Source organism: Nicotiana tabacum, chromosome 2, assembly GCF_000715075.1.
Source record: "Nicotiana tabacum cultivar K326 chromosome 2, ASM71507v2, whole genome shotgun sequence".
Classification (NCBI taxonomy): Eukaryota; Viridiplantae; Streptophyta; class Magnoliopsida; order Solanales; family Solanaceae; genus Nicotiana; species Nicotiana tabacum.
Window position 1 is genome coordinate 26,537,278 of NC_134081.1, and position 72,089 is coordinate 26,609,366.

Here is a 72,089-nt window from a genome sequence, read left to right on the forward strand (position 1 = left end):
GAATTCTAGAACGGTAAGGAAATTAAAAAATAAAATTCCTAAATATTAGAAAAATAATTAAATTACTTTTCCCTAACAAACTCCTTGAAGAAATATTATTATTACCATGCAATGATCATTGGCGAAGATATTAACATCCTAACCTAACACATCATTTTTTGTCTTGTTGATGCTAGTTTAATCTAAAATTACTTGATTCATTTGTGTATTGTTTGAAGTGACTTTGCAGTCTCCTTTTCTTCACTTTGTTATGGCAAAGAACTATCAGCTATAAAGAGCTGATCACTAATATATCAACATTAGACACTCTTCATTTTTATCATTAATTTTTCTCTGACTACGATAGTTCATTTGGTTATAGGTGCAGCTATTGCATTATAAGGCCAATTTCTGTTCCTTGTTTTACAGATTAAGGGTATGCTAAAGTTTGAGGAAAACCCCCAAAAAAAAGAAAGTTAAAACAAGAAAATGAGAATCAGATTTGTTAAGTCGGACAACGCATGCAAGTTAAATAAATGTGTGAGTGTGACTATCTCTCTGTAGTAAGAATTTGCATATCATAGCAAAAGAATCAGATAATGTCACGACCCAATTTAGGATCATGACTGGCACTTAGGAGAAAGTGCCTCTAAGTAAGCCTCACCGATATTTTACAGAAAAACGGATAGAGTTTTCCCTATTTTTTGGACTATCCAAAAACTTTCCTGTCTCAAAATCAACAATCAAATATCCTAATATCAATCTAACAACCAATAACTTTATCAATAAACCAAAAAAGTCTCAACCATTAATAATCCACCCATTAACAACCAGAAATACTAATTTATCTCCAAATTTGATAAGAAAGTGCAATACTCATCATAAGTCTATAACAACGAAAGAATACTCATGACACTAAAAGAATGACTAATGAGCGACTCTAAGAGTTCAAAGAAAAGACCACAAGAATTAATTAAACTCCTTGCCCACGCGAACAAATACGGGGCTCACCAAGAACTATCAATCCGTGCGCTCGAATTAACGAAATCCCTGCCTGCGTCAACTGCTGTCTCTGTAAAAAAAATAACGGGAGTGAGTCTCTAGCTCAGTGAGTAATAACACTTAACTACAACTATTTTATTGGGGACAAGTGAGAAAATATGCTAGTATATTAAACAGAAAATATCATAAGAATGCCCTTTCAGAAATATTAAACAATAATCAGTCTCATCATGTTTTTCATGTAATATAATTCAATTGACAATTCAGTAATAAAATCGGTACATACTGTGTACTATCAATATTCTTGTTTAGGAGGTTTCCAAGGAAGGATCATGTAATCTGTATCACTGTGTGGACCCCTTCGTGAAAGGAGTCTAATATAACTGTAAATCCTTACTCGAGGGGAAATTATAATTGTATGCTAGCTCTACCTTCCTACTAGCGAGGGTTATAACTGTAATCGGGGTAATCTGTAAATACAAGGTACACTAGGTCTAACGAACCCGATGTTAGCTACGAGATCCTTCAAAGTCTCCTCCCATTTATACTTCTCTTTGTAAATAGTAAATCTTCACATGAAAGCATTTTCAAAATAGTACAGGACATTTCAATTCTTATCAAATCATGTAATCCAATTAACTGTAATCATATCTCAAATAACAGTAAAACATGTCTAGTAATAGTGAAAATATTTTAAATAATTGTAAACATCTCAAGTAAACTATTCAGTACCATAGGACCTGTCCCGCATGCAATTTCAAATATTTCGTAACACATTTTATTTTTATAATAAGGTATAAACCATGAAGGTTATGAAAACACAAATTGTGGTAAGATTACTACTCACAGTACTCGTGCAAAATACCAACTCGTCACCCCGAACGATTCGTATGACTTTCTTCAATCAATCTATAACCACATCAATACCGATATCGTGTTAATTCCCTTGTTTAGGTTAATCCATAAAAAATCTAGAATATATAAACCCCCAAAGGTTCATGTTTGACCAGCAATTTACCGAATTATATTTACCCATACTATGAGTAATTCAACTAGTCCATAATCTATAATTGTTTAGCCAATTCATATAATATACCCGCTTAATTCATGAAAAATCTTACGGATTTCTCTCAGTTTCATAACCTCCTCTTTTTAACTCAGAATCAAATCCCAATATTATATTTACTAGTCTCGCGATCAGTCATGTATCTAAAAATTACTACTATTTCAAAAGAAGGAAAAAAATATATGTAATTACCTGGAGCTTATCGCTGAGACTAAAGAATATATGCCAATGTTTAAATGAAAACGGTATTTGGCACTAAGGCAGCACCAAAAAATTTCCCCCTTATCGTTTTCCCTGTTAATGCATCTGTCACGATATTTAGCGTTGGCTAAAGGAGTTTCTCTTTTTCAACCCCTTTTAGCTTTTGTCACGTTAACCAAATGGGCTAAGCCCACTTAATTGTATTTTCATTCTTTTTTGATTGTCTTGTATTATTTATTTATTTGTTGTTCTTTTCTTTTTTCTTTTTTTTGCAATTTACTTAGTTACCCTTTTTTTTAATGAGGAGTATTTCATTCTCCCCACCTTATGAAACTTGGTCCCCGAATTTAGCTCAGCTACGTAGCTGTAGACTAAAATAAATGAGAATACTTGACTCGCATAGCATCATCTATTTTCCATGTAGCTTCTTCAACTGTATGATTTTTTCATAAGACTTTCACGAACACAATTTCTTTTGACCGAAGCTTTCTTACTTGCCTATCAACAATAGCCATCGGCTCCTCCTCTAAGACAACTTCTCATCAAGCGGTATAGTAGGTTCTTAAAGTACCTGAGATGAGTCTGATATATATTTTCTTAGTATTGAGACGTGAAAAACTGGATGAATAAAATACAACTAAGGACGAAGTGCCAAACGATAAGCCACAACTCCTACTCGGTCTAGTATCTCATACGGTCCTATAAACCTGGGGCTTAGCTTGCCTCTTTTCCCAAACTACATCACATCTTTCATAGGAGAGACTCGTAGGAACACTTTGTCCCCAATTGTGAGCATTAAATATCTTCTTCTCTTATCTGCATAAGACTTTTGTATGCTTTGAGCCGTGAGCAATCTATGGCTGATTAATTGGACCTTATCAATAGCTTCTTGTACTAAGTCGGGTCCCAATAAGTTAGTCTCACCAGCTTCAAGCGATCCGACAGGAGAGCGACATCTCCTACCATACAATGCTTCGCACAGTGCCATTTGAATACTGGAATGGAAGCTATTGTTGTAACCAAATTCAACTAAAGGTAGATAAGCGTCCCAACTACCTCCAAGCTCAAGAATACAAGCTCTCAATATATCTTCCAAGATCTGTATAGTACATTCAGACTGCCCGTCTGTCTGTGGATGAAATGCAGTACTAAGATCAACTCGTGTACCTAATTCTTCTTGAAAAGATTTCCAAAAGCGTGAAGTAAATTATGATTTTCTATCAGAGATGATGAATACTGGAACTCCATAAAGTCAGACAATTTCGTTCATAAATATTTGTGCATATCTTACTTCACCATATGTAGTCTTCACTGGCAAAAAGTATGATAATTTTTTCAATCGATCTACAATCACCCATACAGAGTCATAACCTCTAAAGGTTCGTGGTAGATCGGTGATAAAATCCATACTAATTCTTTCCCATTTGCATTCTGGAATCTCAATTTGTTGTAACAGTCCTGCGGGTCGTTGATGCTCAGCTTTGATTTGCTGATAAGTCAAACAACTAGAAACAAAGTTAGAAATATCATTCTGCATACCTTCCCACCAATAAAATTGCTTCAGGTCATGGTACATTTTTTGTGGATCCAGGATGTATAGTGTATCTAGAGTTGTGGGCTTCTTCAAGAATGGCCTGTCTCAACCCATCTACGTCTGCTACACATAGCATGTTACCCATTCGAAGAACACCGTCACTTTCAACAATCATATCCTTGCTTTTACCAGCTAAGGCCTCATCTCTGTATTTGCGTAATCGCTCATCCTTATATTGGGTGGCCTTACTGAACTCAACTAATGAAGACTTAGCCTGAATACAAGCCAACAATGCCTCTAAATTTCCGACACTAAATTTAGAGTTGGATTTAAGTAAAACTAGTATGGTTGGACTCGTAATTGAATGAGTTATTGAATTTTATGAGTTTTGTCGGATTTCGAAGTGCGTGCCCGAGTTTAACTTTTTGGTTGACTTTGGGCCTTTGATTAAAGATTCAACCTTTATCGATTGTGTTTGTTTTCTTTGGTATTATTTGATGTTCTTGAGTTGCTTTTGGCTAGTTTCGAGCCGTTTGGAGGTCGGTACGTGCGGGGCGGCATTACTAGAATATTGTTTGGCAGGATGGAATTTCTAAACTTGATGTTGAGGTTATGAATCCATGAACATACGTGTTATGTATTTGGTGTTGAGGTAATGCACATGCTAGATGACGGGCGTGTGGGCGTGCACCGTCTGAATTATGAATCGGTTGATTATGTGGTACTGTGTAGTTACCAAATCTTGTTTCTATCCATGAAATTTCTATCTGCTAGAGTAATTGAGCCGTGATCCATGTTAGAAACCATGTTTATGCTATATGCTTATCCTGTTGGGACCCACTGTGGTCATTTCCACTGTTGTGTTATTTGCTTAAATTGCAATTACATACTCAGTCATACTCATTTATTTGCATATTATATCTCAGTCTTTGTTATCATTTGTCTTGCATTATGTTATCATTGTTTAGGCTGATTGGCATGAGATTTGTGAGGCCGATAGACTTGAGAGGATGATGACTGAGTGAGGCTGAGGGGAGTCCACTATCAATGATCAGATTGCGGGATCATGTGTTATATCAGTTTTGGCCTAAGATGTATATATGTTGTATTGAAAGGTTCTCCAAAATTTGTATATGATTAAGAGCTGAGAATTGTATGGGATGATGTTAGGACTTGCGGTATTCCCGCGTCCTTAATAATTCTACATTTCAGTATCACCGGGGTTATGGAAACAATTTCAGAATACTTAGGTTGCTCCAGAAAATTCTTTTAATGCACCACCGGCACAGAGTTCCTATGATGGTTATTCCAGTTATCTGGCACAGACTCAGTATGAGCAGCTAAACCCGCAGAGGGGTTGTTATCAGTGTGGTGATACTAGGCACATTATGAGAGATTGTCCCAGACTTGAGAGAGGCGGATTTCATTAGAATACGCAGGCTACAAGCTCTATTCCAGTTATTACCCCACACGCACAGTCAGTTAGGGATGGAGGACAAGCAGGTAGAGGGTGCCCTAGAGGGGGAGGCCTGACCCATTGATATAATTGATATGGTATGGCCGAGGCCGCTACACCAGATGGTGTTGTTACAGGTATGATTTAATTCGTAATAGAGAAGCACTGTTCTTATTTTGATTTAATTCCAATTATCGAGGTGAGATCTCCTATCATGTTCCATGTATGGTGAGTTAGTGATTTTGTACACTATTCACGTGTTTATCCCTGTTGGGAGATTTGATGATGTTAGCCCGTGTCTATCATTTTTATTTTTATTCACTATTGAGGTCTATAAGTCCAAAAATGACTTTCTATTACTCACTACAATGGGTTTTGATGTGATTTCGGAATAATTGAGTTTAATTTTATGAATTACATGCCCTATTGGTATGGGGTTCATTATGTGTCGTGAAAATTGTTTACGGAATTTATTAAAAAGAAGAAAGAAAGGAAATGAAAAAATTTCAGTTGGCGCAATGTGCAAAATGCTTGTGATTCAGAGTTGAGTACGAGATCCTCACACTTTTATATGATGTGAAATATTTAAACTGGGCTACAAGCCATGGTGGAAGTTATATAAGGACGAGGTCCTTGTGGTGAAAAATTTATGAGTTTAAATTCTCCCTTTGTGAAATTAAATTTGAACTATAGTACTAATAGGGAGTCATGCCTGTTAGACTTAATTGATAATCCCTTTACGTGGTTCTGTGCATATTTAGCCATAATTGTGTTGTAAATATGGAAGTTTTAGCCCCACGATGTGAGTGCCCAGGTGGCGTTAAATGTAACTCGTTAATTCGGGTAAATTGCTGTCAGTATTGTGAAAATTTGAAACGAGGGTTTGATTAATATGAGGTTAATTGAGGATGCTGGAATTAATTATGAACAACTATTATGACCAAAGATGTGGTTATGGGCATACGTATGACGTGTGCGTAGGCATGAGTTGCTACAAACTGGTTGAAACTAATACCGTGCGTTGATATGAAAATGAGGCCTTTTGAAAATGTTTGGAGTGTAAGAAATTGGTTTTAAAATTTTTAAATGTTGATAAAAGAGATAATCGCAACTGAGATGGTATTGTCGGACCATGTTAAATTTGCGGTGGCGTAGAATCACCAGCGAGTATGTGTGTAAGAATACACTCAGTAATTTAATGTCCTCAGAATAATTCTTGGCACTTTCGAGGACGAACATATATTTAAGAGGGGGAGAATGTAATGACCCAACTTGTCGTTTTATAAATTAGCGTCTCGTTCAGTAACTTAAGGTCCAAAGCAGCTTTGTGATGTGTATTATGACTTGCGTGTGTGGTCGAGTTTGATTTTCGGATGATTCGGGATCAAATTGGAAGAACAATTCTTATTTAAGAAGCTTAAAAGAAAAGAGTTGACCGGAGAGTTGACTTTTGAGAAAACGACCCCGGAATACAGTTTTGATTATTTCGATAATTTCGTATGGTGATTTCGGACTTAGGCGTATTCCCGGAATTGGAGTTGGAAGTCCGTAGAACAATTCAGTGCATTTTGGCGAAATTAGAAAGTTGATATGTGCTAATTATATTATTTTGCATGCAGACGAGGACTATTAATATGATAGATATCAATTGTATATGATAATAAGTGTACGAGGCATATTATAAGTGATGTGTGGTCTAAGAAGAGCCCTAAGGCTAAGTCAAGTTGGAAATTATATGATGGGGTAAAGTTTCAAGTGAGTTCGCACAAGACCTAAATTCAAACGAGCATAACTCTCACGATATGAAGGATTATGTGGTGTATAACCTATCCAACGAAAGGTCTATGTGTCTAGTTTCTAATGATTCAAACTGTTTATCATTTGGAGATTCCTACAAGAAGTTATGACCTTTTTTTTACTAAAGGGTGGCAGAACAGCTACGCGAGCCTTGCGTAGCCTACGCATCATAGTAGTGTAACCTATGCAGCATAGCAGTGTAGCCTACGCACCATTGCGTAGGCAAATCCAGCAGCTTCCAACTGAAGGGGGATAGAATTCTACCCTACGTAGCCTTTGTGCATGGTCTACGCAACTTCAAGGGCATTTTAAAGGGGCTGAAACAAGGGGTTTAGAGAGAGAAAACATTAGTTGTTCAACTTGGAATTGATTTCTATAGAGAAGGAGGAGCTCTTCCACCATGGATACACTTCAAGGTAAGTTATTTTGGCACAAGGATGATTATATAACATCATTTAGTGATAACACTAACATTTTTATGGATCAAATCCATAGGAAATGGGTTGAATCTTCAAGAACACCAAAAAGAGGAAAATTGATATTCTTCCACCAAGAGGTAATCCCTTCACTTGAGCTTCATATATATGTCATATTGGAGTATGGGTACCATGTTTATGAGTTTTATTTGAAGTTATAATGGGATATTGCATGAACCCTAAGGGTGGGTCTTGAGAATGTCATTTTTGGGTAAAGATGGGTGATTGGGAGTATGATTCTTGGGTGTAAGAGTATTATTTATACATACATGTACCAATAAGGTTTGTGGAAAGATTATTGAGTTCAAATGGGTAAAACTGGGTTGAAAATGGTAGAAATTTTCAAAAACTTTAATTGAAGATTTGAGGGTCGAGTTGATGTCGGAATTTAGTAATTTTGGTATGATTGGACTCGTAGTTGAATGGGCTTTCATATTTCGTAACTTTTGTCAGAATTTGAGACGTGGGCCCCACGGGCAATTTTTGAGTTAATTTCGGATCTTATTGGAAAATTTAGTATTTTCATATGGGATTGATTCCTATAACTTGTGTTGACTGTATTGAATTATTTTTGGCTAGATCCGAACTATTCGGAGTAGGATAATCGAGAAAAAGGTCTACTATTGGATTGAGATAGCGTGATTTGAGGTAAGTATCTTGCCTAACCTTGAGTGGGAGAAATTACCCCTTAGTCATTGAGTTTTATATGGAAACTCTGTAATTGAAAATCATGTACGCGAGGTGACGAGTACGTACTTGGTTTATATGTGCAAATTATATCGGCTAAAAATTCTTAGACGCCCTTATGTACTAAATTAAAAATTATTGGCACTTATTAAATCCTCTATTTATCATGTCTGAATCCTTGTTTGTTGAATTTATTTTTATATGATGATTTGGTGTGATTGCCACCTTGATTTTATGTGAATCCCGTATTTTTGTTGAGTTGATATTTTTTGGAGATAATTTCATTATGGATTATTCATTTGCAAATAATTTATTAAAATTTTTTAAAATGAGGCATTAATCTATTTGCCAAAAATTTGGATTAAAAAAGGCGTTGTTCCTTGATGAATTACTTTCCAGTTCATGTAGTTCAAATTAGTATTGAGTTATAAAGGCCGTAAATCATATCGAGGCAAAGTGTTAAATTGTGAAATATTATTTTGTTGAGTTGTTCACTCCCGAATATTTTGTTAAGATTTTGTGCACATTTTGATCGAGCCATGGGCTCCTTATAGTGGAAAATAATGTATTGTTGATTTCTGTGGCAAGTTGTAATATTTGAACACTTGATATGTAATTTGTGATATGTTGTGATAATTGAGCACTTGAGGTGCAATTCATGAGATGTTGTGATATTGGCGTGTGATATTGTTGAGAGGTTTGTTTGGGTGTTTGCACGAGGTTTCTGTCGTGCTATTATTACTATTGATATATGCACATGTGGCGTGACAAGGCGGACTATATATGTGGGTTTGCGCATGTGGCAAGACAAGGTGCGAATATTATTATGCGCGTGCGGCGAGACAAAGCGGGCATTTACTTTATTATTGCGCACGTGGCGAGACAAGATGGGTGATGTCGGGGATATATTTGTGATGACTTGTGATGGCCTGGGGGCATTATTGTTTGTTGAAATTTATTTTTCATTTGGGACTACGAGGCGGTACCTCGGGAATGCCCTTTTTGTTGATATTTCTCTATGGTTTCACTTGCCTTTGGTTATTTTATTTTTCCGTAATATATAAATTCATGTGTTTTCCGTGACGTATTATTTGACTTAATATTAAGTGTTTTGTATTGCTTGTAGTGTTGTGTTGTCTTTGGCTTTTCTTTTCGTACGAGACTTTTGAGGATTTGTATTTCTGGTTTATACTTATTCTTGATGATTGATTTGATTTAAATAAAAGAAATTACTATTATGTTTTGATATGATAAGTTTTACATCCAAATCAGTATCTTATCTGATGTTTTATTTAAACTGAAATGTCTTTTTTTTTCACTCAAACTATTTCTAAAATAAACTCATTTCTTTGTTGAATTCTTACTTGGTTTAAAATTGTAACCTTACTTTATTGAAAATAAATTAATCGTGCGAATTTTATGTATTGACATATTTGGCACGAGAGTTGTCCATGCAGTTGTGATAGAGATATGGGTACGAGGTGCCTTGAGAATATGAAAGGGGGTTGAAAACCATATTTTATGATTATGATATGATAAATTTATTTGAAGGGAGTATATTTAAAATATAATTGGAGGGTGTTTATTCGAAAGAATTATATGTGAAAGATTTATATTTGAAGGACTCGTTTAATTGGTTGTACTTGTATTTCTTATTCGTCTGAGTAATGATTATGGTGTTCTTACTGCCTTACTGTTTATATCACTAGTTGATTATTGTTGCTATCACTGCTATTTATTTTTGATTATTTTTGTATGCTATATTGCACAGGTTATTTGACTAGTAAGTGTCTTGACTATACCTCGTCACTAATCCACCGATGTTAGTCTTGATACTTACTGGGTACCGACTGTGGTGTACTCATACTACACTTCTGTACATTTTTTTTGCAGAGTCAGGTGTTGGAGATATCGGACTAGGAGAAAGTTAGTGAGTTGATCGCAAGGATTCAAGGTAGGGCTGCTTGGCCATCGCATTGGAGCCTTTCCATTTTTATTGTACTGTCATCTCTTATTAGAACAATATTTTTACATTCGATCCTTGAGATCATTGCATGTATTCAGTTAGAGTTCGTGACTCAGTATCACCAGTCTTGGGAGGTTGTTATATTTATTTCTGTTGTTGGTTTCGATTATCAAAAAAAAAGGGCTCGAAATGTAATTGTAATCGGCTTACCTAGTCTTAGAGACTAAGTGCCATCATGACGTCTATGGTGGGATTTTAGGTCGTGACAAGTCCTTGGGAATTCTTTGTACAAAAGTTCAGTTGTATTATCATTATTCTCTTAGTAAATCTCAGTTGAAGTGGATTGTTGCTAATTAGCTTACCTAGCGGGTTGAGTTAGGTGCAATTACGACTGGTTAGATTTTGGATCGTAACAAAAACTCAGTAGAAGTAGAGTATAGAAGTTTGGCAGCTACAATGGCAGAATTGATATGGCTAATTGGCTAATAAAAGAAATTGGACTTAAAGTGCAGTTGCCTGTTGATATCTACTGTGATAGCAAAGCAGCAATGCAGATTGCTAGTAACCCTGTGTTTCACGAAAGAACTAAACATATCGATAGAGACTGTCACTTCAAAAGGAAAAATATTTTGCTGGTTAGTCAGAACCAAGTATGTAGGAACAAGATAACAAGTAGCAGATTTATTGACAAAGGGCTTGAGCAGAGTTCAACATAAATACTCGAGTTCCAAGCTAGGTGTGTTTGATGTGTTTGCGCCACCTAGCTTGAGGAGGCATGTTGAGAAAGGAGTCACTTAGCTTAAATAGGACAGGGGCATTTCAATCTATTTACTCCTAAGTTTGTTAGAAGGTGGTTAAGTCGGTTAGTAGGTTAGTTAATTGCAGTCTTTTTGTTAATCATAGTCAAAGTATATACATAGCCGGATGTAGTGCATGTTTCATTGAATAAGAGAATTCAGATATTTTCTCTCTTTCATTTCATTCCTTCTCTCAATCGTGTGTTCCTAGCTAGGGTTTCTCCATCTCCTGTCAATTCAGCAAATTGAACAAAAAAATCATGGTAAGTTTTAAAAGGATGAGTGAAAAAATACTAAAGTATTATACAGTTAGACCTCTCTACAATTAACAGCCTCATGTAATAGGTAAGTTTTCATTATAATCGAATTTTTATGATGCAATAGTATATTTTACCTAATAACAACCTTTTACTTATAATGAGTGGCGGATCCATAAAAGTGATGGTGCATGTGAATCCACCCTCTTTACCATTTAAACTGGGATTCCGGTATAAATTTGTGAAGATTTTGCTGTGTAGTTCAATGTGAACGGCCATGGTCAAAGTTCGGCCTTTTGTTTTTAATATAATTTACGCCATTAGGAGGCGTAGTCCTTATATTGCTCTCCAAAAATTACAGCATAACAGAGGAGGGTATCAACCTAGCCTCTGTTCAACAAAAAATAAATCCATGTAATAATAACAAGGGTCGTATACAAGTACAAAGAACCACAATCTAAGTTATAAACACTCATATGATCCTATAAAAGATTAGTACCCTTGTACATTCAATTTATCCAACTTATGATAACATGTTCCTCCTTTGCTTATGTTTTATTGAAGCCATTTTAGCTTTGTCCATCAAATAGGGTCCAGCGGCACACCGGAGTATATCTCTAGGATTGAGGAAAATGGATTCATTCTCCCCAATGCCCCATTTAGCAAGAGCATCTGCTACTTAATTAGCTTCATGGAAATAATGTTGGATCTCAAAATTCACATGCTGAAGTAGTTGTTTAGTATCCAAAATTATATCATGCATTTGTCATGCTAAGCTTGCGTTCCCTTTAATCATATTGATCACTACCATAGAGTCACATTCAAGGATGATGTTTTGAAAACCCTGTGAAATACACCACTTCACCCCAACCATGTTGCCTTTGCCTCCGCCAAATTGCTACTGCCCCTTCCCATGTTATATGCAAAAGCGAATATCAAATTGCCTTCAAAGTCTCTAATAATACCTCCAGCCCCCCATAACCTCTTCCCCATTCCGACTTCCATCGGTATTTATTTTCACCCAGTTGGAGAGAGGTTTTATCCACTTAACAACAAAGCATTCAATCTTATGGGCGAGTGAAAGAACTTGATCACAGATGCCAAACCAATGCCCAGGCCACTCCTTGCTGCAATGGTGTTTAGATATGGACCATCTTAAATGGTTCAGAATTTAATACTTTACTCTAGCTCTTGAAATTCTAGTATCTCCATACCTTGATGCACATCTTACCTTCCAAATTTCCCAACAAATTACAATAGGAGTTATTCTCAGCAATTCTTGAGTGCCTCGGTTCAAGACCAAACGGTCACGTAGCTATTTAGTTTTTAGCATTTCTTTTCTTCTCTTTTGTTATGAAATAAATTACTTTCCTTTGTAGATATATTTCCCTATTACTTTTCATCAGTATGTTTGTAATTTCTATACATTCATAACTTGATCTTATAAGATCTAAGTTACACTATAAGATTTAATTAATTATATTTCTACTCCAATTAAATTATTTCTTAGCCATATTTTTATTCCAATCCCATTATTCAACTTTTGTCTCTAACTTTTTTTAATACGAAATATAGTTTTCTTTTTATGATAAGCAATTCACATTTATAGAATTAGTCATATGCTCTACAACCTTTTTGATATTTTCGTACTTTTTTGCAATAAACTTGTACAAGTTTCAACTTTTTACGGCATTAATTTATCATTAGCATCATGTTTTTACTCTGTTTTGGATTTGACAATAAGAACTGAATAGGTTTAACCATTTAAGAGAATATTATTCATTAATTATAAAGATCATAACTAATAGTAATGTTAATAAAATAAAATACAAATTTACAATAATCAAGATTATATCTTATCTCTTTGGATAATATAATGTGAAAAGTCAATAATAAGTCATAGAACACTTATTATTTTTTACATCAAGCATCATTGATGTACCCATAGTTTTAAAATTCTAGATCTGCATTTGCCTATAACAATAATATTTATCATTATAACAGGTAAACTCATTGTAAAATTACTTTTCTATAATAACCTTACTGAAATATCTCTGTATTTATTGTTTATAATAACCAAACGTAGTCTCCTAATTATACTTATTTTATTGGAGACATAACTTTGATAAATTTTGTAAGTTTCAACAAGAAATCCAGAATGTTCCATAATTATAGAGCATCTTGAAGTAAAAAATTACACCATTAATTCCTCTCCTTAATTCATAAGAACAAGAAGAAGTAGATAAACACGCATAATGTCAACAACTGTGACACATCAAGTTGGTTACAAGTACAAATACATGCATAAAATAACATACAGATACAGTACATTTTATTTATTTCTATCCCAATAATTCCCATGCATGGATAGATTAACGTATAACACTACGTTACGTGATTATATATCAAACTTGGGCGAATAGGCCAACAGTGGCCTGAGCGACAAGTCCAATATTAGCGACCTGAATCACAGTAGTGCTATTGAGATTGACCTGAGCTTGAAGGAATCCAGTGCGAGGCAAGAGAGAGCATGAAAGAACTGGAAGATTTACTCTAACGTTGCATAGGGAGTTCGCGGTAAGGCTGTTTAAGTTAGTAATTAGAGCAACAAAAACTCCATTGAGATTTGTTGTAGCAACAGCAACCACAGTTGGAGTTCCATTAATATTGCAAGTGAGACTTGCAAGGATCCCAGCAATGCCAGTTCCTGGTAAGTTACCAGTTGCTGAACAAGCTAGGGTTCCATTCACTTGTAATCCTAACACATTTTGACCATTTATAGTTAATAATGCATGGGCATGTGTGGCTGTAGCTATGAAGAAAAGTGCTAGAGCAAGAATGGAAGTTGTGGAAGAGGCCATGGTATAGAGATATATGGTACTATACTTTAGTGTATTAGAGGAAATGCTTTGCTTTTAATTTGTGTTTTAGTTTCTAGGGAAAATTCCTATTTATAGACGATATATCCGTCTACCCATTGAGTATAAAAGATTTCTCAATTGTATCCGTAGAGAGTGGTGGGGGCTAGCTAGAGATTCTTCTATTGCAAGTTGAGGTATTGGCAATTGGCAACTTGATGAACTTCAACTTTCCAAGCATATATATTTTGGGTACACAAAGATAATGTAGAATTATCTGCTGCATAACACTAGCCAATTTATTTTAATAATAACCGTATGATATCCGGAACATACTAATCCATCGTTAAAGAGAAAAACGCTCTAGACCACCAAAGAAGCTAAGGGAGTCTTGGAGCAACACAGAAAAATTATCTCCGTTTGACTTATATATAGGTCATGGGTTCGAATCGTGGTAACAATCACTGATGCTTGTATTAGGGTAGGTTAGCTACATCACAACCCCTTGGGATGCGGTCCTTTCACGGACCTAGGGGCATACGCACGCTAAACAAAGCGTGCGACACCGCTTCGTCGGAAAGTTTTACTAAATATATATTAATACTGTGAGAAAATGGATAAGTAGGAAAAAATGACAGCAATTGATACAAATGGTCTCATGGTATGCTGGTTATATGCCTTATTTTGCTTTAAGAGGTTAGCGGTTTGAACCTCAACTAGCTCATATCTTTTGCAAATATTTAAGAGAGCCTTTGTGGTTTAAAATTGTGATAAGTAGAATTGAACTCAAGACCTTTTCTAACTTAACACTCAACAAACCAATGAACCAAGGCTCTTTCTTGTCTAAAAATATGATAACTAAAGTTATTTATATACGTTCTTCTATAAATTTTGACACTACTTACCAAAATTTCTGCATACGCCTCTGCCCAGACGATGGTACCACAGGATGTTTCTTGCACCGGGCTATGCTTTTGCTCTAGACCATCAAAGATTTCTCCAATCCTAGAACTCGAGCCCGAGAGCGTTGATTAAAGAAGAATGTTTAATCCTATACATCCTTTTCCGGTGAACTAAAAGAATAAGAAACCACACTAGAGTTTTGAAGGATGAGGGAAAATAATAGGGATCTTTACACAAATAGCCGGCTATATTAATTATTTACTTTTTTAGCTATGTACATAGATTATACATTAATTATACATAATTATACACATATAATACACAAATTATGCATATATTATAAATTCACCTGTTATTTTTAGTTTAAGTGACAGGGTGGGCGGCTATTTGAGTTAATTCTACAAAATAATACTAGTAAAGCATTAGGAGATTGTTTAGTGTATTCGTGCTTTTTTGCCCATACTACAAGAAAGACCTACCTAGATAATGCTGGACATAGTGGCATTTTTAAATAATTCAAAGTGTGGTAGCTTTAAATTAAAGTACAGCGTCTTCTAAATTCTTTTAATTTCTTTTTCAATAAAAAGTTAAAGTGTATATTGTGGAGTAATCAACAGACAGCTTAAAGCAGATGACAAAATTTGAATAAAATGTTGAAGTTCAAAATAACTATATTAGGTAATAGAAATTGCATAAATTAAGCGTTAAAATTAGTTGATGAAGTCACGAAGACCTAAAATGGAAGATGCATATCATCTAGAAATGGAAATGGTTGTATGATTCCACTAGTCTTAGTATTTTTGTCTTTTCGAAATTTCAGGGGATATCTTTCTCCTCCTAAATAAACCTGAGGACATATATGTGAAATTCAATTTTCTATTTTGATCTACGACCAATAAGCTAGGTACTCCCTTTGTTCTATTTTGTTTGACATAGTTTGGAGTATGGGGATCAAAGTACTTAAGTTTGATTGTAAATTCAAATATAAATTCTTCAAGTTTTTGAAAATAAAAGTTACATATTTAAAACCTATATATATAAAGTACTATAACTTAAAGTAGTTCATAATTTAAAATATTAAAAAAATATTTAAGAAAACTCTAGTAAAAGAAGAGTATCTTTGACTCTCCAAATAGCAAATATGCCAAACAAAGTGAAACAGAGGGAGTGTATTTTCTTTAAAGAGGGGTGCAGGACATATATAAAGATGTGTTAGACGTAATTCAACTTGCAGTAGCTTGAACCCAAGCTATCTACAAATCACCAGTTGTATTTATTGATAAGGGACTAAAAACCCCATATCTATGTATACATTTTTTCAACTCTTCAATCATATTATATATACTCCTTATAAAGGGAATGAAAGAAACACCGAAGTATGCCATGAATGCTTGGAATTTTCTAATTTTCTCTTTTGTGCATTTGTTCACCTTCTTGAGCCATAACTTTCGTATATCATACGTAGGATTTAAAAAAAAAAAGAACTGATATTTTATACTTCAATACAACACAAGAGGGAGGTGATTTGTGTGGTGTCCAATTTTTCGCGTGCACAGATTATAGAAGGACCTGGTTCTTCTATGTGTTCCTTATACTACTGTTGCGGAATAATAATGCAGGAATTAAAGAACACAAGAATTTTTACGTGGACAACACGTGGCTCAAAAGGTGAAAAAATCACGACCTACTTCCCAGTAGGATTTTTTCAAAACTCTTCACTAAATCACTGAGCCAAAAACTGTATTTACAAAACACTTTTGTAAACCTAAGATTAACTCTAATCCCGTTGTTGCAACCAGCCTCTAACTGTTACGACAACTTCAAGTTAACTCTAACTTGAATACTCTGAGTACCTATTACAATTGCCTCTAGATAAAGCTGAAAGGTATAATATGAAAATACCTACTATAATTGAACTAGAATAAGAGACAGACACTTGAAGCTGGTTCTTCTATCTAGTTCATGTAGCTTCACGTTCGCACACTTGAATCACACACGAACTGCTTCCAAAATGCCTTGCTATTTTGCTCTCAATTCACGTTTAACTTCTGCTTTTGTGCGTTACTGTAGAATGAGAACATCATGTGATTTATAGAGTTAGTAGAGTAGAAAATAACTAGAGTTCTAATGCTACTCTTCCTTGGTGGAAGAGTTCTAGTTGATCTCAACTTCTAACTCCTCCCTTATTTTGGATAGTGTTCTCTTTGATTAAGGAGTCCTTCTCCTTATCAATTATGTAACCTTTTCGATCAGGAGATATTAATTAGACCTTCTCCTTATCAACTTCCGCTTTTGTGCGTTATTGTAAAATGACAACATCCTGCGATTTATAGAGTTAGTAGAGTAGAAAATAACTAGAGTTCTAATGCTACTCTTCCTTGATGAAAGAGTTCTAGTTGATCTCAACTTCTAACTCCTCCCTTATCTTGGATAGTGTTCTCTTTGATTAAGGAGTCCTTCTCCTTATCAATTATGCAACCCTTTTCGATCGGAAGATATTAATTAGACCAAGTTAAGCTTATCTCCTTCACGTGCATCCCACATGCTCGAATCTGTCCGTGTCTATACACACAAGGGATGGACATGGTTCATGCGTGAGCTTCCTTTGTCAATCTTCAAAACTAACCTTCACTTAGGCCAACAAATTCCCCATTTTTGATGATGACAAACACTGTGCTTTTCATAAGCTTAGGCCTTGTTTCAACTTAGCTCAACATCAACACAATGTTAGAAATATTTTTCCTTTTTATCACTTATCATCAAGGACCAGGTTCATTAGGTTATAAACATCATTGTTCAAAGTGTAAAGCACAATCTTTTTCCCCCTTTTGGCATCATCAAAAAGTTGCATAAATAAGTAAGATAACCAGATTTTAAAACTTACTCATGGCCATTGAGGCTACTTCAAATGCAATCATGGGTTAATCATCATAAATCAAGCTAAGAATTTTAACCATCAAAGAAATATAAACAAACAGTTAGAACAAAAGACAGTGAATTTCATTGATGATTGATGAGATTCTACCACAAAGCATAAGAAGAAATAAAAACACTGGAAACATGAGCGAAAGAAACAAAAAATCCCGAACTGGGCCACTTGTTATTCTACACTAGGCTAGGAGGCTTAAGGCTGGGAAGAACTAGGTGCTTGGTTTTTGGCTTAGAGGAGTTTCAGTATATCCTGAAGAATGCCATCATTCTTCTCCTTTTCTCTTGCCAGCTCAGTTGTGAGAGCATCTCTCTCAGTCTCCACCTCTGCCAATCTCTTCTTCAGCCTCTCAATCTCAGCATCCATAGCCCCACTTTCTTGCACCACGGCTCGCACCTTGCTATTCATTGGTATCTTCTTGGATGAACAAGGTTCTTTAGGAGTGGCATGGACTTCATAGTCACAAGCAAGCAGCGTATTTTCCCCAAAATGATCCTTGCTTGTACCAACCTTCCTTTCTTCTTTGGATTATAACTTTCAGTCACTTTCTTCAGTAGGTCTGCAAGGGTTTCCTGTTCAGATAAAATAGGTTCATCTATATTTTACCCAAGTTGAACCAGCCCTTCAGCGGCTTCGCCAGACCTACTTCCCCCTATTTTCTTTACACTTTCCTCTACTCCAGCAGATTTTTCTACCCAAATAATCATTGCACTTGTGTCTTTGGTTAAACTCACAGGAGTGGGTAAAGAATCAACCACTCTTTTACCATTTTCCCTCACAACACTTCGAACACCCTTGCTCTCTTTTCCTTTTTTATTTTTACCACAAATTTCTCCAGACTCTGTAGTTTCAACACCTGCTATAGACCCTACCAGCACAAACCTATTCTCCAAATTTGTATCAACTTCAAAAATTGTCTCAGGAGTAACTTTAGGGCCAGAAGATACCTGTTCGATTTCAGAAGAAATCATTTCTTCCCCCTCAGTAGCAGATTTAAATGAGTCTTCAGATTTCTGAGGTTCCTGGACCTGGCTATCCTTTAATTGTTTATCTAATTTCTTGGATAATGCGCTACCTGCTACAGTCTTGCGAGCAAGCATCTTAGTTCTTCCTTTCTTAGACAGAGGTGTGGTTGAAGGTGTAATAGATGGTGTGGGTATGATTTCCTTGGGTGGGGGTAAAGGATTTTCAGGAGTGTTAGCCATTTTTGTGCTTGGGTATGGGAGAGAAGAGAATTGGATTGTGTTTGGAAGATGGAGAAGATGGAGAGTATTTAACAGCAGCTCATGATCCAATTATTATTATTTCAAATTATGCAGAGTGTAGAAAACATACCGAGTAATATTGATGAACCAAGTTCTTCACTGAGAATTCTCTTGTGTAAGTCTAAAATTGCCAAAATAGAGAAAATATCATTAGAGATTAATGAGTCATTTTAACACATAGCACAAGAGTATACTATTTACAGTATGAGACTGAGCAAAAAATTAATCTAGTTATTTACATAATTTCCAGATTTTCTAACCAAAAAAATAATTTTTTTTCGTTGTGAGTTCTGAACTGGTTCTTTTAGGTGATCTTAGTCATCCCTAATTCTAACATGTTTCTTTCAAAGTGATCTCTACTGAGGGATTTTGTGAAGATGTCAGCTATTTGCTTGTCAGTAACATAAAATTCCACAGTGATCAACCATTTTTCATAGTTATCCCTCAAAAAGTGATGCCTAACATCTATGTGCTTAGTTCTCTTGTGGTGAACCGGGTTCTTGGTCATACTAATAGCACTAGTGTTATCACAAAAAATGGGGATACAACCAACATTAATTTCAAAGTCCATTAATTGATGTTTGATCCATAACAATTGAGCACAACATGAAGCAGCAGCAACATACTTAGCTTTAGCAGTAGATAAGGCCACTGAATTTTGCTTTTTGGTAGCCCAAGACATAAGACATGAGCCAAAAAAGTGTGTCATACCTGATGTGCTCTTTCTACCCACTAGAAAACCTACATAATCAGCATCAGCATATCCCACTAGATTGAAATTACTACCTTTTACATATCATAGACAGAGATCAATGGTGCCTTTTAGATATCTCAATATTCTCTTAACAGTAGTCAAGTGAGACTCCTTTGGATTTGCCTGAAATCTTGCACAAAGGCCTATACTGAAAACAATGTCAGGTCTACTAGAAGTGAGATACAACAATGAGCCAATCATTCCCCTATACAACTTCTGATCAACAGATGAACCAGGTTCATCTATATCCAACTTTGTAGCTGTTGCAATAGGAGTGTCAATTTCTTTAGAATCTTCCATTTTAAACCTTTTAAGAAACTCTTTTACATACTTCTGCTGATGGATCATAGTTCCATTTGAATTTTGTTTAATTTGTAAGCTTAAAAAGAAATTAAGCTCACCCATCATGCTCATTTCAAATTCACTTAGCAAATTCTTTACTTAACTTATCAGTAGTTGCTCAAAAGATTATATCATCAACATATATCTGAACTACCAAGAGATCTTTACCTTTTTCTTTCAAGAACAAAGTATTGTCAATTTTACCTCTCTTGTAGTCATGCTCAAGCAAAAACTTTGATAATCTTTCATACCATGCTCTTGGCGTCTGCTTGAGCTCATAAAGTGCTTTGTCAAGTTTGTACACATGATCAGGACTTTCCTTGCTTTCAAACCCCGGAGGTTGCTTGACAAACACTTCTTCCTTTAGATAGCCATTGAGGAAGGCACTCTTGACATCCATTTGGTGAAGGGTGAATTCCATGTAAGCAGCAAAGGCTATGAGAAGTCTTATTGCTTCCAACCTTGCAACTGGAATAAAGTTTTCATCATAGTCTATGCCTTCTTCTTTGCTATATCCTTGAACCACCAATCTTGCCTTGTTCCTTGTAACTGCTCCATCCTCATCAAGCTTGTTTCTGAAGACCCATTTTGTGCCAATTACTGATCTGTACATGGGTCTTCGTACCAGATGCCAAACTTGACTCCTTTCAAATTGGTTGAGTTCATCCTGCATTGCATTTACCCAGTCTGCATCCTGCAAAGCTTCAGCAACATTTTTAGGTTCGATAAGAGATAAGAAAGCATCAAAAACACAAAGATTCTTTAATGAAGATCTGGTTTTGATTCCTGAGGTTGGATCAGTAATTATGTTCTCAATGGGATGAGAACTTTGATACTTGTAGGATTTCACAACCAACTGGTTTCCCTTTGATGTTCCTTCAGTGCTTTGTTGCTTATGAACAGATTCCATTGAGGTTTGAGGATCATTTTCTCTTTGTTCTATTCCCCCTGTCAGGTTGCCCTGGGTAGAAGGACCTGTTCCATCACCTGTTCCTTCTTCCAGTGCAGCTTCAGTCTGGGCTGTGGTTTCCTTTAAGTTTCTCATCAGCCTAATTGCTTCATCATCATGTTCCTGTCTCTCAGAAAGAATGTTAGTTTCATCAAAAATCACATGAACACTTTCTTCAACACACATAGTTCTTTTGTTATAGACCTTATAAGCTTTACTATGTGAAGAATATATCCCAAGAATACTCCCTCATCACTTCTGGGATCAAACTTACCTAGGGAGTCTTTACTATTATTGTGCACAAAACACTTGCATCCAAATACCCTAAGATGGGATATGTTTGGTTTTCTCCCTTTAAGTAACTCATAGGGAGTCTTCTCTACAAGAGGTCTAGCCATGCACCTATTTATGATGTAGCATGCAGTATTAACAGCTTCTGCCCAGAAGCTATGGGACAGTTTTCTATAAAGAAGCATAGTCCTAACCATATCTTCAAGTGTCCTATTCTTTCTTTCAACTACTCCATTTTGTTGTGGAGTCCTAGGAGCAGAAAAATCATGATCTATGCCATGCTCATCACAAAATTCAGCAAATTTTGCATTTTCAAATGTAGTACCATGATGAGACCTAATTGATGCAAGTTGATTACCTAGTTGTTTCTGAGTTTTTCTAACAAAAGAAGTGAACATGTCAAATGCTTTATCTTTAGATGTTAAAAACAATGTCCAAGTAAACCTAGAGTAATCATCAACAAGCACCATCACATATCTTTTACCACCTCTGCTTAATGTTCTCATTGGACCAAAGAGATCCATATAGACCAGTTCCATCGTTCTGGTGGTACTTACCACTTTCTTGCATTTAAAGGAGGATCTTACCTGCTTCCCCCTTGCACAAGCCTCATAAATTTTATCTTCCTTGAACTTGATGTTAGGCATCCCTATCACCAGGTCCTTGGAGACTAATTTGTTGAGTTGACTCAGACTTGCATGTCCAAGTCTCTTGTGCCAAAGGAGGAGATCATTGTCCAACACACTTAAGCAAGTGAGTTCATTTTCTGACAGTGTGGACAGATCTACAATATATATATTGTTCACTCTTTTTCCTTGCAAAACAATCTTATCAGTGGTAAGATTAATCACAAAGCATTTAGTAGAGGTGAATGCTACCAAGTTACCTCTATCACACAGTTGCGATACACTAATTAGACTGTATTTTAAGCCATCTATCAAGTAGACATTCTCAATAGAGTGAGAATCAGTCTTACCTACCTTTCCAACCCCAATAATCTCACCTTTCTTCCCATTTCCAAAGGAGACATTACCTCATTTGAGGTCCTCAAGTGAAAGAAAATGGTTCTTGCTTCCTTTCATGTGCTTTGAGTAGCCACTATCCATGTACCATATTTGGCTGGTCCCCTTCACTTGGACCTGCAAAAGGAAATCAAGGGTTAGTCTTAGGAAACCAAACTAGTTTGGGTCCCTTTCTATAGGCAAAAGGATGAATCAAATTCTTTTTAGCCCAACCCGGCAGCCTATTTTTCCCTTGAGCAAACTTTTTATTCTTTTGACTAGCCTTTTCTTTTGCAGTGCATTCACTTTTATAGTGACCAGTCTTACCACAGTGTGTACAAAGTTTGTTCTCAGGAAGTGTGAGATACTTGCTTTTGGGATCCCATTTAGGTGGCAAATTCCCAAAGCCAATTCCTCTTTTATTGCTACTATGATGTTCCTCTAGCCATAACAGTGCATCGGAGGACCTGTTCTATTTACAAGTTCTGTCTAGTTCATGCTTGACTTTGCCTAGATCCTCTCTCAAAATTATTACCTGCTCATCCTTCTTATACAACTCATCTTTTAGTTTACCTACATTTTCTTCTAGAGTGAGTTGTGTGAAATCAACTGTTCTTACTTGTTACTAATTTCAGTTTTAGGTTTTCAGATCTAAGTTCTAGGACATTTGATTTAAATGTATGAACCTGGTTCTTTAATGCAGTATTTTCACTTATAGTCTCACTAACCCTAAGTTCCAGGTTCTTACACTTTGCTTTCAAAATCACACATTCCTTAGACAGTTGTTCATTTTCATTGTTTACATCCTCAGATTCATCAATGAAATCTAGAAGTAATTCAGATAGCCTTTCTTTAGACAAAAATTTAATTTTGTCTTTGAGATGAATTACACTTACCTTAGATTTCTCATCAAATTCTCCAATGGCCAAAAGTGCTTGTTCATCTCCCTCTTCATCATCTGAGCTTTCATCTGAGATTTCTCCCCAAGTAGCAACTATAGCCTTTGTTGATCCTTTGTTCTTCTTGGGTTGAACCTGTTCCTTCTTCCTGTTTCTTCGTTCAGCTCTTTCCTTCTTCCATTCAATTTCCCATTGAGGGCAGTTCTTGATGTGGTGATCATTCTTACCACACTTGTAGCATCCCTCATTGGTTTTCCTTTCAGGAGTCTTTGGTTTGCTGTAGCTTCCACTTCTTGAAGGACCCTTTCCTCTCTTTAGATACTTTTTGAAGTCCTTTGTGATCATAGCCATTTCATCATCTTCTAGATTAGAACCTTCAGTGATTCTGAGTGTCAGGCTCTTTTCCTTCTTGGGTATATCCATCTTCATAATTTGTCTTCTAAGTTCATAAGCAATGAGATTTCCAATTAGCTCATCCAACTTAAGAGTGGCAATATTTTTTTATTCCTGAATGGCAGTGATTTTGCTCTCCCAAGTAACTGGCAGAACCCTTGTCAAAATTTTCTCAACTCTATCTTCTTCAGAAATAATCCTTCCAAGAGACTTAAGTTTATTTGTCAGTGTGGTGAACCTTGTATACATCTCTTGGATGGTTTCCCCTTCCTTCATGGTGAAATTCTCATATTGAGAATATAGTAGTGTTCCTCTGGACCTCTTCACTTGAGGTGTTTCTTCATGGGCTACTTGCAAAGTGTCCGAGATTTCCTTAGCAGTGGTATAGCTTTGGATTCTACTGTACTCATCTAGACCGAGTCCACAAATAAGCCATTTCTTGGCTTTAGCATTCTTCTCCCATTTCCTCAGGTCGTCAGCAATGCAATCAGCTCTTGTCTTTGGCACCTCTTCTCCTTCGGGATTTATCTTCATGGTAGCCAGTGGTCCATCTGTGACAATGTCCCTTAGCTCATAGTCTTCTCCTATGATGTAATCTCCTATCCTGTTTTTCCACCAAGAGTAATATTGGCCGTTGAAAAGTGATGGCCTAGCAGTGGATTGCCCTTCCAAGTTTTCAGGTGGTGCACTTATCTTGATCTTCTCCTAAGGTGTTAGGCTCTTCAAGGATAACCTGCTCTGATACTAATTGATGTTTTATACTTCAATACCACATAAGAGGGGGGATGATTTGTGTAGTGTCCAATTTTTCGCGTGCACAGATTATAGAAGGACCTGGTTCTTCTATGTGTTCCTTATACTACTGTTGCGGAATAATAAATGTAGAAATTAAAGAGCACAAGGATTTTTACGGGGAAACACCTGGCTCAAAAGGTGAAAAAACCACGACCTACTTCCCAGTAGGATTTTCCCAAAACTCTTCACTAAATCACTGAGCCAAAAACTGCATTTACAAAACACTTTTGTAAACCTAAGATTAACTCTTATCACGTTGTGGCAACCAGCCTCTAACTGTTGCGACAACTTCAAGTTAACTCTAACTTGAATACTCTGAGTACCTATTACAATTGCCTCTAGATAAAGCTGAAAGGTACAATATAAAAGCACCTACTACAATTGAACTTGAATAAAAAACAGACACTTAGAACTGGTTCTTCTATCTGGTTCATATAGCTTCACGTTTGCACACTTGAATCACACACGAACTGCTTCCAAAATGCCTTGCTATTTTGCTCTCAATTCACGTTTAACTTCTGCTTTTGTGCGTTACTGTAGAATGAGAACATCCTGCGATTTATAGAGTTAGTAGAGTAGAAAATAACTAGAGTTCTAATGCTACTCTTCCTTGGTGGAAGAGTTCTAGTTAATCTCAACTTCTAACTACTCTCTTATCTTGGTTAGTGTTCTTTTTGATTAAGTAGTCCTTCTCCTTATCAATTATGCAACCCTTTTCGATCAGGAGATATTAATTAGACCAAGTTAAGTTTATCTCCTTCACGTGCATCCCACATGCTCGAATCTGCCCGTGTCTATGCACACAAGGGATGGACGTGGTTCATGCCTGAGCTTCCTTTGTCAATCTTCAAAACTAACCTTCACTTAGGCCAACAGGAATTAAAACAATACTATTTCAAAATTGAAATTTTACACTTATGGTAAAAAAAATCAGCTTGATAAATATTGAATTCAATGTGGTTTGCTTAAATATAAGAGAAATATATAAGTTCTAGAAGAAGCTTTGCAAATGTCGAAATTGGGGGGGGGGGGGTGGGGGGGGGTTGTAAAAACAGAGATGCCCGGAAAAGTATAAAATAAAATCTCAAGAACTCTTTGGGTTAATTTATATTATTGGAAAAAATGAGAAAACTATTACTATTATTATTATTATTATTAAAAAACTCCGTCCGTGTGAGCTTGCTGGTACTATTGCCAAGAACTAATAAATATACGATGATGGTTGTAGTAGGTTCACAACCAGCGTAAAAACTAGTACTGAGGCGTCACTTACGATATAAAATACATCGTGACGTGTTAATCAACATCTGTGTGTAATAAAAAATAGACATGGGATTCCATAAAATTAAATAACTCGGTTATAATACTGAGGTCAAGTTTTCATTCGTTGCTTTATGTGTTGTTCTCTTAATTATTTGCCAGTACAGTTGCTAAATGATGGTGTTGTTCAATCCATATGTTTATGTTGAGTTAAATGATGTGATGCCGGATCCATATGCATATCACTGCTAGACTACAAATCTCAGTCCTAAACCATATTTCTTTAGAGTTGAGTTCAGTGGTGATTCCATTTTCGAGGCTTCTGAAACTTTAATTGGTGTAGACGAGTTTCTTAGGTCTAGAAATGGAGACTCTATGCACAAAAGACGTGCCACTGGTGGCAGGAAGAAATCTTGGAGGAAGAAGCTCAGGTATGAATTTGGCCGCTGCCCTGCTAATACTAAGCTGTCAAGTAACAAGACAGTCAATGTTCTGGTACGTGGCGGCAGTGGCAATGTAAAGTAGAGGGTTGGACACAGGAAATTACTTATGGGATACTGAGGCAGTCTTGTGCAAGACTCGTATCCATGATGTGGTTTATAGCGCCTCAAACGATGAAGTTGTTCGTATACAAACTCTGGTCAAGAGCACAACTGTTCAAGTTGATAACGCACCTTCCAAACAATTTTACTTCCAACATTATATATGGTGTTGAAATTGATACTAAACTTAATTACAAGTTAGAAGCACTCCTAATTGTTGAAGTTACCCTTTTATTTTTTTTCGGTCTAGCCTTAGGGTACGATTTCTCAAAAATCATGGTAAAATGAGTATATCAGTATCAATATATGTACTAAACGTCAAACCAAGAAAATTCATTTGCTGTTATATTGTTTTCCTTATACTCAAATTAAATTTGGATGAATTAATAGCATCTAACATAGTTCAAGCTTGCAAATAACCCAGTATAGAAATTTACTTATAAAAAAAACTCATTAATCTCATCATTAAATGTCAAATCTAGAAAATAAAGTTCCTTCTTTTCAATAAGTTGCAAGAAAATAATAAGCAGCAAAATCCCAACCAACTTTAAATGAGCGGTGACCCAACCCAAAAAGAGAAAAAGCAAAAAAGTACCTGGAGAGAGCCAGCCTTTCCGATATGAATGTGCTATATGAATCACATTTTCCATTGCTTTGCTTTGCCTTCCTGTTGTAGTTCAGCAGAGAAAGACAACTTGGAGCCCGATGGAAAGAGTAGATCCACAAAAACTTCATATTGCAGATATCATTATGCATATTACATCATGCAGAAAAAAAGTACAAACCAAATAATAGAACATAATTTTGATCTAAATAGAACATATAAGGGCAACACTACTGATGCCTACAACATAAGAAAATCATTAGAAATTTATCATATCATCAAACTGGATCAAAAGTAAGGGCAAAACGTATCCAATGTTTAATAGTAAAGTACCACGTCATTGTCTAAAATTTATACCCAAAGTTAAATTTTAAAACAGCCCAACGATGTTGATGCCAATAATCAGTCCCTTTGATGCTCACTTCGCTGATCATCTTGGCCAGAAAGCGAGCCTTCGTTGGTACCTAATACAAACGGCAAACAATAGAAGCAAGGTTGGACTTCTTGTTTCAGATTGCAAATAGAGTATCAAAATTACGACATAAAGCTCCTTCCAAGTTTAACATACAAGGTAATGACTAAATTCTTAAGAAAAATATGTGTGACATCTTTATTCTTCACGAGTAAATCTAATTTAAAAGAAAAATAGCAAACAGACCCACGATTTACGGGAAAAAGGCTAAATCACTCATTTTTGTTTAGCTAATACTTCCAGAAGGTTACACGAAGCTTCCCTCTTCTATCTCATTGAACCAATTCCAATACCATCCTCCAGCACCATTTGAAGCAAAAATTATGATCAACAACAGATCTATCCACAAAATCGATGTAGAACTAATACGATTTGAAATCAGCACATCACATAACAGAATAGAATTTTTCAAAGTGTACCAATCAAACTTGGAAATATATGGAACAAAAAAAGCAAAATAAGCAACATATTGTAACAATGGCTTTAAGCCTAACGCAATTTGTCTTCAATATTGAAGCAACATATTCTAACAGAAGCGGCAATAGAGAAAAGGAAAAGCACTGATCTTTGTGAAAAAAAAATTCAGTATCTCAGAATGAAATACTTATAAAACCAAAAGATCAATAGTTGCACAGCAGAGTCTGTAAATATGAAGATAATTATACCGTAAGGTGGAATCTCGGTAATGAAAAAGGATGTATATCGTTGTCACCCTATTCTTCTCCATTAACTTTCCAAAAATTTGGTAAATGCAAAGTTACATTCCAACCTTTATGAGTTACAAGCACGGCACTCCATAGCAACGTTGGAGAGGAAGTGATTTTCTGCTAAAAGACGCTCCAAATTAAGAGGATTAAATAAATGTGACGTTTGGAGGTAAAAAGTAAAAACTGAAAGTGACGGTTGAATTGAATTTTCTTAAAAGAAGCAATTGTTTATCATTTATAAAAAAGGAGAAAAGGGAAAATATGGAAAAAAGGATAAATGCAAATGCTGGTTTTGGAGAATGCACTCACTGGTCCTGCTTTATATTATTATATAGATAACATAATAGTATATTATAGTTAAGCAATTGCAAATCACAAAAGAAAAGAAGAAGTAGAGAACGATGGTGTTTAGGTATTTTTCAAACTTGATGGATCCTCTTTTAATCAAAAATCTCAAACCAATATCTTCTATTACTAAACGAAAATTGAATTGGGTAGGGAATAAGAAAAGGAAAAGACAGTAGCCTCCTTTTGAAAGAAGCTATTGACCCGAATATTAGTCAAATATCTTAACCAACATAATCTTTTTGTTCTTAAAAAAGATTGAATTGGATGGTCAATAAGAAAAGAAAAAGACTTAAACAGAAATAATTCTTCCAAAATCATATAAAAGCATCAAAAACAAAAGTAACAACAAACTAAAAGAAGAAAATAGTCAAATACTACCAAAGGTTACAAAAATCTTCTATAGAACGCCAAAGAAAAGCTTATCACTTGCTAAAGAGCAATTGGAACAATATGGAAGAGATTATAGTTATATTACATATATTAGGAACGGAGTCAAATCTTGGGTATAGTGCAAATACAAAGAAAATTTTATTAAAAAATAAAAAACTCCTAAATCAAAAAATAATTCAAAGTACTCATTTTTTTACCTAATATACCCTAATACATTTTTATTAAATTACTTTTATTAATAGAAAACCCTCCCTCCTAAACCTAATTAAAAGGGCTACGTGGTGATCGAAACTTTCTGATTGTGAATTGAAAGTGCTTGGAATCTAATACTCCTAAATCTAAATGGAGTAAAAAATTCATTAACAAAAAGAAAACCATGCAAAGTGGTCGAAACTTAATTTCCTGGTGCAAATTAAAAAGTGCAGGAATTCTAGAACTGTAAGGAAATTAAAAAATAAAATTCCTGAATATTAGAAAAATAATTAAATTATTTTTCCCTAACAAACTCCTTGAAGAAATACTAACCTAACACATCATTTTTTGTCTTATTAATGTTAGTTTAATCTAAAATTACTTCATTCATTTGTGTATTGTTTGAAGTGACTTTGCAGTCTCCTTTTCATTTTTGTCTACTTCATTTTTGTCTACTTATTGTCTACTTCATTAATCTAAAATTACTTCATTTTTGTCATTAATTTTTCTATGACTACGATAGTTCATTTGGATATAGGTGCAACTATTGTATTATAAGGCCAATTTCTGTTCCTTGTTTTACAGATTAAGGGTATGCTAAAGTTTGAGGAAAAACCCAAAAAAAGAAAGTTAAAACAAGAAAATGAGAATCAGATTTGTTTAGTCGGAAACGCATGCAAGTTAAATAAATGTGTGAGTGTGACTATCTCTCAGTAGTCAGAATTTGCATATCATAGCAAAAGAATTAGATAATGTGATGAGCAAATTTAGGATCATAACCGGCACTTAGGAGAAAGTGTCCCAAGTAAGCCTTACTGATATTTTATAGAAAAACGGACAAAGTTTTTCTTGTTTTTGGGACTATCCAAAAACTTTCCTCTCTCAAAATCAACAATCAAATATCCTAATATCAATCAAACCAACAATAACTTTATCAATTAACCAAATAAGTCTCAACCATTAATAATCCACCCATTAATAACCAGAAATACTAATTTATCTCCAAATTTGATAAGAAAGTGCAATACTCATCATAAGTTTATAATAACGAAAGAATACTCATGACACTAAAAGAATGGCTAAGGAGCGACTTTAAGAGTTCAAAGAAAAGACCATAACAATTAATTAAACTCCTTGCCCACACGAACAAATATGAGGCTCACCAAGAACTATCAACATGTGCGCTCTAATTAACGAAATCCTCGCATGCGTCAACTGTTGTCTCTGTTAAAAAAATAGCACGGAGTGAGTCGCTAGCTCAGTGAGTAATAACACTTAACCACAACCGTTTTATTGGGAACAAGTCAGAAAACATGCTAGTTTATTAAACAAAAAATGTCATGAGAATGCTCTTTCAGAAATAATAAACAATAATCAGTCTCATCATGTTTTTCATGTAATAGAATTCAATTGACAATTCGGTAATAAGCTCGATCAATATTGTGTAATATCAATATTCATGTTTGGGAGGTTTTCAAGGAAGGATCATGTAATCTGGATCATTATGTGGACCCATTCGTGAAAAGAGTCAAATATAATTGTAGGTCCTTACTCGAGGAAAAACTGTAAATGTATGTGTCACGACCCAAAATCCTAACATGTCGTGATGGCGCCTATCATGGTACTAGGCAAGCCGATATCTACGAAATAACTCCAACACTTAACAGAAAATAGATTTAAAAGAGTTTAAATGATAATAACTTCTCATAAACAGGATAGAAACTTCAAAATACTACGCGAAAATTCCCAACATCGGGTCACTTAGTGCATGAGCATCTATACATCACAAGTCCGGAAAATACTATCTATGATAATCTTGAAACTAAATACAATAAGTGAAAAGATAGTGAAGGAGAGACAAGGTCTGCGAAACGCCGGCAACTACCTCGAAATCTCCAGAAGATCAACTGTGCGCGGAAGTCAACACCCACTGTGTCCGGGAACACCTGGATCTGCACATGAAGTGCAAGGTGTAGTATGAGTACAACCAACTCAGCAAGTAACAATACTAAATAAAGAACTAAAAGTAGTGACGAACCTTAAAATTATAGTTCAATTACAGTGGTTTTAACATAGGAAAGTAGGCATGCTTTCAAGTTCGACAATTAAGGCCAAAACAATAATTTCATATCAAGTTCAACTGAAACAAAGTGTAATAACTTTCAGAAAGTTTCATGGCAGTGATACATAGCAACTAAGTGCAACAATAATGAAATCAAATATATCCTCTCAGGGCCACAGTCACTCAGCCTTCCCATTCACTTGGCACTCGCACTCAATAGATACCTGCGCTCACTGGGGTTGTGCAGACTCCAGAGGAGCTCCTTCAGCCCAAGAGCTATAATCCACACGGACAACTCACGTGTTGCACGGATAACTCACGTGCCATTATATAATATCTGGATCTGTACGGATAACTCACGTGTTGCACGGACAACTCACGTGCTATAGTATAATATCTGGATCTGCACGGACAACTCACGTGCTATAGTATAATACCTCACAATCAGGCCCTCGATCTCACTCAGTCATCAACCTCTCCAGTCTCTCAGGCTCTCAGAAATCATAATAAGCAGCCCAGATAGAAATTATATGATATATCAAAAATGAACAATAGAGACTGAGATGTAATATACAAATAAGTTGTGACTGAGTAAAATAACAATTTAGCATATAATTCAATATATACACGATCTCTGTAGGTCCCTACAATGACAACATATAGTCTAAACATGATTTATGGTTCAATTTCTCTAATGCATGAAGAATGTACAAATAACAACAGATTTTACCACTACACGGTTCTTACGGAATTTGACCAAGTCATAATTCCTATAGTGCACGCCCACACGCCCGTCACCTAGCATGTGCGTCACCTCAAAACAAAATACATGACACGTAATACTGGGTTTCGTACCCTCAAAATCAAATTTAGAACTATTACTTACCTCAGTCCGAGTAAATCTCAACTCCAACACACGCTTGCCTCGCGAAACGGCCTCTGAATGCCTCGAATCTAGGCATAAACAATGTGACATAATCAATACGGTCTAAAGGAATCAACTCCATACGAAAATGCTAAGCTATTAATCAAAATCAAAAATCGACTCAAAAGTCGGCCCCCGGGCCCACGTCTCGAAATTCGATAAAAGTCACAAAACCCGAAAGCCCACTCAACCACGAGTCTAACCATATCAAATCTATCAAAATCCGACACCAAATCATTCCCCAAATCTCCAAATCAAACTCTTCAAATCCCTAGCCTCAACCTCCCAATTTACACCTTAAATACACACCAAATATGTGGGAAAATCAATAGGGAAGCAGTATTATTGATCAAAAATAAGCACAAGGTACTTACCTTAAGAATCCCCTCGAAAACCCTCTCAAAAATTGCCTAAACCGTACTTGAAATGTTTGAAATGAAGCCAAAATCACAAACCCTTGTTTTAATAATCTGCCCAAACTTTTCGCACCTGCGGAACTGCTTCTACGGTCAATTCCCCACTTCTGCGGAAGCCGCTTAAATTCCTCAGGCCCGCATTTGCGCTCCATGTTCCGCACCTGCAGAGCCGCTTCTGCGGCCTTCCATCCGCTACTACGAAAACATGCCCCTCTCTCAATTCTGCATCTGCGGAGCCTCGCTCGCACTTGGGGGCTCGCAGATGCGGTAAATTCCTCGCACCTGCGCCCTGCCCAGGCCAGCCCCAACTCCGCTTCTGCATAACCCCAACCGCATCTGCGGCATCACAGGTGCGGAAATGACCTTGCACCTGCGACCTCTGCTCACCTCCTCCCTGGCCGCTTCTGCAGTTCACCTCTCGCTTCTGCGAGATCGCACCTGCGATCCCCACTCCGCAAGTGCGATTACACCAGAAACTGGTGAGCTTCAGCACTTCCTTCCAACCTCAAATCAATCCGTTAACCATCCGAAATCAACTCGAGGCTCCCGAGACCTCAACCAAACATACCAACAAGTCTTAACAACTCATACAAACTTAATCGAGCCTACAAACCACCTCGAACAATATCAAAAACATGAATCACATATAGATTCAAGCCTAATGAACTTTGAACTTCCAATATCTACAAACGATGCCGAAACCTATCAATTCACATCCGATTGACCCCAAATTTTGCACACAAGTCACAAATGACACCACGGACCTATTCCAACATATGGAATCGGAATCCGACCCCGATATCAAAAAGTCCACTCTCGGTCAAACTTTCCAAAAATTTAACTTTCGCCATTTCAAGCCTAATTCCACTACGGACCTCGAAATCACAATCCAGACATGCTCCTAAGTCCAAAATCATCTAACAGAGCTATCAAAACCACCAAAACTCCGTTCCGGAGTCGTTTACTCAAAGATCAACATCCGGACAATCATTTCAACTTAAGCTTTCAACCTTGAGACTAAGTGTCTCATTTTATTCTGAAATCACTCTGGACTCGAACCGACTACCCCGGTAAGTCACATAACAGCTATAAAGTATAAAATGAGCAGTAAATGGGGGAACGGGGCTACAATTCTCAAAACGATCGGCCAGGTCGTTACATCCTCCCCCTCTTAAACAAACATTCATCTAAAGGGTCTAGAAATATACTTGGAGTCTCAAATAGGTGTGGATATCTACTCTGCATCTCCCGCTCGGTCTCCCAAGTAGCCTCCTCAATTGGCTGACCTCTCCACTTCACCTTTACTAAAGCTATGTCTTTTGACCTCAACTTTCGAACCCGTTGGCCCAAAATGGACACCCGCTCCACTTCATAAATCAAATGACCATACAACTAAACTATGCTGAAATCCAAAACATGAGACGGGTCGCCGACATACTTCCGGAGCATAGAAATATGAAATACCGGATGCACACTCGACAAACTAGGTGGCATCTGCGGCCTTCCATCCGCTTCTGCATGAACAGGCCTCGCTCTCAATTCCGCATCTGCGGAGCCTCGCTCGCACATGCGGTAAATTCCTCGCACTTGTGCCCTCCCAAGCCAGCCCCAACTCCGTTTCTACGTAAACCCAACTGTATATGCGGCATCTCATGTGCGAAAATGATCTCGCACCTGCGACCTCTGCTCACCTCCTCCCTGGCCGCTTCTGCGGTTCACCTCTCGCTTTTGCGAGATCACACCTACGATCCCCACTCTGCATCTGCGATTACACTAGAAACTGGTGAGGTTCAGCACTTCCTTCTTACCTCAAATCGATCTGTTAACCATCCGAAATCAACCCGAGGCCTCGGGGATCTCAACCAAACATAATCGCACATAGGTTTAAGCCTAATAAACTTTGAACTTCCAAATCACATGCGATTGATACCAAATTTTGCACACAAGTCACAAATGACACCACGGACCTACTCCAACTTCCTGAATAGGAATCCGACCCTGATATCAAAAAGTCCACTCCCGGTCAAACTTTACAAAAATTCAACTTTCGTCATTTCAAGCCTAATTCCACTACGGACCTCTAAATCACAATACGGATATGCTCCTAAGTATAAAATCATCTAACGGAGCTATCAGAACCATCAAAACTCCGTTCCGGAGTCGTTTACTTATAGATCAACATCTGGTCAATCATTTAAACTTAAGCTTTCAACCTTGAGACTAAGTATCTCATTTCATTCTGAAATCACTCTGGACCCGAACCGACTACCCCGACAAGTCACATAACAGCTATAAAGTATAAAATGAGCATTAAATGGGAGAACGGGGCTACAACTCTCAAAACGACCGGTCGGGTCATTATAGTATGCTAGTATTTCTACCTTCCCACTAGCGAGGGCTATAACTGTAATCGGTAATCTGTAAATACAAGGTGCACCAAGTCTAACGAACGCGCCGTTAGCTACGAGGTCCTTCAAAGTCTCCTCTCATTTATACTTTTCTTTGTAAACATTAAATATTCACATGAAAGCATTTTCAAAATAGTAAAGGGCATTTCAATCCTTATCAATTCATTTAATCCAATTTCGATAACAATAATCATATTTCAAATAACAGTAAAACATGTATAGTAATAGTGAGAACATTTTAAATAACTGTAAACATCTCAAGTAAATTATCCAGTACCATAGGACTTGTCCCACATGCAATTTCAAATATTCCGTAACATATTTTATTTTCATAATAAGGTATAAACCATGCAGGTTATGAAAACACAAATTGCGGTAAGATTACTACTCACAGTACTTGTACGAAATACCAACTCGTCACCTCGAATGATTCGTATGACTTTTTTCAATCAATCTATAACCACATTAATACCGATCTCGTGTTAATTTCCTTGTTTAGGATCCATAACTAATTAGAATATATAAACCATCAAAGGTTCATGTTTGACCATCAATTCGCTGAATTATATTTACCCATACTATGAGTAATTTAACTAGTCCATAATCTATAATTCTTTAGCCTATTCATATAATATATCCGCTTAATTCATGAAAAATCTTACGAATTTCTCTAAGTTCCCTAACCTCCTCTTTTTAACTCAGAATCAAATTCCAACATTATATTTACCTAGTCTCGTGAGGAGTCGTGTAGCTAAAAAATACTATTGTTTCAAAAGAAGGAAAAACATATATGCAAATACCTGGAGCTTAGCGCTGAGACTAAAGAATATATGCCAATGTTTAAATGGAAGCGGTATTTGGCACTGAGGCAACACCAGAAACTTTTCCCCCTTTTGGTTTTCCCTGTTGATGCTTCTGTCACGATATTTGGTGTTGGCTAAAGGGGTTTCTCTTTTTCAACTCCTTTTAGCTTTTGTCACGTTAACCAGATGGGCTAAGCCCACTTAATTGTAATCTTTCTTTCTTTATTGTTTGTCTTGTATTCTTTATTTATTTGTTGTTCTTTTTTTTCAATTTACTTAGTTACCCTTTTTTTATTTTAATGAGAAGTATTACATTCTCCACCTTATGAAATTCGATTCCCGAATTTAGCACAGGTACGTACCTGTACACTGAAATAACTGGGGATACTTGACTCGCATAACATCTTCTTCTTTCCATGTAACTGCTTCAACTGTATGATTTTTTTATAAGACTTTCACGAACACAATTTCTTTTGACCGTAGCTATCTTACTTGCCTTTCAACAATAGCCATAGGCTCCTCCTCATAAGACAACTTCTCATCAAGTGGTATAGTAGGTGCTTCAAGCACCTGAGATGAGTCTGATATATATTTTTTTAGCATTGAGATGTGAAACACTGGATGAATAAATGATAACTCAGGAGGAAGTGCCAAACAATAAGCCACAGCTCCTACTCGGTCTAGTATCTCATACGATCCTATAAACGTGGGGATCATCTTGCCTCTTTTCCCAAACCGCATCACATATTTCATAGGAGAGACTCGTAGGAACACTTTGTCCCCGATTGTGAACAATAAATCTCTTATTCTCTTATCTACATAAGACTTTTATCTGCTTTTAGCCGCGAGCAATCTTTGCCTGATAAATTGGACCTTATCAATAGCTTCTTATACTAAGTCGGGTCCCAATAAGTTAGTCTCAGCAGCTTCAAACCATCCGATAGGAGAACGACATCTCCTACCATACAATGCTTCGCAGGGTGCCATTTGAATACTGGACTGGAAGCTATTCTTGTAAGCAAATTCAACTAAAGATAGATAAGCGTCCCAACTATCTCCAAACTCAAGAATACAAGCTCTCAACATATTCTTCAAGATCTGTATAGTATGGTCATACTGCCTCTCTGTCTGTGGATGAAATACAGTACTAAGATCTACTCATGTACCCAATACTTCTTGAAAATATATCCAAAAGCGTGAAGTAAATTGTGATCATCTATCATAGATGATGGATACTAGAACTCCGTGAAGTCAGACAATTTCGTTCATAAATATATGTGTATATCTTACTCCACCATACGTAGTCTTCACTGGCAAAAGGTGTGATGATTATGTCAATCAATCTACAATCACCCATACAGAGTCCTAACCTCTAAGGGTTCGTGGTAGACCGGTGATAAAATCCATAGTAATTCTTTCCCATTTCCATTTTGGAATCTCAATTTGTTGTAATAGTCCTGGGAGTCGTTGATGCTCAGCCTTGACCTGCTGACAAGTCAAACAACTAGAAACAAAGTTAGCAGTATTTTTCTTCATACCCTTCCACCAATAAAATTGCTTCAGGTCATGGTACATTTTTGTGGATCAGGGATGTATAGTGTATCAAGAGTTATGGGCTTCTTTAAGAATAGCCTGTCCCAATCCATCTACGTCCGCTACACATAGCCTTTTACCCATTCAAAGAATACCATCTCTTTCAACAATTATATCCTTGCTTTTACCAACTAAGGTGTAACGACCCGACCGGTCGTTTTGAGCTCTAGTGTGTCGTTCAGCGCTTTGAGGCCCTGAGCAGCATCACTTCAGGTATTATGACTTATACGCGTGATCGGAATTTAATTTCGGGAAGTTCGGAGTTGATTTGGAAAGAAAATTCTAATTTCGGAAGCCTTAAATTGGAGGAATTGACTAAAGTGTGATTTTTGAGTAAACGACCTCGGAATCGGGATTTGAAGGTTCCAACAGGTTCATATAACGATTTTGGATTTGGACGTATGTCTGTATGGATTTTTGGATGACCCAGGAGCATTTTGGCGCCTATTATGGAAGTTGGAATTTTGGAAAAATTTCATGAGAATTGGGTTGAGGTGTATTGCAATGTTATCGATGTCCGTTTGGGATTCCGAACCTGGCAATAGCTCTATATGGTGATTCTGGTATTGGGAGCATGTTTGAAAGTGGACTTTTGATATCAGGGTCAGATTCTAATTCTGGAAGTTGGAGTAGGTCCGTAATGTCAATTATGACTTGTGCGCAAAATTTGGTGTCAATCCGAGCAGTCTAAGTACGTTTCGGTGCATTTTGAGTGAATAGAAGAACTTGAAGTTCATAAATTTGATTCAATTGGTTTTGGGGTGTGATTCTTAGTATTAATGTTGTTCTGGGCGTTCTGAGAGTTCGAGCGAGTCCGCTATATGATTCTAAACTTGTTGGTATATTCGGGCGGGGCCCGAGTATCAATCGGACGAGGCTCGGACCAAGTCGGAAGCTTGGAGTAACCGCTGAAGCACCCAAATCTGTCATAATCGCACCTGCGCTTGGCCAGCAGCAGGTGCGGGCTTGCAAGTGCGAGCCACGAGCCACAGAAACGAGAAATGGAGGGCAGCCCAAAATCTGCAGATGCGGAAGATTGGGCGACCCTGCGTGAGCGCAGGTGCGAGAGACATGGTCGCAGGTGCGGCTAGGCTCGCAGAAGCAGCCCTCCTTGTCCACAGATGCAGATCCCGGCCAGGTGAGGGAAAGGCGCACTTGCGAGGCATTTGCCGCAGGTGCGGGATCGCAGATGCAGCCCAAAGCACCGCAGGTGCGAAAGTCGCTGGGCAGTGAGGGTTCGTTTAATACCGGACTTAGGACATTTTATCACATTTTCATTCACTCTTGAGCGATTTGAGAGCTTTCAAGAAGGGGATCTCAACCTAGCTTTGTGAAGTAAGTAATTTCTACTTAATATGAGTTTAATACATAGCTTATCGGTAGATTGTAACATGAAAATTGGTAGAAATTGTGGAATTTTGATAGAAAACCTAGAAATTGGTATTTTTGGATTTTGACCACGAATTTGGACATGGAATTGAAAATAAATTATATAGTTGAGTTCGTGATGTTATGGGTAATAGTTATCTTCAAAAATTTTCGAAATCCGGACACGTGGGCCCGAGGGTTGCTTTATTGATTTTTCGAGCGGAGTTGGAAATTGTTATAAATTGATTAATTATGAGTATTAGAGTATATTTTGATTGGGTTTCATCTTAATTGACTAGTTTGAAGCGACTGTCACCGGTTTGAGGTGTTAGAGAGACCTTGGAGCCGGTTATAGAATTTCGGAGCGAGGTAAGTCTCTTGTCTAACTCTGTGAGGGGGAAATCACCCCCTAGGTATTGTAATTGATATTTGCTACTTGTTGCGGGGGCTACGTACGCATGAAGTGACGAGAGTTCGTACGTAGCTATATTCATGTTATTGTCCGAGTAGGCTCAGGTTCATGCCATGCTATAACTGTACTATTTGAGTTGTCTCTTGCCTATTAGATTCCTTATTACATGTTAAAATTTTAGACTAGACTTGTGTAGAGCGGTAGACTCGTTATTGTCGAGATCGGATGAACTTTATGACTTTCCACGGAATAATTGTACTCCTCTTACGAATTTCCCCCGTGTTACGCATTCTCATCGAAGGGCTTTCCCCAAAGCTTTACTAAAACTCACATGTCCCTTCGTGAGTGGGGTCAAGGACCCGTCAAAGCTTTCTTATTCTAATGGGAGTGGGTCGTTCGCCTTGGCAGGATAGATACATCTATGGTTCGTGTCGTTCGACCCTTGGCAGTGCGCACACTTTATGGAATCAGGTCGTTCGCCTCGGCAAGATTATATACCACACTCTCATGGGAGCAGACCGTTCGCCTCGACAATATATATAATAGATGTATCTAAGGTTATATACCAGATTATGACAGGATCGAGCCGTATGCCTCGGTGTTTCTGTAAAAATCCTTCTAGGGAATCGTGTGTATTAATTGTACAAAGGGCCAGTGTATATGGGAGTTTTCCTGATTTGAATTATGGCGACCCATCTGGTGAGGTCCATTTTATATATATATATATATATATATATATATATATATATATATATATATATATATATATATATATATATATATATATATATATATATGTATGTATGTATGTATGTATGTATGTATGTATGTATGTATGTATGTATGTAGGAGGAGGTGACTGCTTATCGAGAGTTGAGTTTATTGTTGAGGGGAAGATTGTACCACATATTTATATTGTTTAATTCGCGTATTTATTTTGCCCCATATATGTTTTACTTCTTACTGTATTTGCCTTATTGGACCACTAGTAAGCGTCGATGTCGACCCCTCGTCACTACTTCTCTGGGGTTAGGATAGATACTTACTGGGTACACGTTTCTTACTTACTCATACTACACTTGCGGCACATTTTTGTGCAGGTACATATATGTCTAGAGGCCATATGAGAGCAGAGGCGTGTATACATGTGTGGACCTAGGTGAGCTGCATTCCATTTGTCAACCCGCAGCCAGTAGAGTCTCCCACATGCAATTTCAAATATTTTGTAACACATTTTATTTTCAAAATAAGGTATAAACCATGAAAGTTAAGAAAATACAAATTATGGTAAGATTACTACTCACAGTACTCGTGCGAAATACCAACTCGTCACCTCGAACGATTCGTATGACTTTCTTTAATCATCTATAACCACATCAATACCGATCTCGTATTAATTCCTTTGTTTAGGCTAATCCATAACAAATCTAGAATATATAAACCCCCAGAAGTTCATGTTTGACCAGCAATTTGCTGAATTATATTTACTCATACTATGAGTAATTCAATTAGTCCATAATCTATAACTTTTTAGCCTGTTCACATAATATACCCGCTTAATTCATGGAAAATCTTATGGATTTCTCTCAGTTCCCTACCCCCTCCCCCCCCCCCCCCACTTTTAACTCAAAATCAAATTCCAACATTATATTTACTTAGTCTCACGAGGAGTCATGTATCTAAAAATTATTAATGTTTCAAAAGAAGGAAAAACAATATAGGCAATTACCTGGAGCTTATAGTTGAGACTAAAGAATATATGCGAATGTTTAAATGGAAAAGGTATTTGGCACTGAGGCAACACCAGAAACATTCCCCCGTTTTTGTTTTCCTTGTTGATGCTTCTATCACGATATTTGGCGTTGGCTAAAGGGGTTTCTCTTTTTAAACCCCTTTTAGCTTTTGTCACATTAACCAGATGGGCTAAGCCCACTTAATTGTATTTTTTCTTTATTTTTTGTTTGTCTTGTATTATTTATTTATTTGTTGTTCTTTTTTTTCTTTTCTTTTTTTTGTAATTTACTTAGTTACCCTTTTTTAATGAGGAGTATTATATTCTCCCCACCTTATAAAATTCGGTCCCCGAATAAAGCTCAGCTACATACTTGTAGACTAAAATAAATGAGAATACTTCACTCGTATAGCATCTTCTACTTCCCATGTAGCTTCTTCAACTATATGATTTTTCCATAAGACTTTCACTAACACAATTTATTTTGACCGTAGCTTTCTCATATGCCTATCAACAATAGTTATCGGCTCTTCCTCGTAAGACAGTTTCTCATCAAGCGGCATAGTAGGTGCTTCAAGAACTTGAGATGAGTCTGATATACATTTTCTTAGCATTGAGACGTGAAACACTGGATGAATAAACGACAACTCAGGAGGAAATGTCAAACGATAATCCACAGCTCCTACTCAGTCTAGTATCTCATACGGTCCTACAAACGTGGGGCTCAGCTTGCCTGTTTTCCCAAACCGCATCACACATTTCATAGGAGAGACTCGTAGGAATACTTTGTCCCCGATTGTGAACAATAAATCTCTTCTTCTCTTATCCGTATAAGACTTTTGTCTACTTTTAGCAGCGGGCAATCTCTGCCTGATAAATTGGACCTTATCAATAGCTTCTTATACTAAGTTGGGTCCTAATAAGTTAGTCTCACCATCTTCAAGCCATCCGATAGGAGAATGACATCTTCTACTATACAATGCTCCGTACGGTGCCATTTGAATACTGGAATGGAAGCTATTGTTGTAAGCAAATTTAGCTAAAGTTATATAAGCGTCCCAACTACCTCCAAACTCAAGAATGCAAGCTTTCAACATATCCTCCAAGATCTGTATAGTACGTTCAGACTGTCCGTCTATCTATGGATGAAATGCAGTACTAAGATCAACTCGTGTGCCCAATGCTTCTTGAAAAGATTTCCAAAAGCATGAAGTAAATTGTGATCCTCTACCAGATATGATAGATACTAGAACTCCGTGAAGTCGGACAATTTTGTTCACAAATATATGTGTATATCTTACTCCACCTTATGTATTCTTCACTGGCAAAAAGTGTGATGATTATGTCAATTAATCTACAATCACCCATACAGAGTCCTAACCTCTAAGGGTTCGTGGTAGACCGGTGACAAAATCTATAGTAATTCTTTCCCATTTCCATTCTGGAATTTCAATTTGTTGTAACAGTCATGGGGGTCGTTGATGCTCAGCCTTGACCTGCTGACAAGTCAAACAACTAGAAACAAAGTTAGCAATATCTTTCTTCACACCTTCCCACCAATAAAAGTACTTCAGGTCATGGTACATTTTTACGGATCCAGGATATATAGTGTATCGAGAGTTGTGGGCTTCTTCAAGAATAGAATGTCTCAACCCATCTACGTTCGCTACACATAGCATGTTACCCATTCGAAGAACACCACTACTTTAATCATATCCTTGATTTTACCAGCTAAGGCCCCATCTCTGTATTTGCATAATCGCGCATCCTCATATTGAGTGGCCTTAATGCGCTCAACTAATGAAGACTTATCCTGAACATAAGCGAACAATGCCTCTAAATTTCCAACACTAAATCTGAAGTTTGTACCCTCTAGTCTATGCATATCTTCAACTAAAGGTCTCCTTGCAGCAACTATATGAGCCAAACTTCCCATAGATTTTTTGCTCAATGCGTCAACCATCACATTGACTTTTCCAGGATGATACAAAATAGAACAATCATAGTCCTTGAGTAGTTCCATCCACCGATGCTGCCGAAGATTTAGATCCCTCTATTGAAAAATGTACTTCAAACTCTTATCGTTTGTATAAATCTCACAAGTTTCACCGTATAGGTAATGCCCCCAAATGTTTAAAGTAAATACCACTACGGCCATCTCCAAATCGTGTGTAAGATAGTTTTACTCGTGCTTTTGCAATTATCTCGAAGCATAAGCTATAACGCGACCACTTTGCATGAGAACGCATCCTAATCCCACCTTTGATGCATCACAAAACACCGTAAATCCTCCAAAACTCAATGGTAAGGCTAATATGGGTGCGGTTTTCAAACACGTTTTGAGTTTTTGAAAGCTCTACTCACATTCTTCCGTCCACTGAAACCTTTTATTTTTCTGTGTTATCTTAGTTAGTGGCGCTGCTATTCTAGAAAAATCCTGCACAAAATTCCTATAATAGCTTGCTAAGCCTAAAAAGCTGTGAATCTCTGTAAGAGAAGTAGGTTTGGGCTATTTCTGCACAACTTTTGTCTTCTTAGGATCCACCATAATTCTATATTTGGATAAAACATGTCCCAAAAATCTACTAAGTCTAGCCTAAATTCACACTTTGAGAACTTAGCATAAAGTTGATGCTCTCGCAATGTCTACAACACAGTCCTCAAATGATTCTCATGTTCTTCCCGGCTACGAGAATATACCAGGATATTATCAATAAATACTATTACAAATCTATCCAGAAACGGCTTGAACACCATATTCTTTAAATCCATGAATGCAGCTAAAGCATTAGTCAGTCTGAAAGGCATCACAAGAAACTCATATTGCCCGTATCGAGTTCTAAAAGCAGTCTTAGAAATATCTTCATCTTTGATTCTATGCTGATGATAACCAGACCGGAGGTCAATCTTTGAAAAGTGAGCAACTCCTTGTAACTGATTAAATATGTCGTCTATACGAGGCAAAGGATATTTATTTGGTATTGTCATCTTGTTCAACTGCATGTGGTAAATGCACATTCTCAGATATCCGTCTTTCTTCTTTACGAACACTACCAGTGCACCCCATAGAGAAATACTCGGTCTGATAAAACCCTTATCTAACAAATCCTATAATTATTGCTTTAGCTCCTTCATCTTTGCTGGTTCCATTCGATATGGGGGTATCGATATGGGCTCTGTGCCAGGTGACAAATCAATACCAAAGTCTATTTCTTATACTGGAGGTAATCCTGGTAAATCCTTAGGAAATACATCAGAAAATTCTCTCACTACTGGTACATTTTCTATACTAATTGTTTCCTTTCTTGTGTCATTTACAATAGCTAAGAGATCCAAGCAACCTTTCTTCAGAAGTCGTTGAGCCTTCATAAAAGAAATAACTTTGCAAATCTTTGGAATCTAACCCCCTTTTAGAACAAAACTGGGTTCGTTTGGTATCTCAAACTTAACTATCTTTGCATGAAAATCGGTGATAGCATAGCAAGAAGATAACTAATCATTCCCATCAGCATGTCAAAGTCAATCATATCAAGTACAAAAAGGTCAACTAGAGTATCTCTACCCTCAACCTGAATCTCACAAGCACGATACATGTATTCAGCTAATAGAGACTCTTCAATAGGAGTAGCAACTAGAAAAGGATCATTCAATAGCTCAGGTTATATACTAAACCTCAAAGCAAAGTACAAGGAGACATAGGAGTGAGTAGATCCCGGATCAATCAACGCAAGTGCATCAAATGAACAGACAGAAAGAATACTTGTAACCACTGCATTCGAGGCCTGAGCATCCTGTCTAGTAAATGCAAAAACTCTCGCCTGACCTCTACCAGCATTCCCTTGTCCTTGATTCATAGTAGCATGATCTCCAGCACCTCGACCTCTATTTCATGTACCTGCAACACCTGAGGTATTTACGAGTAGTCTGAGTAGGTGTAGCTAACTGAATAGAAGCCTCATTGAAATTCCTTGAAGTCTGAAGGCAATCCGTCAAGTGATGTCCCAACTTGCCACAAATAAAGTACTCTCCAGTCAGAACACGACACAAGCCCAAATGTGATCTACCACAGTTCTAGCAGACTGGAGTAGTGGCATATATCTGCCCAGAAGAACGATGTCCAGATGATGATGATGGTCCCCTAGTACCCTGCCTGTAATATGGTATGTATACGGACTATGAAGACAAATGTGTCCCTGTGTGAGAACCTTGTTGCTACAGTCCCTGATTTCCTGCTCTGCAATTTTCTCTAAAATCTCCATTGAAAGATCCTTCTGTCTTGGTCTTCTTACGTAACTCACTGGTTGCACACTTATCACGTCCTTTATTCAATCTCTCTAGTGAGATCGACTGCATTAGAGTAGGATAAAGTATTCATCTGTGGGGCTACTGCAGTGTATAGACGACCAACCAACCTATCAACAAACCTCTAAACTCGAGCTTCTTGGGTAGGCACTAAGTAAGGAGCATATCTTGCCAGATTACAAAACCTCATATTTAGGTTGACATATCCATATCTGGAGTCTGAAACAATCTCTAAAAGGTTCTAGCATAATTTTTGCCTCAGACTATCGGAAAGAAAATGATCCATAAACAACTTACTGAACTCATCCCATGTCAGTGGTGCTGCTCCTGCTGGCCTTCTTAGCAATACAATTTCATACCATGTGTTAGCCATATCCTCTAGTTTGTATGTTGCGATCTCCACGGCCCTCTCACTAGAACATCTTAGAACACATAATGCCTTGAGTGTCCCATCCAAGAAACTTTGAGGATCTGCTGAATTATCAGAACCTGTGAATTTTTGTGATTTCAATTTCAGGAACTCTTGCAGGGACACCTCCTTATTCCCAAAAGTCTGAGTCTGTGCAGGTGCTTATGTCATTAAAGTAGCCTGAGGGGATGAACTTCCACCCTGAGTAGGCACAAATGCCTCTAGCACATTCAATAACATTGCCACTGCTTCTACAGGTAAGGTAACAGTAGGTACAATAGTTGGCACTGGTGGTGGAGCGTCCCGAACTCTCTGTTCTTGCACTTGATCTGGCATAGCAACTTGGGGTTGACCCATGTTCCCAACTTCAGGTTGAGGAGCGACATGTCTTCTAGTTTGATGAATCCCAACATGACCGCCACCTCGGGTAGTACCACATCCTGCAGATGAGGGTGTGCATGTTCTAGCCATCTGTGAAAGAAATACTCCAAAGTCAATCTCAAGTTATCTCAACGTACGATCAAGGAATGAAAGAAGGGAAAACATCCTAAATGCTTAGTAGCCTCAAGATCATAAGTATGGGCGCCTACATATCTATGAACCAGACTCTACTATATATTGCTCCACGAATCGCGACTTAAAACCTAAGCTTTGATACCAACTTTGTCGCGATCCAATTTAGGATCATGACCGATACTTAGGAGCAAGTGCCCCTAAGTAAGACTCATCGATATTTTACAGAAAACGGACAGAGTTTCCACTATTTTTGGGACTATCCAAAAACTTCCCAGTCTCAAAATCGACAATCAAATATCCTAATATCAATCAAACTAATAGTAACTTTATCAATTAACCAAATAAGTCTCAACCATTAATAATCCACCCAATAATAACCAGCAATACTAATTTATATCCAAATTTGATAAGAAAGTGCAATACTTATCATAAGTCTATAATAACGGAATAATACTCATGACACTAAAAGAATGATAAAGGAGTGACTCTAAGAGTTCAAAGAAAATACCATAACAATTAATTAAACTCCTTGCTCACGCGAACAAATACAGGGCTCACCAAGAACTATCAACACGTGCGCTCTAATTAACGAAATTATCGCCTACGTCAATTGTTGTCTCTGTAAAAAATAGTGGAGAGTGAGTTGCTAGCTCAGTAAGTAATAATACTTAACCACAATCGTTTTATTGGGGACAAGTCAGAAAACATGCTAGTATATTAAACAGAAAATATTACAAGAATGCCCTTTCATAAACAATAAACAATTAACAGTCTCAACATATTTTTTATGTAATATAATTCAATTGACAATTCGGTAATAAGCTCGGTAAATACTGTGTAATATCAATATTCATGTTTTGGAGGTTTCCAAGGAAGGATCATGTAATATGTATCACTATGTGGACCCTTTCGTGAAAGGAGTCAAATATAATTGTACGTCCATACTCCAGGAAAAACTGCATCTGTATGCTAGTTCTACCTTCTCATTAGCGAGGTCTATAATTGTAATCAGTAATATTTAAATACAAGATGCACCAGGTCTAACGAGCCCGCCGTTAGCTACGGGATCCTTCAAAGTCTCCTCCAATTTATACTTTTCTTGTAAACAGCAAATATTCACATGAAAGCATTTTCAAAATAGTACATGGCATTTCTATTCTTATCAAATCATGTAATCCAATTTTGGTAACAGTAATCATGTCTCAAATAATAGTAAAACATGTCTAGTAACAGTGAGAGCATTTTAAATAACTGTAAACTATTCAGTACTATATCAAGTAAATGACTCGTCCCACATGCAATTTCAAATATTTTGTAACACATTTTATTTTCAAAATAAGGTTTAAACCATGAAGGTTATGAAAACACAAATTGCGGTAAGATTACTATTCGTAGTATTCATGCGAAATACCAACTCATCACCTTGAACGATTCGTATGACTTTCTTCAATCAATATATAACCACATCAATACAGATCTCGTGTTAATTCCCTTATTTAGGCTAATCCATAACAAATCTAGAATATATAAACCCCCAGAGATTCATGTTTAACCATCAATTATCGAATTATATTTACCCATACTATGAGTAATTCAACTAGTCCATAATCTATAACGTTTTAGCCTATTCATATAATATACCTGATTAATTCATGAAAAATCTTACGGATTTCTATCAGTTCCCTAGCCTCCGCTTTTTAACTCAGAATCAAATTCCAAAATTATATTTACTTAGTCTCGCGATGAGACGTGTATCTAAAAATTACTACTGTTTCAAAAAAAGGAAAAAAATATATGCAATTACTTGGATCTTATTGCTGAGACTAAAGAATATATGCCAATGTATAAATGGAAACGGTATTTGGCACTGAGGCAACACCGGAAACTTTTTCCCCTTTTCTTTTTCCCTATTGATTCTTTTGTCACGATATTTGGCGTTAGCTAAAGGGGTTTCTCTTTTTCAACCCCTTTTAGCTTTTGTCACGTTAACCAGATGGGCTAAGCCCACTTAATTATATTCTTTTTTTCGATTTTGTTTGTCTTGTATTATTTATTTATTCGTTGTTCTTTTGTTTCTTTTCTTTTTTTTGTAATTTACTTAGTTATCCTTTTTTTTAATGAGGAGTACTACAGATAAGAATTGGAAAAAAATAATTTTTTTATATTTTCATGATTTTCAATACAAAAATAGATAAAAAATGTTCTTAATTAAAAGTAAACAAAACAAATATCTATACTACTAGTTATATCACTTTAAGTCTTCATAGCCTGAATACTTTCTTCTATCAACATTTTAATTTGTGCAAATGTACCTCACATGCATCTAAAGTAGCCGTTAACATTCCGATCGCGGAAATTTTTGCGGGAATTTAATTTCCAAACCCTTACAAGAGACTTGCAGTTTCCCACAGTTTAAGCGATGTTGTGCCTCATGGTGGCTAATTTGAACTTCTCCATTCAAATTTACTGAAATTGTTTTGGAATGACCAGAAGGAAGATCATTCATAACAGTGTTAGACATCCAATTACTAAAACTCTCAGGCAAAGCACCAAAAGTTGCATCAATGAAGTTTTGAGCTTTTTCGTCTTGATAAAATTTAATAGAATCATTAGCTAGCTAAAGAATTATATCATTGCAGGTAATAAGAAAAAGCACTATCAAAATAAGTTGATTTTTACAGCTTAGCCAAATAGACTATAAGAAAGTGAGCTTCCAACTATCAGGATTGTCCAAGACTGAAGCTGGCATATTACATATCACTGATAAGAGTGAAGCAAAAGCATATATAAGACGAAACTTAGGGTCATCTTGGACTTCTTTTGTAACCCTAGCCGGAAAGAACAAATATTCCCTCCGCAGTGTTATAGTTAGTAGTCCAATTAGTTTTTTCAAAGTCAAATTGTAGTGATTAGGGTGGAGTAGAAGAGGCGGTAGACTTTGTAGCTTATGTTCTTTATCTAATCGTAGCTCTACCCCTTCTCAGAAGAATACTGCAAAACCCTCTTCTTCTAGAGCAAGAACTTCAATAACTCCTAGTTTTTCCACTAGAGGAAAAGATCATAATGAACCCATGCAGGAGCCTGCTGTGTCTGAAATTGTTCCTCAAGAATTTTCTTTCATATCAGATCGTGAAGATATAAAAAAAACATGTTTCTTCCATAGCATCACTTAACCCTGCCAATCATTACCCTACTTTGATCACTTCTGGTCATTTTGCCTTAGTTCGTCGTGAATGTAACTGAAAACCTAATTTCCCAGCAGTAACCCCTAATGTTGATGATTGAATTACCTATTATCGTGAAGGTTATTCATTTGCTTATACCTACCTTTTAACTTTAGGGTTCAATCCTTCTATCGACCCAGTAATCATTAAATTTTGCCGTTACTTCAATGTCTTGGTCAAATAGGTCCAATTATATGGAGGCAGTAGCTTGCCTTCGTTATTTGTCAAATTTGGTCTCACCTCCTTTTACTTTTAAACACTTACTCCATCTATACTCCACGAAGCTCTTTCGCGAAGGTATTTTCTCTCTTGTAGCAAGAAGCAAGAGAGCTTTAGTTAGCCCTGAGGATGACCGTGACCGTGGCTGGAATACCCGGTTCGTAGCTGTTCCCGCCCGTGACTTAGTGGGTGACGAAAATATTCCCTTCTATGAGAAGTGGAACTTTGCACGGGAGTATTTTTCTTAACGTTTTTGCTTCCCGTAAGATTTCAATCTTTCTTACACGCGTTTCTATTTACTTTTCAGCAATCATGGAAGTTTTCAGAGAAATTCTTGACTTTCGTGATTGGGTAGAAAAAATATTGACTGCTACCCTCATGGAACAAAGATCATGGAAATTTCTTTCCCAGAAGTTTGGGTGGAAAGTGAAAACCCACGGTATTCTTTATTACCATGGTTTTTCATTTAATATTTCTTCTTTTGCTTTAACCCCCTTTCTTTTTTGTTTCTAGGGTTTGCTATTTATGGTATCAACCACGCTTATATTCCTACTACTAGGCTCTCTGTCAGCACTGCGCAGGAACAAACTCTAAGTGTGTCCTCTTCTAAGAGGAAGAATGCTGAAGCACGTGACTCTGAAGAAGAAGAAGATAATAAAGATGGCTCTTTAGTAAGGAAGGCACGAGTTAGAAGACGCGTGGTTCTTGATGATGAAGCCATCATTCCTCAAGACCTACCTTCAGGCTCTATGCCTTTCAACCTTGTTGATGAACCAGAGAGTGTCCATTTGGACATCTCTGAAGATGAAGATGTTGACCACTTTGGCAATCCCCCCTCAAGTCCTGTTGATAGACTTTAAGCCCAATGATTAGAGGTTGATGAAGATTTTGGCCCTGTTTCTGAAGAGCCACCACTTGTTGCTCTTCCAATGACCCCAGTTGCTTCTGCCACCTTACATGCAATTGTTCCTATTACTGCACCTGCTGCTGCCTCTAGTGAAAAAGCTGGCCCTTCTAGCGGGAGACAAAGCATAAAGAAAGTCTTGATTGAAGTCCCCAATAATAGTAATCTATTAAAGAAATCTAGCCGAGCTATAGTATGGTTGAAACCATTGATTGGCCCTATGGAGAGGGAGAAGCTTGCGTCTCACAGCTCTTTGACCTTAATGAATGGTGTTGTTCATTCTGCCGTTTAGGTATATCCTTCTTCCCTTACATTTCTTCCTTTTCTTCTAGGTTTATAGCTTTTCTATCTTGTCTTTTTGCATCAATTTAATAGGTACGGATCTAATGAGAAGGATATCCTGGATTGATCAGCAAGTGATTAAGCTGCGTAGTGAAGCTGACAATTGGAAGGAACAGTTTGAAAGCCTTCAACTTGAAAAGGACATTTTTGCTGAAGAAAAGGAGCTTTTTAGAGAAACAACTGAAGATAACCACCATTAAGTTGGCAGTTCTAAAGGCATCTTCTAATCAAGTTGAAAAAGGATAAGGGCATATTAGAATCTTTCTTTCCTGAGCAACATTCAAAGGCAACCGAGGAGATTAGGAGGTTGAAAGAGCTCCTAAATCAGAAGGAGGTATATGCTGGTGATTTAGTTCAAATGCACACCCAAGCTCAAGAGGATCTTTGTGTCTCTTCTGATAAAATCAAGTTTCTCGAGGGCTATCTTGAACCTTTGAATGCATCCTACGAAGCTTCGAAAGCTGAGAAAGAAGACTACAAATTAACACTTGATGTTAGCTAGGCTTTTCTGAATACCCATCTCGAGACTTTGATCGAGGCTAACCAGGAGGGTTTTAACCTCGAAGCTGAAATTTCTAAAGCTAGAGAGGCAACTGAAAAAACTCAGCTATGTCAAAGTTTTTGAACACCCGAGGACGAAAGTTCCAAAGGTGATGGAGATGGTCTTGCCCCTGGTCAAGAAGATGCCCAACCTTCGTCTTCTCAAGTTGATCCTTCTACACCTACTGATGATGCTCCTTAGTTTTTTCACCCTTTATCTTAGAAATTTACGTTTGCTGGTGTTTTGTTGAAAGATTTTGTTTTTGCTTCAAAGTGGTTTTTAGGAAGTTTTTCCCTTCTTGTTTTTGGTATGCTAACATTAATATCATTTCGTTGCATACCTTATATTATGCCTTTTTGCTCTTTAAGTTTTGGAGTTTTTAGTTGCATTCAAAATGCTTTAATAGAGACCACGTCTTAATATGCGCGAGTTTTCTGCAGGTTCTTCAACTCTTTACTGCCCATTCTTTCTGCGAGCTTGAAAATTTGACATTTCCTTCAAGGTTTTTCCTTTGGCTAAGCTATGCTTTCGTGGTGTATATCTTATTTCTTTATGTACTTTTCCATATACATAGTCCGCTCTGTGTTTGAACATTAAAATATGAAATCTTGAACACTATATCAGCTCCTTACTTTTGTCCTTTCCCTAAAAAAGAAAATATACACGGGACTCGGAGGTAACCTTTTAGATGATTACTGCTTAACCCTTGCCATTAGAATTGTTGTAACCTAGATCAGGTATAATTAAGTATTCCGCGTGTCTTTCGAGTCTAATGTCATCATTTAGTATTGGCTAACTTTTTTCTATTATCTAAAATAGTTAGTAAAACTTAAATGAACAAAGTAAAAAATAAACTTCTATGATACCTAGCCGTAGGTACTAACTTCTTCAGAAGTAATACTTCTTCAAATGGACTGCATTCCAGTGGGATGGTAATGCCTTGCCGTCCATAGTTTCCAACTCGTATGCTCATTTTCCAGCAATTCCTTTATCTCTATATGGACATTCCCAATTCGGACTCAGCTTTCCTGCATTTGCCGTCTGTGTTGATCGAAACACATTTTTTTTGAGGACAAAGTCCCCAATCTTGAAATACCTTAGGTTTGCCTTCCTGTTGAAGTACCGTTCAATCCTCTGCTTCTGTGATGTCATCTGAATCAAAGATGCCTCCCTTCTCTCTTCTGTCAAATCTAAGTTTGTACGAAGTTCTTCTTCGTTTGATGCTTCTTTTGTATGTGTGAACCTTGTGCTTGGTTCTCCTATCTCTATTGGAATTAAAGCCTCAGTTCCATCGAGAATGGTGTTTCTCCCATGCTTATTTTTGTAGTGGTTCGGTAAGCCCATAATACTCCTGGTAGCACTTCTGGCCACTTGCTTTTTGATTCTTCTAATCGCTTTTTCATATTGTTGACGATGACCTTAGCTATGGGATGATAAGGTGCTGAGGTAATTCGTTTAATTTTCCAACTTTTGAAAAATCAGTAACCTTTGCACCTACGAATTGCGGCCCATTATCGCAAACGATTTCCCTTGGGACTCCTAATCGACATATTATATTTCTCCAAATGAAGTCCATAACTTATTTTTTTCGTGCATGTTTGAAGGCACTTGCTTCTCCCTATTTTGAAATATAATCTATTAGAATTAACAAAAACTATACCTTTCCCTTGGCTTGAGATAGAGGACCTACGATATCCATCTCACATTTCATGAATGGCTACAGTAATATGATTGAATGTAGCAATTCTGTTGGTCGATGCATATTATTTGCATATGGTTGGCACTTATCGCACCTTGTTACAAAATTTTCCTCTTCATCTTCCATTTTTGGCCAGTAGTATCCTGCTCTTATCAGTATTTTTACCAACGATCTTCCCCGACATGATTATCGCAATGTTCCTCGTGCACTTCTCTCATTACATATTCAGTTTGTGAAGGCCCCAGGCACCGTGCTAATGGTCCTCCAAATATTTTACGATACAAATTCCCCTCTATTAGGCAATACTGAGCAGCTTTCAATCATAGCAATTGGGATTTCTTTTTATCCTCAGGCAAAATTCCATACTACAAATAATTCACAAAATCGTTTCTCCAATCCCAAGTTAAATTATAGAAATTTACCTCATTCTTGGTTTGATCTAGGGCTGAATGGAACAAATGTACCACAATTGCATTTTTTGCATTTGACACAACAGCCACGGACGCCATGTTTGCCAATGCATCAGCTTCTGCATTTTCCTCCCTAGGTATTTGTACAACTTTCCAAGTCTGGAACTGCCTTAGTAATTCTCGTACCTTTTCTAGATATTGCTGCATTTGTGTCTCTCTAGCCACGTAAGTTCCTTGTATTTGGTTTAATACCAGTTGCGAGTCACTTTTGATTACGATTTGTTCAATACCAAGCTCTCTCGCGAGTTCTAAACATGCAATCACAACTTCATACTCTGCTTCATTGTTAGTAATTGGATAACACTTTATTGCTTGTCTTATAATCTCTCCCGAAGGTGGAATTAAAATAATTTTTAAATCTTCTCCTTTAACATTCGAAGAATCGTCGGTAAATACGGTCCAAGTCCCCAGATTAGATCAGGTAAACACCCGTAACTCTTTTTTTGCTTTAGGAAGTAGGTTCAAGCTGAAATCTGGTATGAAATCTGCTGGTACCTGAGACTTTATGACAGTTCTAGGCTGATATATAGTATCATGTTCACTAAGCTCTATAGCCCATTTAGCTAATCTTTCTGACAATTCTTGCTTGTGCAATATATTCCTTAGTGGGAAAGCAGTTATAACAGAAATAGGATGGCATTGAAAATAGGGCCGTAACTTTCTTGATGCCATAATTAATGTTAATGCAAGTTTCTCTAAATGCGGATACCGTGTCGTGGTATCTAATAAGGATTTACTAACATAATAAATTGAAGATTGCTTATCCTCATCTTCACGTACCAACACCGCGCTTACTGCCACTTCTGACATAACCAAGTAAATAAGCAATCTTTCTCCGTCCCTTGGTTTTGCTAACAGGGGTGCTTTCGATTAGCATGATTTATAATCCTTCAAATCTTGTTGACATTCGTTAGTCCATTCAAATTGATTTTTATTTTTCAATACTGAAAAGAATTTAAAACATTTTTCTAAAGATTGGATATAAACCTTCCCAAAGCTGCTACTCTACATGTTAATCTTTGTACCTTTTTTTGCTTCTGAGTACATCAGGTATTTCCTTAATTGCTTTGATCTAAGCGGGATTCACTTCAATACCTTTGTTAGAAACAAGAAATCCCAAGAATTTACCTGAAGCAACACTAAATGCGCACTTTTCCGGATTTAACTTCATGTTATACTTGCGGAGAATTTTGAATATTTCAGTCAAGTATTGGAAATGGTCCCCTGTCGGTGCTGATTGACCAACATATCGTCTATGTAAACCTCCATGGCTTTTCCTAAGTGTTCTTGAAATATTTTGGTCATCAATCTTTGGTACGTTGCTCCAGCATTTTGTAAACCGAATGGCATTACCTTGTAGCAATAAGTCCCCATGTCTGTAATAAACGAGGTCTTTTCCTAATATAGAGGATCCATCTTTATCCGATTATAATCAGAACATGCATCTAAAACATTTAAGAGTTCATGACCTGCGGTAAAGTCAATTAACTGATCTATATGCGGTAAAGGAAATGAATCTTTAGGGCAAGCTTAATTTTAATTGGTATAATCCACACAAACTCGCCACTTTCCATTCTTCTCTGGAACTACGTCAGTATGGGCTAACCAGACATGGTACTTTACCTCTCGTATTGAACCAATTTTCAGAAGTTTTTGTACCTCATCCCGGATTACTTGATTTTTAAATGCTCCTTGCTTCCTTTTCTTTTACTTGGCAGGTGGGTGCAATGGGTCCTTATTTAGCTTATGATTCATTACCTCCGGTGGTATACCAGTCATGTCTGAATGCGACCAAGCAAAGCAATCAGCATTAGCACGTAAAAATTCAATTAACTTACCTTTCATTTCCAAACATAAGTTTTCTCTGATGTAAACATTTCGGTCAGGCCAGTGGACGAATAATATAACAGCTTCGAGTTCCTCCGTGGTTGTTTTGATGTTCTTATTTACCTCTGGTTCTTGAATCATATCAAGTCTCGAATCTATATCATCTTGACCTCTTGGACTTCCAGTTGAGGTGTGTGTTGAATTATCCTCAACTAAATTCTTTAATTGCTATTTTATACCTCCATCCTCAGATGTTGCGCTCGCAATCGCAACTGAATTGATATCTCATGATGCCTGTTAGTCTCCCCAGATTTGTCAAATTCCCTACTATGATGGGAACTTAATGACCTGATGCAATTCTGACAGCACCACATCCATATCATGAATCCACGACCTTCCTAAGATTATGTTATATGACATGTCTACATCTCTCACCTAGAATCTAGTGTCTTAGATGACACCTTCTGCGAATGTCGCCAATGTGACTTCTCCTTTCGTAACAACACTTGAATTATCGAACCCAGACAGTGACCGTGCTTTTGGTATGATTCGATCATTTGCTTGCATCTCATTCACTAGTATTAGTATAATAGTATTTACTGAGCTACCTGGGTCAATCAAAACTCTCTTGCCACCGTGTGCGTTACCCAATTAACTTCTTCACCCCCACCCCCACCCCCAAACGTTTACCGTTCTCTTTGTTGATGGGGACTTTGGTGGTTCTTGCATGTTTTTCATGTAAGAATGTTTTTCTTTTTCACTAAACAAATCAGTGAGATAGTTTTACTTTAATAAATATTCAATTTCTCCCTGTAGTAGCCTACAATCTGTTGTTCTATGGCCATGATCATTGTGAAACTTGCCCCAAAATTCCTGACTCTTTTTGCTGAGATCTAACCTCATCTCTTTCGGCCACCTTACCTTGTCACACATTCCTCTTATAACGGCTACCAACTCTAATGTACTGACGTTGAAATTGTAATCTTTTATTCTTGCTTGAGAGTTTGAATTGTTGCTTCTGGCCGTGTCCCGCACCCTTTTGAATCGGGAAGAGGAACTTATATCCTTTTGCCTTGATATTGAATCAAACCATGCATGTTCTTGTTTAGATTGGGAATCTCGTCCCGTAGGTCCTATGTAAGGCTCATACTTGTTCTTCCCAGACCTCTTTTCCATTTCCAAACATCTAGATCCTGGCCTTTCTTCTACCCTAGGCTGGCTAACCGTGTCTTTTTCTACTCGTAGCTTCGTACTGTATCTATTGTATATATTATTCCAAGTAGTCGCAGGAAACTCCAGCAAACTCTCTTTCAATCTTCTCGTGGCTTTTGAACTTTTTTTATTCAAATTACTTGCGAATGCCATAGCCGCCCAGTTATCGGGTACTCATGGCAACATCATCCTTTCTCGTTGGAATCTATCCATGAATTCTCTGAGCAATTCCATGCTTTCCTATTATGCTTTGAAGATATCTTCCATCTCTTCTCTACTTTTTGGGCTCCCGAATGTGCTTTTATAAATGAATCTGCAAGATTAGCAAAAGAATCAATAGAATTTTCAAGTAAGAGTGAGTACCATGTTAATGCCCCTTCCGTGAGGGTTTCGCCAATTTTTTTCATCAAGATTGATTCAATTTCCTGCTTGGTTAAATTATTGCCTTTAACCCCCCGTGGTGAATACAGTAACGTGGTCCCATGGGGCAGAAGTCCCATCATATTTAGGGATATCAGGCATCTTGAACTTTTTGGGAATTGGTAAAGGCGATGCACTTGTCTTCCGGGGTCGCGGCGAATATTTGTCGATATCCACACCATTATCGGGGGCACACTAGGTATCTGTTCAATCCGCTCATTTTGCTACTTGAGCTGTTTCTGCAAGGTTGGTACTAAACTTTGTTAATTAAAATTATTTTGTGTACCTGACCCTCCATATCTGGATTCGTTTGGTATTTCTCCACTTCCTAAGTTGTCAGGTCCTGAACGTGAGTTTTCGAGAGTTGTATTTATTGGTGAAAGAGTTTGCACAACATTGGGCAACCCACTCGCAAAAGCATGCAGATCTTTGTTAATGTGTTGTGCAATCATTTGCTTCAAATTATCTTGATCATTAGCTTGTTCGCCTATTTGTTTCCCACCAGTGCGAGTAGTAAACCTTTCAAGTGAACTTTCTCGTTAGAGCTGTGGAATTGTTGTGGGTGTGTGACATGGTGGAGTTCCACCTTGTTGACCTCTCTCACCCACCTGATTAATTTTGTCAGTAGTAGACATATTTTGTTGCTAAAAAAGAAATTTGAAAAGTGAATAAATTATCAGATTCCCAGGAACGGAACCAATTTGTTTAACCCAAAAATATTTTTTATGGTCAAAGCCGATATTAAGAAAAATCGGGTTACTGATAACCAAATTTACTTCACTTTTCCAAAAATATGAGAATCAAATAAACAATTGAAATGACAAATGAAACAAAGAAAGCTTATTGTTTATGGCTGATTTCTCCTAGAATTACGGATCGGAATCTTCAATAGAGTAAAAGTAAAAGACTGATTGCATATAATTAAAAAATATTCAGATAATCGCACAAAATGAGGTAAGGGTCCTTATATAAGGATACACGGTTATAACGGTTCCTTTACTTAAATCTTACCCGTTACTAACATTAATTGCATTAATTTTCCATTACTAAATTTTTCGTAACGGTTATGGTAATAATAGGTGATCGCGCATATTTAGGGTTAATGCTGATTTACTTTCCATATTTATAACTGATTCATGAATCTTCCTTTACGGTCTTCATGCATCTCGTGCCTATTTTTTCTTTTCCAGTTGTCAGGTGTGGTACCTTCTTTGATAAAATATCGTGGGTATTTTATCCGTACCTCTCCATCTTTCTTTATTGACCTGATATAAGTGCCACCTGTCACCATAATATAAATCCACATGTCATGCCTTTTTTTCCACCAATACAGTAACCATAGTGTGTCCCGAATGCCGTCTTTAGAATATCAGAATCCCGAATTTTCAACTCATGATATCCTGAACTCAAATCAATCTCCGAAAACACTCTAACACCCTGGAGCTGGTCAAATAAGTCATCAATGCGCGGTAGTGGTACTTGTTCTTGATTGTAACTTTGTTCAACTGTATGTAATTAATAAACATCTGCATAGTACCATCCTTCTTCTTCACAAATAGAATCGGTGCACCCCAAGGGGACACACTAGGCCTGATGAAACCATTATTTAGTAACTCTTGAAGTTGTTTCTTCAATTCTTTCAACTTTGCCGGTGCCATACGATACGAAGGAAAAGAGATGGGCTGAGTGTCCAGCACTAAGTCAATACCAAAATCAATGTCCCTGTCTATCGGCATGATCAGCAGGTCTGCAAGAAACATATCTGGAAAGTCCCTCACTACCGAAACTGAATCAGCGGTAGGAGCATCAACACTAACATCCTTCACAAAGGCCAAATATGCAAGACATCTCTTCACAACCATCCATTGAGCCTTCAAATATGAAATCACTCTACTGGGAACATAATCCAAGGAACCTCTCCACTCAACTCTAGACAACCTGGCATCGCCAACGTCGCGGTCTTAGTGTGAAAATCCAGAATAGTGTGACATGGTAACAACCAATCCATGCCAAAAATCATGTCAAAATAAAGCATGCTAAGCAGTAAAAGATCAACCCTCGTCTCTAATCCCCCAATATTCACTACATAGACCGGTACACATGATTCACAATAATATAATCACCAATTAGTGTAGATATATGAACAAGCATAACTAAATAATCACGGGACATATCCAAATAACGAGCAAAGTATGATGACACATATGAATCAGTGGAACTAGGGTCAAATAATACCGAAACCTCCATGTGGCACACTGAAACAATACATGTGATCACGCCATCAGAAGCAAATGCCTCTGGCCTGGCAGGAAATTTTTAACAATGGGCCTGACCACCTCGTGATCGACCTCCCCATCTAGAGCACCCTCAAGCTGACTGAGCCCCACCTTGAGCTGGCGGTGCGGGTGGTGTAGTTGTTGGTGCTGAAAGCATAGGCTGAGAGCTCTGATGTGGAATCGTACCCAATAGTCTGGGGCAGACTCTCTTGAGATGACTCAAGTCCCCGCACTCAAAACAACATCTCCTCAAACGAAGCTGTTGACCCTGATAATCCGAATAGCTGCTCGAGGAACCCTACGCAGATAAATCATGGTACGAACTTTGTGCCGACAATGCATTGAATGATGACTAAGCTGGGTGTACACTATAGGAACTTTGGCTAACTGAAGAACCACGAGGAATATGTCTATATGCTTGAAAGGGTCTAGAAGGGCGACCTCTGCTTTAATGGGGCTGGCCTCCAGATAAGGCACTGCTGAAACCACCTGAACTATGAGGCATCTTGGCCTCCCTCTCTTTACGCTCTTGCCTGCGAACCAGCTCTAAGCGTCTAGCAATCTCGACCACCTGGTCAAACCTAGCATCCGTCGCAACCTCCCGAGCTAATTTTGCAACCTCATCTCATACTGAGTCATTGTCATATCCTCATAGCGAAGCTGCTCAAACTGCCTATGCATCTCCTCTTGGTGAGTCTGTGGGATAAACTTCTCTAAGAAGAGAACTGATAACTCATTCCATGTAAGTGGCGCTGCGTCGGCCATCATGCTCAACTCATAAGCCTTCCACCATCGGTACGCTGCCCTTGTCAGCTGAAAAGTAGTAGATGTAACCCCACTGGTGTCCAAAATACCCGCTGTGTGAATAATTCGCTGATACTGATCTATAAAATCCTAAGCATCCGCCGACTCTGCTCCACTAAACTCTGGAGTCTTAAGCCTCCCAAACCGTTCCAATCTCTTCTGCTCGTCATCACTCATATGGGGACCAACCTCGGCCCGAGCGGCAGCAACAGCTGAAGTGGCTGGTGCATCTGGAATTGGGACTGCCTGAGCCAGGCTCGTGCACACGGTCAAAATCTGAGCTAAGGCCTCCTGAAGGTCTAGGATCACAATGGGCACTGCTTGTGCCTGAGCTGTTCCCGCCGGCTCAATAATATCTGGTACCTGCTCCTTAGTTGGAGCAACTGGTGGCTCCATAGGTGTTGCCCTGGCTATAGTGCGGGCTACACCTCATCCTCTACCGTGGCCCTAGCCTCTCACGGCCCTAACTAGTGGTATTGGTGGTCGTCCGCCAGATCCGGTCGCATGGGTCCTCACCATCTGTGAGAGAATAGAAATGCCAAGTTTCAAATCCCAAGCCGCTATGATGACGCCTAACACTTGATAGGAAAGCCAAACATAACAATAAGGAACCAAATTAACGAAATTTATAGAAATATCATAAGTATGAAATCTCCACTTAACAAAATACCGCTAATACATGATAAATCCCCCCAAAACTGGTAAATACAAAGTCATGAGCTCTAATACAAAAATACATGTCTGAAATGACCAAGTACAATATTGTCTAAAATAAAGACAACAATACATAAGAAAAGAGACGCCAAGACTATGGTCAAGAATGCAGTTCTACCTCGTCTCTCAGCAATCAGCTCCGTTACTAGCCTCGGCTACTGATGACTGGGTCCGATATCTGGATCTGCACAATTAAGTGCAAAGTATAGTATGAGTACAACTAACCCAATGTACTCAATATGTATCATAACTAACCTCGGCGAGGTAAAATAAGCAAGAATTATAAATGATACTTGCTATAACCTGTACAGTCTCATAATCCAACAAGTACAGAAAAATAATGTGATCAAGCATAAAGCACGGAAGGAATTATCTCTCTGTGTGTGTACAATTACTCAAGTACTTTGCTCAGTAAATTATATAGCATATAAGGGTGATATGTAAACGAATCAGATAAATAACCACAGAAATAGCAAGTAAAGATAAAATGCAAATCCAAACAAAACACTGGCTAGATTTTTCCTCAACCTTTCCATAACGATACCAAACTACTAATAAGTTTTTCTCAATATACGCATGTACACCATCAAGAGAGAAACATGAGAGGGTGACCCTAGGGGGACGGATCCACATCCACACGCTGCATGGATAACTCATGTGTTGCACGGACAACTCACGTGCTAATAATATCAATATCTGGATCCGCACGGACAATTCATGTACTACACGGATAACTCGCGTACCAATAATATCAACTGCACATACAACTCATGTGTCAATAATATCTACCGCATGGACAACTCACGTGCCAATAATCACAATCCGTCCGGCGTGGTCACAGGCTACCAGTCCAACTCATAGCATACAGAAAGCAAATATACGAGAATACATGTATATGATCAATGATTATTAAGTTTCATACTCCTTAACTGGTATAAATAACATGTTATAGTTTATGCATGTTCAATGTGTACTATCACAACTGGAACAAACAATTTCATCATGAAATAGCAGTTTATCAGGTTCAATCGGGAGAATAACCTCAACAAAATCTCAAATATGGTACAAATAGGAGAAATATCACAGCTTGAAGCTTATCAATCAATTCAAGGCATGACATAGCCTAAGCGCTAGCTCGGGCATGAAAAGAGTACCCGGGTGCACGCATATGAGCTCAACCCCACATATATACGCCACTCCTAGCACGTAGCTATCACAAATAATTCATGCAACTAGTGCCTCAACCAAGTTTAGGTAAGATACTTACCTCAAGCAAGCCAAACTACTCCTCTAACAAGCCCTTCCTGCGCGTATCGACCTATGGATGATCCGAATCTAGTCAAAATAATGCAATATTATCAATAAAAGCCATCGGAAATGATTCCAAAAGATAAAACTAAGATCTTTAACTAAAGTCAAAAGTCAACCCCGGACTCACACTTTGGAACCCGACATAATTCACAAATTCCGGACACCCATTCAATTACGAGTTCAACCATACCAAAATCACCCAATTTCAACCACAAATCGATCCTCAAATTTCACTCTCCAATAACATAGTCCAAAAATCCCCAAATTTCATCTTAGATTCATGAAAACTAGGCGTAATAATCAATAGGAAATTAATATCTAATACCAAAATCGAATAAATATCACTTACCTCTTAAATTGGGATGAGAAATACTCCAAGAATTGCCTTAGACCGAGTTCCACAATTCCAAAAATGAGAAAACAATGAAACTCTTCGATTTTAATATCCTGCCAGCGATTCCGCTTCTACGGTCAAAAATGCACATCAATCCCCGCTTCTGCGGGTCCGCACCTGTGGAAGCCTTCCGCATCTGCGGTGCAAGTATAGGTGTTAACCGGACGGGCTGGTCCGGGCTGGACACAAAAAAAATAGCACGTCCGGTTATTGTTCCGGGCTGATAGTGGGCTGGATAAACGGGCTGGTACCGGGCTGGGAAATTTCAGTTTAATTAGGGCCAGTCCGAGTTCGGGCTTAACGGGTCTGGACCGGGCCGGGTTACTTATTATCTTTTATTTTTTTAGTATATTTTATTTTTCTTATTCAATGTTATTGATACTTAAGTGTTTGCAAACTTTTAAGGGTTAGAATTAAACTTTAAACTTTAAAGTTTAAAGTTTTAAATTTGAATTTTAAAATTTGAAAGTAAGTGGCTGCAAACGATTATTTAATAAGACCAATAGGCAATATGTAAGGATCAAACTCTGAAGGCTTTCGTTTTATATTTTCATTGAATAATAAATAATACTTCAAATTAATTTGCAAGTTCTATTTTTATTTTTTTTATTTTTGAACTTGCAAATTAAAAGTGTACAACAATTATAAAAAATAAGAAAGAGTACATCACATGCTTTGTATTATTTTTGTAAGTTCATCCATGTCAACATGAGGTTCTTGGTTTCTGACATTACTTAAATCGGAACCATAAATATTATATCTCCAATTTCTTGGTCCTCTGCTTCATCTACCTTTTCACGTCCTTGATTTTGCCATTCTGATCTTATCCAATCTCTGAAGCACACTAAAATATCCAAAGCGTTGCTACCCAATGAATGACGAGTATCTCCTAGTTGATGCGTTGCTTGGCTAAATGCACTCTCTGATTCGACTATTGAAATCGGCACATTTAGCACGTATCGAGCCATGGCCGAAAGAACAGGAAATTGATTTGAGTTGCTCCTCCACCAACCCAGCGGTAGAAACTATTTTGTGTGGGGCTCTGGTGACTTTTGCAAGTAGAATTGGAGTTCATCAATGTTCCTACTACTGGTTTGTTAATGTTCTCCTAGTGTAGACCAAATCAAATAATCTTTAACACCATCGTTATCCTCCAAAGCACCGGATGTAGATGTTGAAACTGAACTTGAAGGAATATTTGCATCTACAACAGCAGAAGCATCAACAATGTTAGCATAATAATTATATAAAGTTTGTAAATGTTTATGTAGATCAAAAATATAAGTTTCAACATTGGGGGTTTCAGTTGGTCCAATATCCATATAAACATATAAAGCAGTGATTAATTGGCGACAAGTGGTCATTTTGGTAGAAGGGTTTAAAATAGCACCAATTAAGTAAATAGAAGAAATTGGATAGAAATTTTTCTTAAATTTATCTAGCATAGATTCAACAACAGAAGTATATCCTTCTTTCTTCTTCAAATTATGGAGTAAAAGAGAAATTTCAGCAATATGAACTAAACCATTTGCAATAGTATGATAATAAGCTCCAGAAAACTAAAGTGTAGCCACATAAAAATTTTGTAAAATTTGTACAATATCTTCAATGACATCCCAAGTTCTAGATGTTAACGAACGATTAGGATCGGTACAATGAGAATTAGTAACTTCAGTTAGAGGCATTTTATATTTATGACAACATCTTAAGAATAAATAAGTATAATTCCACCTAGTAACTATTTCTTCAGGCATGAGTCTTGGTTTTAGTCCATACTGTACACATTTTTCCTTAAAGGCATTTAATCTAGCACTTCTATTATTTTCTTGAATTACACCAACAACTCTTCTAACTAAAGTGATCTCATCTCTAAATAATTCAAGGCCACTCTTCACAATTAATGACATGCACACCTAACATGAAATATTTCAGGAAGTGCTGGGTGTAGATATAATTTTAATATTGTAATAGTAAAATTATTGTTAGAAGCATTATCAAATGACATGCACAAAACTTTTTCTGAAAGATTGTAAAATATAGCAACTTCATGGATAGTATTACTTATAAATGCACCAGTATGACTTTGATCTTCATCATATTTAAAAGCAATAATATGTTTTTTCATACAAAAATTATCATCTATCCAATGGCATGTAACAGTCAAATAATCATTTCCATTAACAGCACAACCAATATCAGAAGTAAAATAAACTCTACAAGAAAGACTGATGAACAAATAACGGATATATGTCTAATATTGTCCAAAAATTCTAAAGATATCAACTCAAGTACTTCTAGGAATACCTTTAAACAAAGGGTTATAAATTCTTTGAATATAAGTAACAAGATATGGTGAAGCAACAAAACTAAAAGGTAAACAACCTAAAACAATTATTTTAGCTAATTCTTCTAAATTTTTCACTATATCATATTGTCACGACCCAAACTAACCCCTATCGTGATGGCACCTATCATGGAACTAGGCAAGCTGACTCATTTCCAAAACAAACCGATATTTTTATTTTAAAGATAATTTCAATGCTATTTAACATAAAAACATTCGTAAAGGAGTTCAAATCAAAACAAAAGTTCGGAAAAGAAAAGCCCAACATCGGGGTGTCACTAGTCATGAGCATCTACTACCATTTGTCTGACAATATCAAGACTAACATAGTTTAGAAAATAGCTAAATACAACTAAAGGAAGATAAGAGGGAGAAGAGCAGGGGTTGCGATCGCCAAGCAACTACCTTGCTATCCCCGAGAAAATCTGCAACCAGAATAATCAACAACTGCTACCATGTCCAGCTACACCTGGATCTGCACACAGGGTGCAGGGAGTAACGTAAGTACGCCAACTCAGTAAATAACAACAATAAATAAAGATTGAGCAGTAGTGACGAGCAATAAGCATATAAAGTTTATATCATGAAATCTCGGCAAAGTACAACATGCTTTAAAAATCATTGTTTGAATCAAATCATCTCGTTTAAAACCCAGTTCCAGCAAAAATTATTTAAAGATATTTTTCAATAGTTTCAAACAGAGGCTCAATGCAAAGGTGAGCAAAAATAATAAAATTATGAACAACATTCCCTCGGGCATACCTCACAATCACTCGTATACAGCCCCTCGGGCAAACCTCACAATCACTCGTGCCACTCGGGCATACCTCACAATCACTCTTCCCACTCTGGCATACCTCACAATCACCCATGCCTCCCAGTCACTCAGCACTTGGCACTCGGCACTCGCACTCAGTAGGTACCTGCGCTCAATCGGGGTGTGTACAGACTCCGGAGGGGCTCCTTCAGCCAAAGCACTATATCAAGCTAAATCATGGCATAAATCACTCAGGCCCTCGGCTTATATCAAATATGTTGCGGCGTGTTGCCCGATCCCATAAATATCCTCACAAATCAGGCCCTCGGCCTCACTCAGTCATAAACCTCTCAAGCCACTCGGGCATTTCAGTAAAAACAGGGCATTCGGCCTAAAACAATATTTATATGCATCAAAATAGAGTCATAAAACTAAATTATGCAGCAAACAAGTATAACCATGACTGAGTATAGATTTTCAATCGAAAACAGTGAGAGGATAGTAAGAAAGGACCCCTAAGGGTCCAAACAGCACTGGCACAATGCCCAAACATGGCACTCAACCCAATTTACAGAAACTCTTTCTAAAACATATAAGTATCATATAATTTTCACAAAATATGAAACTTTACAGTTGCTACGGGACGGACCAAGTCACAATCCCCAACAGTGCACGCCCACATGGCCGTCACCTAGCGTATGCGTCACCTCAAAATAGTAGAATGATACAAAACAACCTGGGGTTTCATACCCTTAGGACTAGATTTACAATCGTTACTTACCTCAAACCAATCAAATCCCTACTCTGCGATGCTCTTGCCTCTCGACTCGGCCTGCAAATGCTCTGAATCTATTCGCAATCAGTACAATACTATCAATACACGCTAATGGAATGAATTCCACAAGAAAAGCTACACAATTAGACCAAAATCCGAAATTGGCTCAAACCCGGCCCCCGGTCCCACGTCTCGAAATCCAACAAAATTTACAAAACTAGAAAGCCCATTCACTCACGAGTCTAACCATACCAAATTCATCAAAATCCGACATCGTTTAGTCCTTCAAATCCTTAAATTACTTCTTCAAAAATCCTAAGCCCTAACCCCTCATTTTCACTAATTACATGATTAAACAAACGGGAAATCACCATACATACGAGTATTAGGGCTCAAGAAACTTACCTCACTGATAGCCCTTGAATCACCCTTCAAAAATCACTCCAAAAGCTCCAAACACCGACTTAAAAATGGTGGAAATGAACTAAATTCGCGAAGGGTTCTATTAATGGTTTCTGCCCGCGTTTTTCGCACCTGCGAAAAATTCCACGCTTCTGCGCCACCGCACCTGCGGAAAAATCCATCGCAGGTGCGGAACTCACTTAGGATCCCAGGTTCCGCATTTGCGGCCAACCTGTCGCACTTGCGCTTGTGCACCTGCGCGTGACACACCGCATCTGCGAAGCCAGCCTTCTTCCTTCCTTCCGCATCTGCGCCCCAGGTCTCTCACCTGTGGGCTCGCAGATGCGATAGCCTTCTCGCACCTGCGCATCCTGCCTAGCCTAGCATTGCCCGCACCTGCGAACCCCCATGTGCACTAGCGGCCCCGCACCTGTGACTCCCTTTCCGCAGGTGCGGAAATATCAGTAGCAGCAACTTCAGCTGCATTTTCCAACTTCGACAAATCCGTTAACCACCCGGAATCACCCCGACACCCTTGGGACCTCAACCAAAAATACCAACAAGCCATATATCAACATACAAACTTAGACGAACCTTCGAATCACTCAAAACAACATCAAAATACCAAATTACCCTCGAATTCAAGCCTAAGAACTTCTAAATTTCCAAATTCGGCAACCGATGCCGAAATCAACCAGACCACATCCGAATGATCTCAGATTTTGCACACACGTCACAAATGACACTACGAACCTACTCCAACTTCCGGAATTCCATTCCGACCCCGATATCAAATTTTCCACTGCCGACCAAAAATTACCAAATTTCCAATTTCGCCAATTCAAGCCTAATTCTACCACGAACCTCGAAATTTCATTCCGGACGCGCTCCTAGGTCCAAAATCACCTTACGGAGCTAACGGATATGTCAGAATTGAATCCCAAGATTGTTTACACATAAATCAACATCCAGCTGACTTTTCCAACTTAAGGTTCTCAATAAGAGACTAAGTGTCTCATTCCACTCCGAAACCACTCCGGACCCGAACCAACTAATCCGGTATATCATAATATAGCTTAAGAGCATAAAGGAAATAGAAATGGGGGAAACAGGGCTATAACTCTCGAAACGACCGCCTCCCCCTCTTAAACATCTGTTCGTCCTCGAACGGGTCTAGAAACATACCTGGAGTCTCGAATAGGCATGGATATTTGCTCCACATCTCCCGCTCGGTCTCCCAGGTGGCCTCCTCCGTAGGCTGACCTCTCCACTGCACCTTCACTGAAGTTATATCCTTTGACCTCAACCTTTGAATCTGCCGATCCAAAATAACCACCGGCTCCACATCATAAGCCATATCACCCTCCAACTGAACCGTGTTGAAGTCCAAAACATGGGACGGATCACCAATATATTTCCGGAGCATGGAAACATGAAACACTGGATACACACTCGACAAGCTGGGTGGCAAGGCAAGCTTATAAGCTACCTCCCCTATCCTCTGAAGCACCTCAAAAGGCCTAATGAACTGGGGGCTCAACTTGCCCCTCTTCCCAAACCTCATAACACCCTTCATGGGTGATACCTTCAGCAAAACCTTCTCCCCAACCATAAAAAACACATCACGGACCTTCCTATACGCGTAGCTCTTCTGCCTAGACTGCGCCGTGCGAAGCCGCTCCTGAATTAATTTCACCTTATCTAATGCATCATGGACTAAGTCTGTACCCAAGAGCCTAGCCTCACCCGGCTCAAACCATCCAACTGGAGATCTACACCTCCTCCCATATAAAGCCTCGTACGGAGCCATCTGAATACTCGACTAATAACTGTTGTTATATGCAAACTCCACGAGTGACAGAAACTGGTTCCATGAACCCCCAAAGTCAATGACACAAGCGTGCAACATGTCCTCCAATATCTGAATAATACGCTCGGACTGCCCATCCGTCTGAGGTTGAAAAGTTGTGCTCAACTCAACCTGAGTACCCAACTCTCGCTGCACTGCCCTCCAAAACTGCGATGTAAACTGAGTGCCCCTATCTGAAATGATGGAAACTGGGACACCATGCAGGCGAACAATCTCTCGGATGTAAATCTCAGCCAACCGCTCTAAAGAGTAAGTAATACCAACTAGAATGAAGTGTGCTGACTTGGTAATCCGATCCACAATAACCCAAATAGCATCGAACTTCCTCGAAATCCGTGGGAACCCAACTACAAAGTCCATGGTGATCCGCTCCCTCTTCCACTCTGGGATCTCTAATCTCTGAAGCAAGTCACCCGATCTCTGATGCTCATACTTAACCTGTTGATAGTTGAGACAACGAGCTGCAAACCCAACTATATCCTTCTTCATCCACCTCCACCAATAGGGCTGCCTCAAATTTTGGTACATCTTCGCGGCACCCGGATGGATGGAGTACCGCGAACTGTGGGCCTCCTCAAGAATAAACTCCCGAAACCCATCTGCATTAGGCACAATATCCGGCCCTGCATCCTCAACACGCCGTCATCACCAATGGTCACATCCCTAGCATCACCTCTCCGAACCCTGTCCTGAAGAATGAGTAAGTGGGGGTCATCATACTGACGCTCCCTGATACAGTCATAAAGAGAAGACCTGGAGACCACACAAGCCAATACCCGACTAGGCTCCGAAATTTCCAATCTCACAAGCTGGCCCGCTAAGGCCTAAACATCTAATGCCAAAGGTCTCTCTGCTGCTGGAAGATATGCTAAACTCCCCAAACTCTCCGCCCGGCGAATCAAAGCATCGGCCACCACATTGGCCTTCCCCGGATGGTACAGAATAGTGATATCGTAGTCCTTAAGAAGCTCCAACCATCTCCGCTGACGCAAATTAAGATCCTTCTGTTTTAACAGATGCTGCAAACTCCGATGATCAGTATAGATCTCACAATGAACCCCATACAAATAATGGCGCCAAATCTTCAAGGCGTGAACAATGGTTGCTAACTCAAGATCATGGACAGTATAGTTTTTCTCATGGGTCTTCAACTGGTGCGAGGCGTAGGCAATCACCCTACCTTCCTGCATCAGAACACATCCAATGCCTATCCTCGAGGCATCACAATACACGGTGTAAGAACTTGAAGCTGATGGTAGAACTAACACTAGAGTTGTGGTCAAGGCAGTCTTGAGCTTCTAAAAGCTCTCCTCACACTCATCCGACAACCTGAGTGGAGCACCTTTTTGGGTCAGTTTGGTCAAGGGCGATGCGATAGACGAGAAACCCTGAACGAACCGACGATAATAACCAGCCAAACTGAGAAAGCTCTGAATCTCTATAGCTGAGGACAGTCTGGGCCAACTCTGAACCGCCTCTATCTTCTTCGGATCAACCTGAATACCCTCACTAGACACCACGTATCCCAAGAATGCTACTGAACTGAACCAAAACTCACACTTGGAGCACTTTTCATAAAGCTTCTCTTCCCTCAATCTCTGTAATACAATCCTCAAATGCTGAGCATGCTCCTCCTGGCTACAAGAGTACACCAGGATGTCATCAATGAATACAACAACAAATGAGTCCAAATAGGGCTGGAATACATTGTTCATCAAATGCATGAACGTTGATGGGGCATTGGTCAGCCCAAAAGATATCACTAAGAACTCATAATGGCCATATTGGGTCCTGAAAGCTGTCTTAAGAATATCTGAATCACGAATCTTCAGCTGGTGATAACCGGACCTCAAATCAATCTTGGAGAACACCCTCGCTCCCTGAAGTTGGTCAAATAAATCATCAATACGAGGCAAAGGATACTTGTTCTTGACTGTGACCTTGTTCAACTACCTATAATCGATACACATTCTCATGGAACCATCCTTCTTCTTCACAAATAGAACTGGTGCACCCCAAGGAGACATACTAGGCCGAATAAACCCCTTATCAAGGAGTTCCTGAAGTTGTTCTTTCAATTCTTTCAACTCCGTCGGTGCCATACGATACGGTGGAATAGAAATGGGCTGAGTACCCGGCACCAAATCGATACCGAAGTTAATATCCCTGTCAGGCGGCATGCCCGACAGGTCTGCAGGAAATACATCTGAAAAATCACGTACCATCGAAACAGAATCAATGATAGGAGTCTCTGCACTAACATCCCTCACAAAAGCCAAATAAGATAGGCAACCCTTCTCAACCATGCGCTGAGCCTTCAAATATGAAATCACCCTACTTGGTACATAATCTACATAACCGCTCCACTCAACCCTCGAAATTCCCGGCATAGCCAACGTCACCGTCTTAGCGTGACAATCTAGAATAACATGACATGGAGATAACCAATCCATACCCAATATCACATCAAAGTCGACCATACTGAGCAGCAAAAGGTCTACTTGGTCTCCAGACCCCCAATAGTCACCACGCATGGCCGATATACGCGGTCCACAACAATAGTATCGCTCACAGGAGTAGATACATGAACTGACCTCCACCCCGGGCTGACTGGGTGAGTGGTGAGGTAACTGGTGCTGAAGTCGGAGGCTAACTCCTCTGCTGAGGTACACCTCCATGATGATGAGGACAATGCCTCCACATATGCCCAAACTCTCCACACTCAAAATAACTCCATGATGCTGGTGGCGGGAACTGAAGGGAACCCCTAGCACCAGGATAACTGGTAGAAGAACCTGGCATAGAGGAGCCCTGAACTGGTGGAGCACGGGACGAACTCTGAGTTGGAAGGGAACTAAGTGATGAGTGGCCCTGATGAGAACTATGAGAACTATGGCCAGATGATGCACCTCGGTGAAATGGCCGAGCTGACAGAGCTTGTCTGAAATGACGACCTCTACCGTGCTGGAACTAACCCCCAAAAGGAGCACCGCTGAATCCACCCTGACCACGAGGCCTCTTGGCCTCCCTCTCAACCCTCTCCTGACCGCGAACCATCTCAATCTGCTGAGCAATGTCGACAACCTCATCAAAAGTAGCACCCGAAACCCTCTCTCTGGTCATGAGCAACTGTAGTTGATAAGTGAGACCATCAATAAACCTCATGATCCTCTACCTGTCTGTGGGAACCAACCAGATAGCATGACGGGCCAACTCAGAGAACCGCATCTCATATTGTGTCACAGACATATCACCCTGGCGAAGCCGCTCAAACTGTCTGCGCAGCTCCTCTCTGCGGGATCGAGGCACGAACTTCTCCAAAAAGACCACAGAGAACTGCTGCCAAGTAAGGGGTGCTGCGCCAACAGACCTACGCCTCTCGTAAGTCTCCCACCATCTAAGTGCAGCCCCGGAGAACTGAAAAGTAGTGAATGAGATCCCACAAGTCTCCAAAATACCAGCAGTACGGAGTATCCTCTGACACCTGTCCAAGAAGTCCTGAGCATCCTCTCTCTCTGTGCCACTG

The 72,089-nt window shown here is 38.1% G+C and overlaps 1 protein-coding gene and 1 long non-coding RNA gene across 2 annotated transcripts; both read right to left on the bottom strand.

Annotated features, from left to right (window-relative positions):
- Positions 1-24,774: 24,774 nt before the first annotated feature.
- LOC107798674 (uncharacterized) lies at positions 24,775-28,462 on the bottom strand. Its single transcript, XR_001650959.2, has 3 exons — positions 28,141-28,462; positions 26,995-27,467; positions 24,775-25,149 (listed from the first exon to the last, which is right to left on the bottom strand). It is a non-coding gene; the product is annotated as an uncharacterized LOC107798674 (long non-coding RNA).
- Positions 28,463-52,257: 23,795 nt separating this feature from the next.
- Positions 52,258-52,632, bottom strand: LOC142166353 (uncharacterized). Its single transcript, XM_075225436.1, has one exon. It carries the CDS (start codon positions 52,630-52,632, stop codon positions 52,258-52,260), a length of 375 nt encoding a protein of 124 aa, XP_075081537.1.
- Positions 52,633-72,089: the final 19,457 nt, after the last annotated feature.

Bases quoted from the DNA above. Each gene is read 5' to 3' on its own strand.
- LOC142166353 (XM_075225436.1), bottom strand. From the start codon at position 52,632: ATGGGCTTACCGAACCACTACAAAAATAAGCATGGGAGAAACACCATT.